General features: G+C 36.9%; 2 protein-coding genes across 2 annotated transcripts; both read left to right on the top strand.

The window, feature by feature from the left end:
* Positions 1–21,002: 21,002 nt before the first annotated feature.
* adgrl4 (adhesion G protein-coupled receptor L4) lies at positions 21,003–41,652 on the top strand. The gene is made up of 16 exons (XM_064333391.1): positions 21,003–21,140; positions 21,681–21,827; positions 29,690–29,839; positions 30,069–30,218; positions 31,738–31,808; positions 33,513–33,695; positions 34,245–34,428; positions 34,710–34,826; positions 35,438–35,637; positions 36,005–36,184; positions 36,621–36,824; positions 37,458–37,678; positions 37,779–37,845; positions 38,593–38,684; positions 39,432–39,600; positions 40,501–41,652. Exons 1-16 carry the CDS (start codon positions 21,095–21,097, stop codon positions 40,561–40,563), a joined length of 2,244 nt encoding a protein of 747 aa, XP_064189461.1. The 5' UTR covers positions 21,003–21,094; the 3' UTR covers positions 40,564–41,652.
* Positions 41,653–44,706: 3,054 nt separating this feature from the next.
* vtg3 (vitellogenin 3, phosvitinless) lies at positions 44,707–58,656 on the top strand. The gene is made up of 33 exons (XM_064334131.1): positions 44,707–44,835; positions 44,936–44,956; positions 45,150–45,301; positions 46,876–47,127; positions 47,458–47,619; positions 47,727–47,875; positions 47,979–48,129; positions 48,230–48,387; positions 49,411–49,576; positions 49,738–49,863; positions 50,296–50,514; positions 50,670–50,887; positions 51,146–51,243; positions 51,493–51,617; positions 51,797–51,898; positions 52,196–52,315; positions 52,448–52,637; positions 52,757–52,844; positions 53,013–53,198; positions 53,300–53,441; positions 53,520–53,691; positions 53,871–53,977; positions 54,522–54,587; positions 54,741–54,950; positions 55,242–55,387; positions 55,507–55,645; positions 56,061–56,178; positions 56,844–57,024; positions 57,195–57,292; positions 57,394–57,488; positions 57,581–57,740; positions 58,022–58,183; positions 58,483–58,656. Exons 1-33 carry the CDS (start codon positions 44,784–44,786, stop codon positions 58,593–58,595), a joined length of 4,644 nt encoding a protein of 1,547 aa, XP_064190201.1. The 5' UTR covers positions 44,707–44,783; the 3' UTR covers positions 58,596–58,656.
* The last annotated feature ends 9,326 nt before the right edge of the window (positions 58,657–67,982 follow it).

Raw genomic sequence — 67,982 nt, 5'->3', positions numbered from 1 at the left:
ATAGTTAAATAAAGCCTTCATTTAATGAATTCTTGGCTCAAATAAAGCCTTTTTGTTACTCCCGGTCTTATTCCATGCTCAAAACCTTGGAGAACAAAATCTGGAACAAAACCTTGGAGAAAAATTAGCGAAGTATGCCAACACTGCCCCCTGCTGATGAGCATTTATAAACCTTTGTTCACAATTTTTAAGTCAAATCAGGAAATTTTACTTTAACCCTCCTGTTCTGTTCATTTTTTAGGTACAGCAAAAATGTTCCCGGGTCAATCCCCATACAGGGGGGGTTTGCAAATACATGAAATGAACCATTTTCATTTAAAATGTTGATTACACTAATTAAGGCCAGTAGAAGAAGTTTCATACTGAAAAAATAATTTTAAGTATTTTTCCTAGATTTTCAAACTTTAAAAAGGGTCAATTTGACCCGCAACATAACAGGAGGGTTAAAATGTAAGATTTTACATTTCCTGAGATTTATTAAAATAGATTTGGAAGATGTAGAGATGAATATTAATTTCAGTACATATGTGTAGTGAATTGGAAAAAAAAAAAAAACATTGTGTGTGTGTGTGTGTGTGTGGGAACAATGTAACTATGACACAAATATGAATATTTATATTAATTTCAAGTGCCAGGGAGATGTTTATGTATCCTCCCTGATGAAAGCACTTTCCAAGGCAAGCAATAAATAAATAATTTGCAAAGAGTATCCATCATGACAATCCACTATATATATCAGAAACATTTAAAGAAGGCCACATATACAAACACAGAAGTTTAAAAATGTTCAATTAAGTGACCCCTTATTTTTGCTGGGCAGGATTTCTGTATTGTTTTGCTGTTGACAACTGTTGTCAACTGATTTGCTGTTGATGGAATGATTGAACACTGTTTAGTGAACTGTGCACATTCAATGTCTTCTTCGGTGTTCTCTATGTATTGCTTTTTGGTCTCACTTTTATTAGTTGTCTTCAATGATTTTGTTGTCTGTTTTGGTCCCCCTGATCACTACATACCAGTGACCAGCTGTACCTGTAATCCACTGTTTTACGATTTACAACTTAATGGGCCTCATTCACAAAACTTTTCTTAAATTATTTTTACTTTTGTTATTTAAAAAAAACAATATGGTATTCATGACACACGTGCAGATCTTTGTTTTTGTGTATAATATAATGAATGCTGACTGTTTGTAAATGTTATGCACAATCCCGTTCATGTGAATAGCATAAGGAAACAGCCTTGAACAAATTTAGATAAGATAAAAAAGATGAATGCCAAAATGTTCTTGGAAATGGTCTTACACAAAGTTTACAATAAAATGTGTTTGTACATGTTTCATGAATGAGGCCCTTTGTTTTTATTGCACGTACACATGCACACACACACACACACACACACACAGAACTGCAGAGAAAAGCAGTTTCTGGAGAGTTTACTTTTGTGTTTAAATTTGGGGACAGCTGTCTTTACCAAATTATATTACAGAGCTTATAAATACCTCAGCACCTTAGGCTTGAGACACTACAGCTGTTCTTCATAAAACTGACTGCAACTGGGCTCCTAACGTCAGTTGTTCTAATATTACTGTAATATTGACAACAGAAGTTATTTGAGTTTTCCCTTGTACTCCATAAGGAATAGATCCAACAAGTGCAGTCCATCCTGCAGAAGCAGGGTGAGCTTTTGGATACCCACAACAATTTCCTCCTCCTAGGAGAAAACAACGAGAAGTAATGCAGAAGAGGCAAAGGACACACATGACACATCAATCGACAACATAGTCAACCTCTTCTGAAAAGAATGATCTGAAATAAATAACCTCTCCTCAAAAGAACTATCGGAAGAACAACTATCAGCTTCACAGAGAGGGATTTAATTTGGTCCAACCAAGTGTTGTGATTTTGATACATGCATACATGCTCTAAAATTATTTGCACCACAAGCCATTGTGTCATTGGCAGCATGAGAGGGTAGCTCATTCACTGGATCCTCCTTCACAGCAGACGTCAGATTACCAGGCAAAGACCAATCTCAAGGTAAATATGTCTTCTCAATTGAGACTTACGGCAGGATAGTAGAATGGGATGTTGCTAAAGAATTTTGTGGATGAATAACATTTCTGTTTATGAAAGGCAAGGTGTTGTAGAGTTGCAATGGCTGAATAATGTGATTATCTGCTCTGTGGAAAAAAACGGGCAAAATTATATTACAGTCTTTGATCATAGAGTTAAATGAAGAGACCATTAAGTGATTCTACAGTAAACCCAGAGCTAATCCTACTCTTACGTATAATGCATAATACATTAAATATTGTATTGATTGTTGTCTGATCACTAAAAATAATATAAATCTCAGAAGACCAAATAAACCAGTCATATTTACATTGGTCAACAGTGAACAATAGCTTGTTTTCAATAGCAACATTTTCAGCGTTACTTAAGAGCAGTGGCAACCATTCAAAATTGACATTGAAGAACAGTTGCATCCAAATCTAACTTTTGGATATTATAATAATCAAAGAAAAGGGGAAGTGTTTACAGACCGACACTACATAGCCAAAAGCATTTGCACATCTGAAATACAATATTTCATCCAAAATGAATATAGAGTTGGACCACCCTTTGCTGCAATAATAACCTCCACTCTCCTGGGAAGGCTTTACACTAGATTTGCTTCCATTCAGCCAGAAGAGCATTAGTGAGCTCGGGCAATGATTGGAAAATTAGGCCTGGCCCGCAGTTGGCTTTTCAAATGACCCCAAAGGTGTTGGATGGGATTGAGTACATGGCCCTGTGCAGGCCAGTAAACTTCTTCTTCCACACTGATCTCGACAAAACAATTTCTATATGGACCTGGGGGCATTGTCATGCTGAAACAGGAAAGGGCCTTACCCAAATTGTTGGGGAAGCACAGAATTGTCCAGAATGTCAATATTTTGCCTTCACTGCAACTAAGTGACCTAGCCCAAACCATGGAAAACAGCCTGAGGCCAAGGGGTGTCCAGATACTTTTGATCATATAGTGGATAGCATAAACTTACAGTCAACAATTCAAGGCTTAGGGCTGACAGAGTCCACCTTACTCCACTAAAGAAGAATTTACGGGAAGAGTCACACAATCTATAGAATATGTACGCTCGATAAAAGCTAAAATCAACAAGAAGACATTTTAATAAAAAAGTTTCATATCTCATATATGAAATATCAAACCCGGGGTTCATTACTAGACCTTCCACGCATCTTGAGTCTCGCATTACCCCTAAAGATAATGAGTTTAAAAAGATTATGAGAAAACACTCATTGACACAGATCTACACTTTAAGGTTATTTTTAAGGATCCTCCAATACTTATTTTTAAGATGCAGCATAACCTAAAATCTAAAATGTATGCCTGTCGAGGCAGATTTGCTTCCTCACAGCACCAAAACATACATAGGCAATATACCAGACAGGAAATATACATGCAATTATTTTGCTCAATGGAACTTCATCAATAAATGGCAACTCTTTTTAATCAAACTGGAATGGTTCTTAATATTAATATAAAGGGAATAATTAGCCGCAAAAGCAAAAACCTGATATACATGCCTAAATTTCCTTGTGGTCTAGCATATGTGGGTAAAACTTAGGGAAGACCAATAAAGTAACATGTTTTTCTAGTTTTAGTAAGTAAATATTGTAACCAGTGACATTAGAAACCCAGTTGCAGTCCATTTCATGAAGAACAATTGTTGTGTGCTAGCGTTAGCCGTAGTTTGTTATAATCTGATTCTGTATAAATCCTGGTTGTATTTTGTCCTGAAATATACCATTAAATAAAATATTACCTACCACAAGGGTTCCTTCAGTTATTGCTATTATGCAAAAGTTAAGTTAGTTGATTGTAACCGGATTGATTCTGCACCTGGTAGTTATTTTTCATGTTCATGACATGTGTTTCACTTATCTATGGAAATGTTTCTGAATTAGTCTATGTGAGTTAGAATAAACTGGCAATGCAGGCTGTCACAGTATAGCTAGGTGAAATAGGACTCTGTGGTGTTCAGACATTGGGCACATCAGGGTTCTGGAATAACAGTAAATCGTTATGTTTGTATACTATGAGATGTTTACTTTGATCTAATGTTGCCAATTACGTTTTAATTAGTGTCTCGACGTGAACCACAATGTCGAATTCATGTTTGTTGGCTACTGTAGTAATTACTTGTACTTGCAGCTTTAAACGGGCTGACCACATGTAAGATCTGTGATTGGCTATGGGACTATTTATGGGCTCTGCGAAATATAACGATCACAATAAACTTTTTTATTATTATTATTATTATTATTATTAATAATAATAATAATAATAATAATAATAATAATAATAATAATAATAATAATAAACTTTATTTGTATAGCACCTTTCAAAAACAAAGTTACAAAGTGCTTTACACACAAAAAAGAAATAAAACAATGCAAGATGTAGACGACAGCTTAAGGGACGCATTAAAACAAAGTATATGAATAAATTAACATGAAAATAGGAGCAGCATGAAAGAGGGCCAAACAGAGGAACAGATACAAATACAGATACAAGTTAAAAGAATATAGTAAATAGCAGGATGTTAAAAAAAAATATACAAAAATAAGAGCTAAAAAAAGTATTAAGAGGCTAAAACATTAAAATAAACTTTGTAAAAATGTGTTTTAAGAAGAGATTTAAAACGAGGCACCGAGTCAGCGAGCCTGATCTCCTCGGGCAGGGCGTTCCAAAGTCTAGGAGCTCTAATCGCAAATTGCCTGGTCTCCTTTTGTTTTTACCTAGACTTTGGAATGACCAACAGTGCTATGCCCGAGGATCTCAGGCTATGGGTTTGCTCATAGCGGGAGAGTAGATCTGAAATGTATGTCGGTGCTAGACCAGACCTGGCCTTGAATGTGATGAGTAAAATTTTAAAATCGAGGGTCTTTATCATGATAGGGCTATTTCATCAATAGTCAATTGTCCCAATTTTATTCACGCCTCCTTGTTATCTCCTTTCCTCCACTCAGCTCCTACCCTCCTTTCCAGGTACTTCAGCATAGGAGATGACTGGTAGTGGGGGAGTGGAGGAAAGGAGGTGAGGAGTGAAAAGTAATGGAACGTAAAGTAATGGGACCTGTATAAAGACCCATTATTTCAATGCTTCAAGGCATTGGTGGCTTTAATTGGTTCACGGTTATCTCAATGTCCCAGATCCATAAATGAAAATGTGGCTTATTTTAAAAGACTAGCCTAGACACACAAAAGTATGCTGCATGCAGTGCAAGCCACATGTTAATTTGTGGATTTTGGATATGGAAACAAAACTGAAATAAAAAGCAAAAAATGTATTACCTGCATGGTCATCAATAATTGTGAAAGTTGTAACATTTGTTAATCAAGAAAAGTAAACCTTTTGAGTTTAAATCTTACCTCTATTACATTCACAGAGGTCATAGATATTTAAAATATGTTTGGGTGTAACAGCATGCAGGTTAAATGTTGGCTAAATTAACCAATAAACCATGCCCATTCTCAGTTGCTATATATCTCTATGAAAAAAAAAAGTAAAGCTTGATTAAATCTGGCATATGCAAAACAATGGTTAACTGGCTCTAATGTGACTTTTCACAGTGCAAATGTTTATTCCCTCACTATGTTTATCAGACATGCTTACATTTGTAGTCTTTGATGCAATTCATAAAAATATAGGCTGGCTGCAGATTATGTTTTCATCTCCCTCCACCCCCTCCGACTAGTGGTCTCCAACTGCCAAACTGCAGTACATAAAGCTGGCTTCATTTCAGCCTCTACCTCTCATCGATCACTTCAGTCCCTTGTTCAGGCCTGGCTCTATCCCGACAGCACAGCAAAGCCTGCTGCTCTTTCCTCCAAAAGCTCTCACATCCCTCAACCCCAGGTGTGAGGCAGTGGCAAAGGTCTGCATAAACTCCACCTGGCAATTTGTAGTTCTTCCTCTCAGCGAGCTCAACATATTATCTTTTGAGTCCTTCTAAACTGTGCATTGTCCTCTATCACCCACAAGCTGGATTTCCTCCACAGTACCCTCTCCGGAGATAGCAGCCCCATGATACTACTTGATGACTTCGGTATCCAATTCCATAACCCTCAATTTGGTGGATTCTTCCCGTTACTTTACTTATTTAAATTTACTGCGGTCCAGTCCTCTCCAATACACAAGGCGAGCAACAAATCTTCCTTAGATTTGTAAGAAATTGTGGTATAAGTTAGTGACACTTCTTTGACCATTCTTTCCTCTCCTTCCCTCTTATTCTCCCCTCTTAGCTGGTTAAAATGACATCCAATAAATTTCCACTATTGCACCAGCACTTGCATTCACCTTCTCAGATGTTATCCGTTCAACGTCCCACTGAGACATTCACACAACAACCTACTGTCATTACCCCCTTACTATCAACCCTTTCTGGCACCCTCAATTCAATCTGCCCTCTTGCCGCCTAGCCTGTAAATCCATCCTGGTTCTATCCATGACTGTCTAATATGCAGAAAGGCTCAAACTGCAATCCGCAGAAAAGGAGGAGGGGGGAAGGGTGGACTGCCCACTGACCTGACTTTTTCTAGGATTTGTACCAGATATGGTTTAAAGCACACAGAAATATTGGAGAGAAAAATAAAACTACAAAGGGTTAACACGCTTGGAGGACAATGGGATGCCCAAGGGAGCAGAAAGAGGAATGATGCGCTGTTTTGTGTGAAGTGGATGAACACAACTAGTGAGAAAAAGGGTCACACGGGGTGAGGCAAAGCATGCGTAACCTATGGAACAATGCTTGCTTACATTTTTTTCCCCAAAGTCTATTCACCTGTCTTTTGACCATTGGTGTGGGAGTCAAAGTGATTTACGAGTCCAAAGTTTCATTTAGCCACCGCAGCACTATGTTTTGACTGTACGAATGAATGCTTTTTAGAAACATTGGATGAGCTGTCATAGTATCTCACTACCATCTGCTAAATTATATTTTCATTATTTCATAAACTGTTAAGAACTTTAAGTGAACTGTCTGTCAGAGTTATTCTGAAGCCAGATAGATACTAAATTTATAGTTCAGTAAATATAATTACTTGACCACTACCTTCAATTTGAAGTTCCACCTGCAATACTGCCCCAATAAATGGATGGTACAGCTATTTCGGGCCTGTGAAACTAATGGGTTAGAGGCTATAAACTTCATTTTTCAAGCATATTGCACATATAGCACAGTGGTCTTGTTAAATATGATATGCAAGGTTGTAACGGCTATTTCCTTCTCCAGCTGGAAAGCATCACCTACTTTGTATGAGTGGCATTTAAATGCATATACATTGAGCTCCATACTGTTTGGGACAAAGACAGGCAGGTATAAGAGCTTTCAGTATATAGTAACTACGTTTGTCAACATGAAGGCCAGAGCTGTGATAATGAAAGTGTACGAAGCCATTATTTATTAAAAAACAAAAAAACAAAAAAAAAAAAACAGTCAAAGACATAGGCTAAAGCTTAGGCTAACCAAAATCAACTGTTTGGAGCATCATTAAGAAGAGAGCACTGGAGAGCTTCTTATTTATCAGCCTCATTTGTATAAAAAATGCCCTTACATAAAAGCTGCACTATACCTGCCATCCCAATGGGTGCATCTCAGTTGAGAAACTTCCAGAAAAGCAAAGCAGATGCCACAAACTGGTCTCATATCAGCTCTTAGTGATTAGTTGGTGTTGGTGTTGGTGCAGCACTTGGTCAATCGAGCAGGGTGAATGATTTAGAAGAGACTTTTAGCTTTAAAACAAGCACTGCATTTAGGGGTTTTAATCTAATGTGACCCCGCTGGACACTGGCATCTGGCTGGGTCCTTGCTTAGGCCATTTAATCTCCTTTACTTTTAAACAACCGTATATAACTTAATGATGGTGCATATTCAAGTAAAATAGTTTTACACTGTGGACAATTTATAGAAGAATGGGACAAAAATGAATTTTCAATGTGGAAAGTATAGTCTTTCTTTAGAAAAATTCTTTGAATTTGAATGCACAATTTTATTTTTAACCAGCGGTGAGAATCGTCTTAGAGATGAGCTGTGTATAATAATTTTGGATCTTGCTGTTTTCGATTTTGAGAAATAAACAGTAGTTCAAGCAAATTATAAGGAACATTTTTTTTTTTTTTGATAAGCACATTATGTGCGTACCATGAATAATTTATCACATACAGATTTCTTAGGTTTTGATACTTGATGGTACACTTGTGGCCTTCAAAAACTGCCACCAGCCATGTAAGGCTTTAGCTAAAAGCAGTGCAAACAGTGGAAAGAATCATCTAAATGCAGCTATTTGAGTAATCACATTAGTTATATCCATGCGTATGCAATTATCTAAATGCTGGCACAAACTGATTACTCCCAATAATCAGGGTATTGGTGTGCATGTAAATGTAGCCAGTGCCTGTAAACTGTTCTACTTCACTAATTTGGAAGTTTGGCTGTAAGGGGATAAAAACAAAAGATGAAACAATGGATAAAGAGTGCAATGTCTTAGTTACCATGAACTGGTAAAAAAAAATGAATCAAACAAGATATTAGATCATATTTCCATGCATTCCTTTCAACGTGTTAATGTTAAAACCAAATAAAAGTAAAACACTTTTCAAGCATTTGTTCACATTTCTGTACTATTCTCGGCGGGATGCCATCTGATCCTTAACCATCACATTTCTCGACCTAGTGTTTGAATTTGACCCCATGCTCTTCTGGAGATCCTTCACTTTACACATCTGATCTGAATTTAAATGCTATCACATTCTCTTGGTGACTGTAAAATCTCAGCAGTATTTACCTTGGGAGTGCAATCCAGAGCATACTCCCACAGGTGAGCAAACTAAAAGCAATCCCATCTGATTACATAGCTTGGTGTTCACCGAGCGGACCTGTCAGAACATTCTTTCCTCAATTGCTAGCTCAAAGGAGTTCACGAATAGCCAAGTGCATTGTTTGATGCTGTGTAAGCATATTGGTATGCTTTTGGATCCTAGACCAGAGTGATGCTATATTATTTGGCTCTCAAACTCACTTAAATTGCAAAATGAAAGCACAGAAGATGCAAGGGGTCAGCAAGCATCTTCAGGACAATCCTTGCCTGGTACCTGGATACTGACTGGTTCTGCTGATGTGAAGTAGCCCTCTAACCCCTGCCAGAATTTTGAATAGAACCAATCATTTTTGTGTCTATTTTGAAAATAATTCAGCCATTGTGTTGCCGAGAGCTTTTCAAAAGGAAGCTCTGTTCCCTTGTGCTCATCCTCTGGGTTTGTTACCATAAAAACAGACTTGAATACTTCTCAACGTACAGTGTTCTTTGGAAGCCATTTTGGCATTTCAGCAAACAGAGAACCCAGATTGAATGGGAGTTGTTGAAGGCATGATGGATGCAGAGAGCTATGGATTGGCAAATACACCTAAGCTGGAGACAATTTACAGATTCAAATATGAGCCTGGACAAAACAGAATTGTGTGCTCCAACCATGACTCCATGTGCCATCACTTCTCAAACCTATGCAGTCTGACAGCTTGAGGTCAGTGCTTGCTATACAGGTATGCATAGTCCTGAATAAATGCTCCTCTCTTGCCTGTACCATGGGAATTAGGTACTTTGTAAAATGCATTTTCAGTGTTATCGGACTATCTGTTTAGAATAGATACATTTTGTCTCCCAAACTATTGGTACCTCAACCGTCTTTGCAATTTCCTATTTTAAACATAGTTTAAAATATGTCACACCAAGTGACCCAGGGCAAAGAGAAGATTGCTGCTCAATAGCTTTTGTTGAGCCGTTTCTTTAGTTGTCATTTAATTCAGTATCTATAGAAATGTGTCATCTAGCTTTGGAAAAGACGAATGACATAAGCACATGTAATATCGCAGCACAGAATTATTGTTTACAAAGTAACAGATCATAAAACACAGTTACCAGAAATACGGTAATTAAAACAGTATAGACATTTTGTATCACAAATATACTGTACCCCTTCCCCACGCACTACAAAGCTCAATGTAAACCCAGTTGTTATCAGTTGGGACGCATGTTCAAAATAATCTGTAGTCCAAACATACATACAATAACCTTTTAATGTTTTTCTGCTTAACCCTGTAAACTGGATTTGCTTCTTTATGGTATTTTTTTTGACTATTATTAGCAGTCCAATGTATTCCTGAAAAAGTGCTACCCTAGGGAGTGGTAAAAAATGGAACTTCCATCAATTTGAACTGGAAAAACATATGTATACAGGACATGTACCTGATGTAAAAGGCGCTTCATAAAATATTAACCAAGATACATTATATGCACAGCCATTAATTATAATTAGCTGGTCAGCATAGCATGCAGCACTATAAACTCTGTTCACTGGCTGAAATGTTTGCCTCAAGTTATCTGCCCACCCAGCCATTTCTGAAATGTGGAGACCTGAGTTTCAGTCTAATGGGGAAAGTCACTGTTTTGTAACCGAATATGATCTGAATAACTTGAGGGCAAGGTGCATTCATGCAAAGCTACTGCAGTCTAATGAGCGAGGTATTGTTCCTGTCTTGCTCCTTCTTTTGTATCCTTTAAAATGACCTTAACTGTAAGAAAACCAGGGGAGTCGTTATCTTTAGGGTGTCTATATTAGATTAAAAAAACAAATGACATACACAAATGCAATTATTACAATAACAAGACAACATAATCCATTCAGTTGCAAAAAGGAATAATGTATACTACACCATTTCGTAACTTCTGTATGCTGAAACATGTCACTCTATGTCCCGTCTTTCATAGACATTTTCCACTGACAGGCTTCAGCAATGTAAACCAGTGCCAATTTCAATTCTGTCTATAGAGGAAGCCTGCCAAGAGAAATATTTCAGAATTTATACAATGGTTGTACAGCAAAAATTGTGTGTGTGTGTGTGTGTGTGTGGGTGCACATGTGCATAAATACAAATTCATATACTTGTACCTTGCAGCTGTTAATCTGAATGAAAAAAAAAATCTAAGGCACAATAAATGTAATTCTGCTAATTGATATTGGGCTTCTGTAGCAATTAGTGAGCAAGCAAGAAAAATAAATCTGCATTTTATGTTCTTTGGAACAATTTCATCCTCTTCGGTCAACTGCACAGAACAGGTCATGCACAATTCAAGGATTCAAGGACTCAAACGGAGCTAATAGAGGGGGACACAGATAATAAACACAATAAAGCTTAATGACAAGAACAGATCCGCCCACCTATGCATGGCATAGTGCCTGAAGTGTGTATTCAGCATTGCCAACTCTGGTAAGTTATCCCATACATTAATATTAATAAAGAATTGAGTCTGAAAATTACCTTTGCAGCACCCTTTTGCGGGTGCAGCTGCAAAAATAAATGCACAGAAAGTTTATTAACACTGGGCATACAGTAAATTATTTCACAGTAATATCGCCATGATAATTCTGTCCCAGATTTTTCTTTCTTTCTTTCTTTCTTTTTTTTTGCAAGCCCCTCATAGCACTTATCACATAGATTCCTCAAGACATTTTAGAGTCATCAGGAGAACATTTTAGAAATTGTCTGGCCAACACATCTCAGGCAGTATTTATTTTCTTTAAAAATTAAAATGGTGCCCAATGTGGGGTGGCGTATAATCAATTCCCACCCCAATTTGGAATGTCCAATCAACTGTAGTTGCAGTCATGCTGCGAGTCCCACTGCCCATTCAGGAGAGTGTAGACTACGGTTCTCCTCCAAAACATGTGGTGTCACCAGTTGCTTCTTTAAACATGGCAGACAACAATTAAGCTCACATAGGGCGCAGTCGAAGAGACCTGTTATATGCGGTTTTGACTGCAATCTACGGGTGCCCGATCGACCAGCAGAGGTTGCTAGTAGGGATCTTTCTGAATACGATATTTGGCAAAGCACAACTATTGTGTTTTATAAAAATATTAGTTCAAACTGTTAAATATTATCCCTATTTGGAGGCCCGTCTATCTCCATCTAGCTACAATCATAAGGAAAAAACAGCCACAGTCGACTCAAAAGGACTGTTGACTTGCTTGTCTTCAAATGGGAGGGGATGGGGACCAGTTGTGCTCATGAGCCAGTTTTGTGGTATGACTCATTGCACATGCACACAGTTGGGATGGAGAGAGAGCTCAGACCCTGTTCCAGAACCCAAAAAAAGCTAAGTGAAATATGTTGGTTTTTGTTAACTTTTGGGTCCACTCGTACCATTAAGAGTGGACCCCAAAGTTGCTTGGGCAAATCAGTTTAAAAGTTGCAAACAGTCACTAGGCACATTCCAGAGTGGGACCAAATGTAATCTGTTAAGATTTGAATTGCCACTGTTTGAGTTCAATCAACACTGGTCATTTGACTGTGTTCCATTACATTCAAATAATTTTAAAGTATGATGTATAAGCTCTGAATTGCATTTCCATTTAGCCATTTTGATCATGTGCAGGGTAGTTTTAACCAGCAGAGGGCATTGTTTGAAACAGACTTCATCATCGCTACCTTTTAATCACTGAATATATAGGTCTAACAATACAAAGTATTTTTATTTATTCATTTATTTATTATTTTTTTATTAAAACACTTTAATTAGGAGCTGTGTGAACTTAAAGGGCAGGCATTTTATGCAATAGCTTGAGAGTCGCCACACGTTACTATACTAAAATACTATACTAAATATAAAAAGACGAGGACCCCCTAAGCTTAAAGGAAATATATATTGCAAGACTCTACAGTACGTGTCTGCGGTTTGTGCTTTTTGTGTGCTTTGTAAAGATGTGGCAATGGCTGAACCCGTGGGGCATCATGGGAAAGGAACACTGTGGAAATATTAATATTAATGAGATGTCACCCCTGGGTGGCAATGAATGAAAATCAAAATAAAGCAATTGAATCTTCATCACATTTTCAATGTTTGGTTCCACAGTTTCAGATGCCAACTGTTTACAGAAACATGTTAAGCTAATGTTAAGCTAAATAAATATACACAATATGTGTAATATGTCCTTCTAATGTTAAACTAAAAAATTTTTTTGAGGGGGGGTGGGTGGATACAATTTCAGAATAATCTTTGCACGTACAAATTTTATAGGCCTGTTTTGTTTTAAGCGTGCAGGCAATATGACCTCTGGCTAACATTAAGGCAAGATCTCATGTTTGGAGCACTCTAGAGCACTAATAGCTATTGGCTGCTCCAAAGCTTGAATGCTGTGCATTTGCAGGCCAGATAGGAAGTGTGCAGGCCTGAAAGTGCCCCTCTTATTGTTTTGAGTTTGCAAGGAAGCAGGCCCTCCCCTGCCTTCCGACCAGCTTTAATAGGTCATGCTACATCATTCCCTTGAGTGTAAACACAAAGGCTTGGACAATTACATGGACATATTCCCATGGCTATGATGACCCACAAGACAATATATTGGGAGGGTGGTGCAGAAATACAAGAATGTAAACTTGAAGTTGTTCATGGTAATGGTGAAAATTATGACTTATGGGGTGAGATGTGTAGTGGGGTTTCCAGGACAGCTGATTCTCAACCCATGTACAAATTCTCCTGTGTGGCCAGGGGTTCGATTCCAAGCCATGGAATTTTCTATCCTGTGATCTAATCTCTGTCTGTGCTTTTTTTCTATTTCCTTCCTTAGTATGAGTGAAGTGACATATACAGGTAAGGAGAGGAGGCTAATATAGGCAAATATTGTCATATATAACAATTTAATTAAACTTTATTAGAATGCCACTTTTTTAGAGACACTGTTACTGTTCTTATAAAGATACTTTATTTAAAAAATAGGAAAATGGGACTGGAAAAGATGAGGCTTGAACTCCAAAAAAAAACAAAAAAAAAAAAACAGAGAGCGAGAGAAAAACTCCTCAGCAGGAAGGAAAACTCACTAATGGGAAAAGATCTCAGGAGAAACCTGACTTAAAGAAGGAAACCATCTTATGTTGGCTAAATGGTTATTGGGAGGTAATGGGGAATCTACAGAGCAAATAGGCATGGCAGTTGTGAGGATTACAGCCGGAGGCATTCAATTAGATGGTGAAAAAAACCTGCCCAAGCAAAGAAATGCATAAGCTTCCTGCTTGTGTTATTGTCTTCAGCCATCAATGGACAAAAAAAGTATTGCAACCTCAAACCAAAGACTTGAGAGTAAGCTAATCATTGTGTCAATGCATGTTATTTTTCTGTAATAATTCTTCCTCTTGAGGACATTTATTGTGAATAAATGTGTTGCATTACAAAATTGTTGTTTCTATTCTTATCAAGCTATACTGATTAACACAGACAGTTTGGTAGTTTCCTGTTAAATTTGCATACATTGTGATGATCAAATATGCCATGCCATGGTTTGGCACACTGTAATCTGATTTGGTGAACAGTGCAGAATTGTACACGTCCAATCAAGAATGTTCAGAGAATGCACATTGTAACAACAAAATCAAAAAAGAAAACAAAAAAAGAAAAGAAATTGTAATTTGTTAATTGCAATTCCAGCTATTTCTTAGGTCAGCAACATCACTCCCTGAAAACAGGCAGTTCCATGAAGTTTAGGGTATGTTTGCACAGCTGGGTGATGACAAGCTAGCAGCCTATAAGGGGAGCCTAACACATTACCATTGATTATATCAAATATAAATATGTAAAAGGTGGGGTCTGATTTTCACTGTTATCGTTTTGGTACTGTTGCCACAGCTTTTTATTTTCAGATTAAAGGGGTATTTGTCAAGCTTTGCCAGGAAAGGAAGAATATAATCAGCCCAGGTTTGTTCTGAAAAGCCCCTCTTCCTTCCTTTCTAGCCTGCTGCTGTTGCTTTTTGTGTGTGCATAATGTGACTGTATGGGTGCCTAAGATACTTTCAAACCAAGCAAATACTTTCGTATTTGCTTGGTTTGCTCCAGTGAGTCAATAGAATAGTTCTCTATGTTTATTTACAGTGGGCATCATAGCAGAATGACAATAATACTTGTTCATTTTCTACTATCAAGATTAAGGCCACTGGTGGGACTAAGTTCAGACAATTGAACTGAAAAGAAGATAAAGTGTGAGGTTTCTGAACCATTTGTGTTCACTGTGTTTATTTTAGCTGATTACAAAAAAAAAGACATATATTCTAATATTCTTCTGTGCAGAGTAAGCTGACATAATTCTCATGATACATGCATGATTGCTGATAGACTAATCCATCAAAGGGATTCTATACACTTGTATTACATACACTGTGTGTACATATAAAGTTTTTATTTTTTCTGTCTGGATTTCAAAGCTCTGTTCTATACACTTGGTCATGCAAAGATTGCTGCTTTGATGTTTATAAGGTTTACACTGTATAGCTGATTCCTTTGTATTTCCAACAACCCATAATTGATCAAATATATCAAAATGATTGAGAAAACAAAAAAAAGCACATTTCACAATAAAATCTGAAAAAAAATACTCTGGAGGAGTAATTTACAACTAGAAATAGTGTTGGTCAATTTGACCAGTCTTTCCTTCTCTTTAGTCATGCTGAATAAAGAAACTGCATAATCACAATTCTGTGAGAACAGAACGGAAATATGATGTAAAAGGCCAACAAAATATGTATTCTGTAAACAGAATGTCAACAGGAACACAAGATTTTGAAAATACATCACTTCCTATTTCATGCCAGAAATGGAAATGTTGAAAGAAATTCAATCCCAAAAATTCACAAAGCCATTTTTTACACAGAATAATGAATTGAAGTTATTATTATGTGCAGGTGTGAACTTTCTCCCACAAGCTAAAAGGGCATTTTCCCATGGTCACACAGTTCTCATATATTCTGAGACAATTTGTTGTTTGTTACTAGGAGTTTTCCCAAGTGCTATACAATAGATTCCCAAATATTCTTGGCCCATACCATAAAACCATCATTATACCATTGTGGCTAAATACTGTATGTTATATTGTTTGCCACAGGTAATTGTTGCCTTTCTGCTGTTGTTATTCAGTGAAAGGTTGTTATGTTTAAGTATTTCAAAGGAAGGCGTAAGTAAATGAATTAAATTAACGGAAAGGTTTTTCAAATAACTTGAAACGTAGTATGGACACCATTATCAAAGCCTCAGGCAAGTCTGCTAATGATGTAGATTAGCCATTATTGTGCACAGCCTCAGTCCTATTTTAAAGGTAGACATTTCAAGCAACAAGGACATGCCAATTAATTTAATTAATCAGAGTCAAATGTGGAAAAGTGCTTAGTTACCAATTAGCTTTTAGAACACACCTCTCAGAAGCAGTCAAAGATCCCAGTTTATTGAGCCACCATTTTGGTAAAATATGTATTGACAAGACAAGTTACGGTACAAGAACACTTTCCCCAGTAAATATCATAATGTACACTAATGGTTGAACGTATATACAATATCAGTCACTCACAGGAAACATTTATAATAGAGGTTCATGAAGAAAGGGGTCAATAGCTCTGTTTTATCAAAAATGGGGCTGAGCCAAGCAACAGAAGCCCAATAGAGCAGTTCTTTTAACTTTTGCTGCACAGAATGGGTTTATATAATATATTCAGTGGGAACATACTTTACTTAATTTCTCCTAGATCAAGCCTGCCTAGCCCTGTTCCTGGAGATCTACTGTCCTCTAACTTTCCAGTCCAACCATAACAAAGCATACCACATTCAACAGGTAGATATTTGGTTGAACCTACTAATTAGTGGAAAGAGCCTTACCAAATTAGGGTTGCAATGAAAACCAACAAGACGGTAGATCTCCAGAAATAGAGTCGGGCAACCCTGCTCTAGATAACCTGATTGGGGTGGCAGGGATTCCATCTGCCAAGTTACTCCTTGATGGGGCATGCCCCATATCTACAAAGTAGCAGACGTTTGGCACTTTTCAGTGTTTCCTATAGAAATAACAACAATGACCACAGACTCTCAGCCCACAAGAACATTAAATTCTATACATTCTGACCTCATGTAAACAGACAAAATTCACAAAAGAAATGTGCACGTCCACACAAACTTGGGTTATTTTGCATTGTTTGCTTTTTCCTGCCGATTACATCACACATGTACTCAAACTACACACATCACAAATGCTCCAGTACCACAATCAATAATTCTCCCCATTGGACATTTAGCTACATCTGTCAGTAACAACATCTTATCTTTAAAGTAACCAATTGCAGGATACTCGGATACACATGTAAAATTGACATATATTGAAGCACATATGTGATACTTTTTCAGCCTAAATCATTCTGGTCACCATCGTCATTTTGTGTGGAAGCTAGTTAGCATGCTAAGCCATAATTGCTGAAAATATTAACTATTGCTTTCGCAGCTGTGTAATATTTGTCGGAAAGTCATTTATATTTCTGAAATGCATCCTCTATTATCTCACATGCAAATGCGTAATGTTGTTTCATGATTATAGATGGGTATTGTTTATATTTTAACTATGCCCATGCTAAAATAATAACTTTTAAAATGGTACTGTGCCTTAAACTGTTGTCTACCGTTTTTAAAATAATGAGCAAATGGCGACGTTAAAGAATGTATTTTTATACAATATTATACATTGCCAATATTATTTGTTGTAAATTGGCCTCATTTTTATATCAATACTGTTAACGGCAGGCCGAGATTTAAAAAATTGCAAAATATGAAATAAGATTTATCCTTACAAGCAAACAGAAATGGTCTATTTGAACAATGAAAATAATTCATGTGTCAAATCAGTACAGGGCTTGGACAAATTGAACAGTCCACTTTGTTAATGTAACTAAACTTAGGGTTGTAACTAGGCAGCTGTTTCATAGGTTAGTTAGTTGATGCGCCTGTCTTAACGACTACTTGTACTTTTATTTATTTTTATTTTTCCATAGATTGCGTTGTTGCCGTTCTCGTTGTTAGTGTTAATCAGTTTAACCATCAGGGTCCAAGTTGAACTATGCGGTTGTTCCCTGTACTTGGACCGGTACTTCTCTCTAGGGGTTTCGTCATACTTGTTCCTGGTTATGGTTATACACTTTGTTGTACGTCACTCTGGATAAGAGCGTCTGCCAAATGCCTGTAATGTAATGTAATGTAATGTAATGTGGTCATTGTGAATGTGATATTTCAAAGAGAAAAACTCAAAACGATCCCTAATACTGTAATTACATCAATAGTATAAAGCTTTCTTCCACTCTTCCACCTGAATGCTAAAGTTAAACTGGGGCTTATAGATTTTCTGTTTGTGTAGGCACAGTGGGGTTTAAGACCAGTCTTCCATGAGAGACCGCCTACCACTGGCTGTCATTATATAAATGTCAAAGCAGATATCACACTACTTCTCTGAGTGTACGCCTGCCTGAACTGGAATTGTAGTGTAACCATGGGGGACATTTCTTGTTCCAATACCATTATCATGATTCAACTGCCCATCACCCACCCAAATACAGAACTGAATAGAAACATGTCATACACAATTAACCAAGACCCTGTTATTCAAATGAATATGGATTTATGTATTTATTTGTTTATATATTTATGTTGTCTGCTTTTCCAAGCAAAAATATTTTTTTTGAGGCAGTGGAAAACATGGAATACTGTATATAAACAGATCTTGTGTAAACTTATCAATCATTATTTTGCATGCATGAACATAAAACACACAATGCCGAAACATCCATCCATCCATTATCCACACCCAGTTATCCTGAGCACGGTCGTGGGAGTGTGTGCTGGAGCCTATCCCAGCATGCATTGGACGAGAGGCAGGAATACACTCTGGACAGGCCATTGCCTAAACATAAATAGTATATATGGTTTTCACTTATATTGAATGCACTAAATATCACTGATGTGATTTTTGTGTTGCTATAACAGCTTTTATGTGTTTCTGTTACATAAAAAAATATAGAAAATGTAATCTCTAATTTCATTACAGAGGTCTGTATTTGCAGTTATTGAATATTTGTCAAATATGTCTTTGTAGATGTGTACCCTCATTATGGTCTTGCTCTATTATATGTTCTTTTTTCTTGTTGCTATATATTTGGCATGAGAACCTTTTTGACAAGGCCAGATGCAACCGTTGCAAATTCTGCCAGAAATAACAGGGTTAGGTTTCATGTAAATTGTATAGCATTACGGCCCATAAATAAAATTGGCAAATTTATATTGTTTTATGTCTTATCTTCAAAGACACATTTGTTTCAGACATTTTGAACAAAAGCTCTTATCAGAAGGAATGACTTGTTTCAAACTTAATAGCGTTAAGCGAGTGCTGATAGAAATGTGTAATAAATCCGAGACTCTGCTTTACCACAGGCTCCAATTTGCACAATGATGTTTGCACAACTTTGAAACTGGCAATTCCTTTCTGCATATGCCTTTGTTTTCCAGTATGCTAAAAATAGCCTTTTAGTGTTTAATAATTCACACAGCGAGAAGGCAGTTGGGAAACAGCGTCTACAGAAAAAAATATATTCTGAGGCAAAGGAAAAATTGGGGGCAAATAAAGAATAAAGGGCAAATACTGTATTTAAAACTGTTTTTCAAGCACAGTAAACATTTGCCATGCATGTTTTAGGTTTACTGCATGTGTGTTCCACACGTATATGAAAAAATGCAAAGGCCACAGTTCCACATGAATTCTCCATGAATTAATTGAAGTGACAAGACATTTGTAATAAATTGGTCCAAGGTCTGGGCATTTCTTTTGTCTTGGAATCTCATGCAATTCAACCAGAGAAACTGGTCCCTAAAGGGAACTTGTCAAAAGAGCAAAGATTGCACATTATAAATGGGAGAAATAAAACCTTGTGACTATTAGGTGACAATGCATGTGGAATGTAGCTGCATTTCTTTACTCCTGACAATGGCTTAAAAATGCAAAATAGCCCTAAAGGCTTCAGTAGTTCCACATCTCTGAGTGGCAAACTAGCAGGTAGTGCTCTGGGCTTGCCCTACTGCATCGATGCACTTGGTTTCTAAAACAGTGAAATCGCAGTGGGATTGGGAAACAGCTCCCTACCCCCAATTTATCAATCTCGCTGCTGAGAACATTGCATCTGAAAATGCACACGTAGTGCCTGCAAACCGAAAGCGGAGCATACTATCTTTTGTCTGTTGTATGCAGCTTCGGTGAAGGAGGTACTCAGTAATATAAGCATTACCTCATAGTTTGAATGTACGGGAAGTACATTTGTTTATTATTTTAACTTTTTTTTTTTTGAGAACACAATGGCATGGCACCATAATGCACTGTATTCTTGGCTGCCACATTACTGTATAGTAAAGTCAAGCTTTTATTCTGTCACATGCTATTCAAAATTTATATATGCTGTGCACTCTGTAAGCATTTGGACAGTGGCACAATTTCAGCACATTTGAAATTTGAAATGAAACAATGAATACAAGTTAAAGCAGAGATTGTTAGCTTCCACATGTGAAAACTGTAGTTCACATAGAAAAATTTACATAGGACTTCTTTTTATATGTGGAAATTGTTGTCTAGTTCACATGCATCATTTTACATTTTCATGTGAAATTGCGATTTTCACATGTCAAAGGCAAATTTTAAATGAAATTTTTTTGTACTGTAAGGGTTCCAATCCAAACAGCAAAAGTGTGTATGTTTTATATATATTAGGGATGTTAACAGTTAATCAATTAACTTTTAATCTTCAATAAGAATGTTGATTACATTTATTGACTAAACTGTAAAACTGAAATATACTGTTTCAATGATATATCATTTATTGGCTATGATTCCCCCCTTCCCTCTCAGCCAAACAATATATATATATATTGTACAATTATATAATATCATATGATATGGCATTGTAATTCCTGAGTCACAACACTCAGAAAAGCGGGGAGACATTCTTTCGTTTGAGCTTGGCAGTACATTCCATTGCCTTCATATGTGTGTACCCCTGAACGGTGTTTGTGAAAGCTGATTAAAGACCAGACAGGAAGGGCCAGGTTCAGGGAAACAGGAAAACTGATGCAAGGAAATAGTATACGTCACAAGGCAGAACGCTTCAGCTAAAAGTTACCCTATTCAAGCTCAAGCATGGATTCTTTGCTGAAGACCCCAATGAAACTTGTGGTTTTAGTGGGTAAGTCGAGTCTTCCATACTGCTTGCTATACCATAGACAGCTTGATGTCATTGTACACTTGTATGTGTACAGTAAGTTCTTTTGGCGACTTTCCTTGGCTTTTCATACCGTGTGCGTGCAAACCACACACACATATCGCATCATGGCGTCTTTCTATTCTTTTCATGATTGCGAGTTTTAACCAAAAATGCGTTTTTAGTTCTTTTAGTTTTGCAGTGAAGCAATTTGTTTTTTTTAAGTTCATTTTCTGAAAATAATACACAGAAAGTATATTCAAAAAAGTAAACAAAAAAAGAACTTGTACAGATAATGCATGCTGAAACTTAATAAAGTGAAAGTGATTTTTCTTTGGTTTATTTATTAATATTTTTTGCTGCACAATAAATAAAATAGTAAATCATTAAAGTGATACTAGTGTACATGTATATATAGAATATATAACACTATATTATTCTGGTGTTATAGGAAGTTACTGTACATTGAAGTGCATAGTTACATTGAACAGATGTAAACTGGCATGGTTTTAAATTATCTTTTAGCATGGCTTTCCAGTGTACTGGATCCAGGAAAATTTTCTGACATCTGCGAAAGATGTCATGAAAATGCCACATGCAGACCTCAAAATGGATCAACTGGCTGTTTCTGCAACAATGGATACACTGGTGATGGTGTACGTGCTTGCACAGGTAAATCTAAAATTGTTATTGGAAATTTCCCAACAAGCGCTTGCTTTGAAAACTGGACCTAAGACTTATCTTCAAATCTCAGAATTGTGAACTCGGTAATTTATAAACAAAACTAACAGTCTATCTCTTTGGAAACTCTACAGTATTTCTATATACTTCTAAAATTGTTCCCTTCAATCATACATAAACAAAATGATAATCCCTCGCCCAAATACCACCACATCCTTGAACTGAACAGCTAGTGTACTTAAATTTGACCAGAAACCCATGGTGTTTACAATTCTTCCCCCCACTTTGTTAAGGCAATTATGATATTTTCTTTTCATCCATATATACTGCATGTATTAAAATGAGCAAACATGCAAAAATGTCCATGATATACGTTCCTATTTGTATGTCAGAAACGCCTCGTCAGTAATGTCGATTGTTTTCATGTTTGAGCAAATATTTGCTGAAGAACCTTAGCAATTAAATCAATTTTAACTTTATCATTGTAAATATATACATCTGGAAAAAATATGGAAACAAAATGAATTTGTAGCATAATTATTTAGATATTTTAGTTTCCCATCAGACTGTATAGGAATCATGCTGAATTCTAAAATAATTGCAAGGTCTGTGTGCTGAGAACTCTTAAGAAAATGTATTTAACTGCGAGTAAACCCAGTTAAAACTGACATTTTTCCCAGTAGGGAACTGAAGACACCTTGTTGTTATTTTAGCTTGAACTCCGTGGCTAATCCAATCGCAATCATACAAAGAACGGAAGCAGTTGTTGAATATTGAAAGTCAGATGACCAAAGTCCCATTGTCTTTATCACCAAACCCTGGTATTTAAATTGCACAACAATTGGACACATAATATTATAATTATATATGCACTGTTATTACATTACATTTCATTACATTACATTGCATTTATTTGGCAGACATTTTTATCAAAAGCGACGTGCAAAAGTGCATTTCATGGTCATGGACAACTACAAAACACAGGTTCAATAAGATACAATACTTATTTTGTACAGCTATTTCTAGCCAAGAACACAGTGTTATTAATATGATTGTAGTTATGACTATTAAATACTTAATGAAACCGATTAATTCGCTCTAAGCAGTAAGAACACAGGAAGCTCTGTGTAGAACATCTTCACATTTGTTGTTTGTTTGTTTGCTTGCTTGCTTGTTTGTAGACAAACAAATATGTATTTCACTGTAGAAGAAATTGGTAAACATTCAGTAATACCCAAAAAAATACAATCAGTGGCATGACACAAAATGAAATGTGTTTTATTGGCTTAATTGTTGTTCATGATACTGTACAAATGTCAATTTCCATACATCATACCACCACCCCCCCACCACCACCCCAAATAAATAAATAAGTAAAAACAAATAAATCTATGAAATTTTATAAATACATTGACTGCCAAAAAATCGGTTCCACTGAATATGCAACAAGCTCTTGCAAAATGGGGAATATGCTAAAATATTAAATTCGATTTTCATAGGGTTCAATATATGATAACGATAAAGCGACAAAATTATTGCAGACATTAGCTTGAATCGGTCTCATTTACTATGCAAGGTTACATGTAAACATGGCTGCAACATTTTTGTTGTAAGGTAGAGAAAAACACACCATAATGCACATATACACAGTATGGAGAGAGCTATTCTTCCATTTAAATGACCAAATACTACAAACCATTCTAAATATACACACGATTTGTCATTCAACACACCCCATGGACTGGCAGTCCACAAATGAGGTTAAATAGACATTTCTCTTATTCAGTCTCATGAGAACAGCCTGGTATTTACCTGGAGCAGTAACAAATCAGCACAAACACTGGAAATGGAACAGATTAAACTGAGTTTATCCATTAGGTGGATCTATTTACGTTGAGTCATGTGCATCCACCATAGAAGTATTTACATACAGGGTGTGCAGAGTGTGTAATGAATCATTTCATAAAAAGGCCAAATTTAGATTTTTTTTTTTTTTTTTTTGAGTGGATGTTTGTATTATAAACTATTCTGTGATCTTGCTTAAGTAGATTTGCCACAATTGTTTCCCGGAGCAACCTTTAATATTTTACATAAATCAATTTGGCAAAAGTAGTATACTTTATTATAATAAATTGTTTATGTATACAGAGTAGCTATGGTTATGAAACAATGATAGTGGGATTTTTTTTTCCATGATCCATTCAATGACATTAAAAAGTTGCTATTAAAGTTGCTCTATTTAACATTTTTTGACAGAACTGCTCCCAGTTATCCATCCCCCACTTTACTCCTGCACCTAGAACTTTATATCTAATGGATAAGTGCTACAACCCACTGATGGTCAGTTTAGCCCAACTACTAATTAAATAAATATCATTGGCAACATATATTGCATTCTCATAACGTCTCAAATAATCTAAGAGCGCTGTGTTCAATCGTTGGTGATGATTGATGACCAGATAGTGTAAGCTGATATTACTCCAGTTAGCTAATGCTTCAGTCTGCTAGTTTTGGAAATGACACAAAACATCCATCAGAAAGGGCTCTAAGAAACATTTAAAATGTGTATGACTGGATTCTATTGGATGTGGGGGACGGGGGATTGTCCAGGATGCCAAAAAGCTGTTACGGTTATGAAAAGTACAATTCTGAAAACTGTTGTACTCTTATGAAAGGTATTTTAGAACAGTTTGAACCCTCAGAAAAATATATGATATAAACAGATGATGACTTGGCCGCTGTAGATGTTTCATGTTTAGTATACAAAAATGGGACTAAGACAGGGTGTATAGCAAATAATATTGTGTTATAGATTAGCTTAACCGCCCCCCCCCCACCACCACTAGCTTTCTTAGAGTCTACCTGACCTTCCCACTCACAGATAAAGAAAAGATGGAAACTATATTGACCCACTATCTCTATTAATCGCATTGTAAATATCCAGAAATGGTGTTAAAATGAAAGCCAAGTGTGCAAAATTAAAAGCTTGGCACTTCTACTTTTAATATATTAAATGTTAACCATAGATACTGTATGCAGATGACCAGCTTACAGGAATTAACCTAGCATTACAGTTGACAAGAAATAAGCATGCTTGATCTGTTAAATGCATTAGCTAGCTAGATAACAGCAGATGAAAGAGATGTTTGTTCACTTTCATATTTTAAGTGCACTACAATTATTTTTCAATGGCTCTATTCCACTTCATTCCCTAAAGATAGATTTTAGTATTCCCTTTAAAGGACCCATCAGCAATAAGGGATACTGTAGTAACATTATCATGTTGATTGCGACATTTTTTGCAATTGAAACTATGTGAAACTGGACTAGGTGATACATTGCATTTGTTTACTTCCATTGTATGACAGTTAGATGCAAAATAGGCCCACTGAGACATAAAGATGTTTTTTGTAGGTTTTTAAAGCTTGTACTATTATATATGAATATTTGCCAAAATGGTAGTTGGAGTGCATGCTTCCCCTGTACAATAGTGCTGTGGATTTTGACTTGACAAGTGACAGGAGCATTGCACCCTAAAACTTCATTGCTCATTCCAGTCACATATGTCTCATTGGGTTAAATGCTATTTCAGGCTTAGGATGATGGGTTTAGGTAGTTCAGACTGCTCTGTCAGTACTCCCATCCACATTGGTCTGCATCCGGCTGTTTTTTCAGTAAATAAATTAAAGCAGTGTCGGCTGCTGGCCAGTGAACTTGGATGTGGAGGGTTTTGCACACATTCGCATGCAAAGCTATATATTTTGTGTGTTACCAAGTTACTTCCAAGTTTGCGGCTCAGTTTATCAGTATTCGCATGGTTTCATGACATATCCAATCTCTTTTCTCCCCAAAAGAACCATTTTTTGTCTACAAATTGTCCTGAATTGGCTGTGCTATCCCAGGAACTGTATAATGGAATATTTGCCTGTCTTCATGTTTTTTGGTTGCAATGTAACTTGGCTTCCTTGGTTTGCAGGTGGGCTGCCATCGGATTAATTCCCCAGTGGGCAAAGTGTACTGAGCATTTGTCGTTTGTCTGTTTGCCCACCCTGATTCGATTCAGAATGACTGTGAGACTGGTAGCTCTTCAGTTGGCTTTCAGCCGCCATCATACATTGCTCCCTGGTGGCATTTTTTGGTTTGTATCTTGTCGCCTCTGAAATGTGTGGGATTAGGCCCAGCATCGCCTTAAGTACGGGCACAGAGGCTGATGGGTTCCCTGGGGTTTTCTTCATCAGCACTTGTCACTCCAGGTTCCTGTGGTGTGCAGACAGCATTGCTCAAATTTTACCATTATTGTTTACAATTTCAGGACCATGTAGTGTGTCTGATGAATTCTGGCAGAATCTGCTCCAGTCAGCGAATACAGGAAGTTGCAGTGAGCTGGTGTCAGGTCTCCTACCTAGTCGGGTAGTTCAATCAAGGGGCTGAGCATTGATACAGTCGTCTACTGTATCTGAATAGCAGCAAGTGAATGTCCTGTAATACATAATACTGCCTAAGTGAAAAAAGTTTCTACACAGCAAATTTCTGTTCATAAAGTAATTGTTTGTCATACCATACATTAGTTGATCTGATTAAAAGTACTGGGAAGTGATTGTGGAATATTTACTCTGCATGGTATACGTATCTATTTCTGACGAAACGTAACCTTAAGAGGGTAAGTCATATTTCAGTGGGCATTAAGTGTCTAATTAAAAACAATTCATAGCACATTATTATTGAGAGGATTATGGAAGGTGCAAAAAGCAGCGTCCACAGTGTGCGTCCCCAGGCCTGTCTGAAAATCCTTGGTTTGCTGTACCAAAATGCATGTTCATAAAGCCCTCCATTATCGTGCCTTAGAATTTAAAGTTAAAAAGAGTATATCTTTTAAATTAGGTTATTACTTATATTGAGAAGACTAACTTGAATTATTAATAGCATTTTGTCCCAATGCTCTTAGCTGCATGTTTTTTTTTTTGGTTGGTTTTGTGTATGTGGAGTGTTCAGTTACATTAAATATGAGATGTAGTTCTGAGGAAGATAAACATTTCTAAAAAAAAAAAAAAAAAAGGTTTGTTTCAACGGAGTTTATAGATTAGCTACAGTAAAATGTCTTGTGTTAATTCGCCTACAGAGTGGGACCAAATGTTATCTGTTAAGAGTTGAATTAACACTGTTAGAGCTGAACTGATTTGATATTTTACTGTGTACCATTCTATAATTTTTGAAATGGGAAAGCATGTCACTGTCCAAATTCCACTTGGTTAAGCCAAGTTTATATATCGCTATATGGCTTTCAGAAGAACAAAAGTTTTTTGTTATATTTTTGGAACACAGCCAACCTCAGGAAATGAATCATAGGTCTTTACCTTCAACTAGAGCTTTAATCAAATAACGATTAGGGCCAATGTACATTTTTCAGATCATGGGAACTATATGATCATATGTAAAAGTAGCATAAAGGTTTAAAAATAATGTTTGCAATGATAATAATTTTCTTGGTGGATAAAATTCTGGTACAGTACACATAAAAGTACAATATGAACATTTGTTTTGTAAGACCTGAGATTGGAAAGTAATAGACATGTTTTCTGTGAAAACTGTCACCTCCCATTTCTGGAAGAGAAGGATATCCCTTACCGGACATACTTTTTCCACCAGCTTGGTACAAAGGAGAGGAAGACCAGTGGCCATTATAAGGAAAATGAGCAAAACAGTTCTGACTGAACACTGCAAAACACCATTCATAATGATGACTCAGTATTAATTTCTTTAGCAGAGGGCAATAGTTCAGTTAAAAAATATAAAGGAAATTAAATATATAAAGAAAAAAAGTATAAGCTAACGGCAGTCAACTTCACACCTTAATCAGATGGAAATACATTCCTTATAGCTGACTGTGACAAGAGAGAGGGATGGGAGTATTTTATTACATGACTGTGTACAAAATTATCGTTATTTTGTTCCCGAGGAGGATCAGAACAAATGTTATAAAGGAGCAGAGTTAAGGTGTGAATCATTATATCTATTTGGCTATTCCCGTTTACTCAAACCACACATTAATTATATGTATCCTGTATCACATAATGAGCCTTGTCTGCACATACATAAATTATATCAGGTAAAAAGCAGCACTGCAAATAATAATACAATACAAAATTTAAATTAAAAAATTAAAGTTTACCCATCTGAGCCATCAGAAATGAATGCATTGCTCCCAATAATGAACAATACACATTTAAAGGACAAACGCTTTTCATGTAGAAAATTGTATTAGATTGACTTGTCCTGAGAAGACCCAGGGCATGCTATTATAAAAACTAGGGATACAGCCAGTTCAAGAATCAATCTGATCAGCCCACCCCAAGAAACCCCTGCCAAGAATGATCTCATCTTTATTTCCTCATCTTTCTTTCTGAGAGAAAACTAACATTTTTGTCCTTTTATTTTGTATTGGTTGGCTAAGTACATGCTTTAAATCCCACATTAATTATGTATATTGTAGTACACTTGTGCATTTGTTTAGGACACTGAGGACACCACCTCTATTTAACTGATCCTGAAAATTATATGGTCAATATTATGCTGTTGACACAAGCCACAAACTCACCATTTTGTCTTTCCATCAAGGCAGGACACACCATACTTAATACCATTGAAAACACTAATCTTTTTCTAAAATGTTTCAACATGAAGCTGCACTCCTTTCAATATATGCATTTACTGCAGGGTGACATAGCGCGCTATTATTTCTATGTTCTTTTGAATGTGTAAAAACCTTGCACAGTTTGCCACTGCACGTTTTGCAGCTGTATCCAATACTAATAAATTGACTGCACATGGAGTGAAAACGAATCTATGATAAGAAGGGCATTCTGCTCTGATCTGCCCTAAACTGGGTCCTATGCAGCAGTGAGAGTAGGCATCCATATTATGGAAATTAGCTAGGTACCTTAAACCATATGCCTTAAACTCTACCTTTTATAGAAATCTGATTTGCAACTTTTACCTCACTACTAATCTCACTGAGGGTGAGATGAATTTAATTTGCCTCTCTTCTTGCTACATTCATTGATCCATACATGATTAAGGCGTTATCTGTTTTGGATGGCTAAAGGTGGGGATACAGTTCCATGTTTTTCCCCTTAGACTTAGACCCGTCCACCAGTTTGCCCACACAGCAAAGACAATACTCTCAAGGGGAACTTTCAACAAGCTGTGAGGTCAAGAATAATTCTGCATCAGGAGAGCTAAAGAGGCTGGGTTGCGTTCCTAGAATGAGGCAGCTCACTCTCGGCTGCATCAGCCCCACGAGAGGAAGAAGTCAAATTAGACAATATGTGCTGCCAACATGAGCAGAGCCTGACCCCTCTTTACCCCTGCTGCCTTGGAGATGCCAGAAAAAACATTGGAGGGTCTTGTGCAGGTTAAACTGCCAGCCATCTCTGTATTTACCACTTTAAAATGAGATGAACAACACCAACAATTCAGAGAGAGAAAGGCATGACAGGGGTGGGATGGGGGTGGCTATGGGCTTGAACCCAACCCCAACAAAAAAAAGCTGAGATAAGCATTAAATATGAAGTTTAGCACAAAGAACCAAAATGGCCCAATATCAAATACAAATGCATGTACACCCCCCACCCCCCCCCCACCCACCACCGCCAATGGAATTAATTTCTGGCCACGCCAATGATGGCAGGCATCTATCAACATGAATGCACAGTGCCCCACTCTCCCAGTGAACTGTCTGTGAGTGGCATACCTTCTGGATCAGCTGCATGAGCTGAAGCTGTCCATTATAAAACCTGTCATACATGGCAATCATTGATCCCTAACCGTATTTGAACTTTTTTTTGTACTTGCAGATGACGATGAATGCGTAAATGTCACACAAATCTGTGGCAAATATGCTAACTGTACGAACACTCAAGGCAGTTACTTCTGCACGTGTCAATCAGGATTCCGATCAACTGGGCATGCAGAGTTTCAAACCAACGATGGTACCCACTGCGCTGGTAATTCTTTCATTTTATTTATACAATGTATCAATATATTTCACTTAGCCTGTTAAGCACTTGGTGCACAGCCTTGCGGTATTTGTTATACTATCATATTGATATGAAATCATATTGATATACATCTCATTTAAATGTGATATTTTGGTAAACAACATTCAATAACAGGACAGAAATCTGGTTATTTGTTTGCCTTTTTTGTAATTATTCAAATCTGTTTGAATTACAGACTTTGATGAATGTAAGGATGTTCAGACCTGTGGACCGTTTTCTCGTTGCCATAACACACTGGGATCTCATTACTGTACTTGCCAACGGGATTACGCTTCTACATCACAAACTCTACGGTTCCAAGTAAAGGATGGTATTAAATGTGAAGGTGAGCATACGATTTTGAGCACAACCTATCTGTGTACAAAATATTAAAAGTACACGCATATATAACATACAAAATAAATACTATATAAAACGGCAATGTCAGTGACTCAAAAGGATACATCAGATATGAACCGTGTGTAACTGAAACTGTCTGGATTTGAATGATCTTTGCTTCTGTGAATGAGCACTGTGAGACTTTAAAGTAATTGGATTATTTCAGTAATGAATTCATGCACTGTACTTAAAATAGTATCTGGGTAACGACTGGTCTTCCTAATGGCACATCAGGGGCCATTTGACTAGCAGTTGTCATCAGTAAGAACATATGACTACTGCTCCTTTGGTACCGATATGCCTAGCCAGCACCAGTCATTGATCTAGTGACTCACACCGAGGACTCTGGATGGAAATCCTGTGGCCCAGGGAGGTAGGGATTAAAACTGCAGGATTTCCTCTGGCTCATTGCACAAGAGTGTCTCCTCTCGCACCTGCAATCTGCCTGTTCCAGGAACGCAAAATAGATGTGCAGGCCAGCTGCATGTTGGCTAGAAATCCCATGTTGGGGACTGCAGAGAAAAAAAAATTGCATTAACAGACTGCATGTTTGCAGTATGTGCGTAAATGGACCCAAAAATTCAAATTGCCATTCCCGTTTGGTTGAAGATTAAAATTGGGGATGAAATGTAAAAGTGGGCTGAATGAGAGCGAAGAGAGAGTGGCATTCGGTCCGGCGGTGAACCGGATTGGTCTCGGCTGCGCCGGCTAGTGGAGATAGCACACGCACCTGGGTTGCGTTCACTAATCAGCCCAGCTGCTTGAAGGTGTTCCAGTTCGGGACCGAGACCGGGAACACACACTAAGAGTGTGAGGTTTTGAGTTTTTGTTTCATTTTGTTTAGTTTGTCTAGTTTGTCAAGTTTGTCAGCGCACTACAAGACAGAGAAAGTAGTGAAAAGTTGGAGGAGCTTTCATTTACGAGCAGGGAAATGAAAGGTTTTACTTTCTTTTGTCTTTGTTATTTTAGTTTGTTGTTTTAGTTAATTGTTTTTGCCCAGAACCCGTGAGGCGGTAGGGTGAAGGTGTTTATTTCATCTTTTGTTTGTGTGGGTGCATTCTTGCTCTCTCCACGCGGCAACCAACGGTGCACTTGCGGAACTGCCGCATCTCCCCCCCTGGGGTGTCACACACAGAGCAGTTTTTACATCTCAATTGAACAAAGCTTATATTGGAAAGCATTTCTCCATTCGCTTTCTGTAATTCCTGGCTAAGTGAACAATAAAAAAGTACGTTGCATGAATCCTAGGTTCTGTTTGGAGATTTGTTTGGAGTCAATATGATTATAGCCAGCATGCACAAAATTCCATTCAGTCCTTTTCTTTTCACCATACGTTTCATTCGATAGGCACTTCAGTGCGTTTTACTTAAATGTTGTTTTATAAACTTTTCTGATCCACGCTGGTCCTGACACACTTAAGCATTGATTGTTGGACTGTTTTCTGTTTTGTGATTTTTTCTTTTCAGAGAGTCCTAAGAAGAACTGCCATAAGAACGACACGTGTATCTCAAAGACCGTCAACCAAACAATTGGATACGTAAGTGCTCCAGTAAGGTGATACTGTTGTAGAAATGAAATTGTTCTGACATTTGGACTGCACATAGTTGAAACACTGCAGATAGAGATGTTTTCAGATACTTAACACAGTAGATATGTGAGAACAATACTACCCAGGTTTTGCCCCGAGTTAACATTTTTTCTTCAACCTTGTATACTGCATGAGATGGTCCTTCATAGAGTTATGTGTGCAACTGCTGCCCTCTATTGGTTAGCCAGTGCTGTACATGAAGGCAACAAAAATATTGTGCTAAATCCTGAGCTTCACTCACGTAATGAAGTGCTAAAATATTGCTATACTCTTTTAGTATCCTTGTCAATGTCACCTTTTTCTTTCCTTGGGGGTCTTACTGCCATCCCACTCCTAGGCATGCCCTGCAGCTATTCTTGTCATCCAGGGGTCCTCTACCTCAAAACCATGGACAAAAAGTAGAAAAAAAAAACTTCTGTACTTGTAGGAATACAGCAAAACTTTTTGCAACAGTTAAAAATGCACAGATTGGAATTTAAAGAATGAGAACATGTCAGTCGAGATATGGCCTGATGTGGCCTGCGGGCTAGACACTTGGGACTTTTCAATTATAATTGTCTAAAATATATGTTTGCTTTCCAATTTTAATAAGGATCACCTCTGTGTGTGTGTGCGTTTGCGTGCATGCGCATGCGTGAGTCCGTGTGTGCATGTGTATGTGTGTGCATGTTTGTGGGTGAGAGTGAGTGCATGTTGGAGAGTGATGTTAGGGTTGATCTTAGATCCTTAAGTCTGGTCATAGTGCAGAATGCACGTTTTACAGGCTGAAAATATTAGAACAGGCCACTGATCCTCATATTACTAGGTTGCTTTGCAGAGTAATCGATTTTGAAGGTAGAATGGTGTGGCTTATTGATTTAGTAACAAATGAGCCACTTCTATCATAATTTAAACCATGAAAGTTCCTGTTAAGACTAATGTTCAGTTTATTTGGAAATATTTATAGACGGCTACGGCATCGATTTCTATATAAAAACTGCTTGTTCAACATTTAACATCATTGTTTTCAGTGCCCCTACGTTAACCTGCTTCTGACAAAAAATCAATCAGAAATATAGATACCATGAAGGGAAGGGAAAATGCATCTGGATTGCTGCATCTTCAGGATGGAAAACTGATAAAGTATTCTAGGGATCAGGATGGAGTATACTAGCTCAAAAAAGCAACCCTCTTGCTGAAAACTGTAAAATTGCAGTTAACCCCAGAATAAGAAATGTGTTCTTTATAATCATATTTGGTGACATCATGGGAACAATTAAATTAAAAATTAAATCAAAAGGCATTGCAAGTACCTAAATAATCTAAATTATTGTCTTCCAGAGTTTGGCTGATTAAGACATTAAGTAAAGTGTCGGTGAGAGAACAGAAAGAGAGAAAGGTGTCTGAGAATGAAGAAATCGAAAGCCTCCCATCTCTATCCCTAAACATAGATCCTGGATCAGTAACCTATCCATTATGGAAGAAATTGGATGATGGCAGCCCAACTAATGCATGATATGATTATTTCTGTTGCAAAAAAAAAAAAGAAAAAAAAAAAAAAATCATTGCATCTTTTTTCATATTTAAAAAAACTGGCGAAATAAAAAAAATGTAACTTAAATGTAACTAGTATTATTATTTTTATTATTATTATTATTATTATTTTGTCTGTAGATCAGCAATATTACAGACCCCCACAGCCGTCTGGATGAGATAAGGAAACAAACGTCTGGGGACCTGTCTCCTGTTGATGTGATTTCTTTGGTCGAGGCCCTGTCTCAGTCAGCCTCATTGCTAAGCATTGTCAACGACACTGGCGCTGACCAGTACATGGAATCTCTCACCAATCTTACCACTGTAAGCTTTTTTATTATTTATGAATTTTTTGTAACTGATCGCTCCAAAAGACACTTCATACACTTAATTCATGTGTATATGCATGTTTTGCTTTTTAGAATTGTGTTCATGAGCAAGCTGGTATTTTGTTTATAAGTATAGCTAGCTAACAATAATCAGCAATATCAATATTCAATATTTTAGTAAGCCATCATTTTTGCCCATTTTACATGCAAATGACTTATTTTTGCTCACTGTTTTATTCTTGGCATATTGCTGTCACATGCCTGCTGATATTATGCAGTACTTTGTACAGCGTGTGTGTGTGTGTGTGTGTGTGCGCGCGCGCGCATGTGCACGTGTGTGTGTGAGGCATTATTATTTTTATTTTTTATTCAGGTTAGTCAGATGCTAGGTTTTTGACGGGTCTGCATCCCCTGAATCCTGAATTTAGGCCATAGACAAGAAAATAAGAGAATGTATCACTGCAGGTTAATGACCCATGTGCCTACCACAGGCACAATATAGCATGTGCCATTCGTAATTGAATGTGTTTCTTTCCTTTCCCAGGAATTTATGCAAACGGTAAACAATCTTGTGGAAAATGATGAACTCCAGGCATGGGATAAAATCAGGGAGGATTATCGGGAGAAGACCATCACCAAACTTCTGCACACTGTGGAGCAGGCAACACTGACCATTTCTAAAAATTATAAAATGACTACTGAGGTAGAGGTAAAAACAAATGACATAGGTAAGCTTCTGTTCATGTCGAGCGGTAGCTGCTGCTTGATTGTGCCAAAAGCTAAGAGAACTAGCTTAAAGGGTCAGGGACCTTTTACTTTACATACTCCTGAATATAGTAAACATGTTTTGAGACAGTTTCATATCTGCAAAAGCCGTCACCCCATGGTGATCAGTAGTATAGAACAGCCAGGAAAAAGACAAACAGTTATGTATTTTTCAGTATATGTTTCTATATGTACAATTTGACCTGTAATCATTAAGATATTGTTATTCCCACTTGATTTTCAGACCTGAAATTATATACTTTTGACACTCAACAAACGAAGAGGAAAACTATTCACGCTACATTGGGTGGAGATAGCATTAATCTCACACCTAAAATCAACAAACAATCCAGCATAAATGGTAAGTAGTTGTGGCCTCAAAGTAATCGAAAGTCATCTTATATGTTGAATATGAATTAAAACTGTAAGCACATGATCACATAGTCCCTATGATTCAAGCATGACTTAATGTTGAATGTGACACACGTCAATATATTTCTATGGATATAAACATGAATGTAGATCAACGGCTTGCCCAAAACATTATCATGAATACAAGAAATAATGTATGGACACGTAAACATCTAAAATAAAACAATTTAAGCAGTTGAGAACAGCTGTAAGTCTATGCCTCAATCCCCAATTAAACTCATATCAAAGACTTTTTAAAATGAACATGTTCTTTTTCCACATTTAAAGACATTTGAGGTACTACTACTACTACTACTACTACTACTACTACTACTACTACTAATAATAATAATAATAATAATAATAATAATAATAATATGAACTTCCAGTCTTACAGAGCCTGTGGTCTCACTAGTGCTTTAAAAGTTCAAGTGATACAAAACACATTTGGGTATTTATGTGTATCAAATATTATGATTTCAGTTGCCCTATACTTTCACTCTTTTGCATTGGCATGCCGGCAGCAAAAGAAGTGAAACCTGTTTTGTAATACTTCTTTAGGGAGTGTCTCCATAGTTTTCCTCCGGTACAGCAGTATTGCTACCCTCTTGAAACCAAGTGACTCTCCTGGAGCAACAGAGTACGACCAGTTCGCCAGAGCAGATGACTTCACTGTGAATTCTCCAGTTGTAGCAGCTGCTATAAATCCACCACACATCTACGAGCTTGACCAAATACAATTTACCCTGAGACACACTGAGGTATGGTAAAAATCCTTTTTCCGTATGGCAAGAGTTCTCTTGTGCCTGCATCCCACAAAATACTATAATTCACTTTTCTTCTGCATGTTGACAGAAATAGCCATTTTGTTCACTGTATCAAGAATAACAATCTTTCTCCAATTACTTTTGGTTCCCTAAACTACGTGTAAAAGTTCAGCAATTCCTTGATTCACTCAATATGGATACATATACCCACAAATTAAACCTGACAGACTGCACTTTAACCTCATATTAGTTACAAATCCAGTGAGCTAGAGAACAAAACCAAAGAAACAATTGTGTAACTGTCCAAATATGCATGGCCTGCGCTGTATTTTTCTAATGTATTATCTTTTCTTTTTTACAGGCTATAGACCCTAAAATTGATGTCACAAAATGTGCTTTCTGGGAATACTCTGTGGCTAGGATGACTGGTCACTGGGCCACAGAGGGTTGTGAACGCCTTTATGTCAACAGCTCCCACACCACATGCAGTTGCAATCATCTGACACACTTTGCTATTCTGATGTCTTCTGGACGGGAAAATGTAAGCTCTGACCATCTGCATATTGATTTGGTATATCCTACATACAGTATAATAAATACCTCATGCTATACACCAGAGGCAGGGTATCATAACGGTTATAGAACCGGACTTATACATCTAAGGTTGGAGGTTTATTCCTGGGTCCTGAGCAAGTTTCTCCACTTAATGTCCAGTGCTTATAAGCTGTGTAAGTGTCTCTGGATAAGAATGTCTGTTAGATGTGAATTATCTTTTCCGAACTGTTAATTTATTTGCAGATTTTGTCAAGTATGCCAGGAATGCAGTATTAATAATATGTATACTGTATTCTGTAAAATGTATTCTGTGATATTTAAATGTTATTTCTGAAGCAGAAGATATTGTCCATGTATTTGTTGTAGTCTTTGGAAATTATATGAGCCTCATCTTTTTTTTGTTTGATATTTTGTTATGACAGCTGTTAGCCCACAACAACATCCTTACAAGAATAACTCAGCTGGGAATGATCATATCTATTATCTGCCTTTCCATGTGTATCTTCACCTTCTGGTTCTTCAGTGAGATACAGAGCACCAGGACCACAATTCATAAAAACCTCTGCTGTAGTCTTTTCATGGCTGAATTCATCTTTCTGGTTGGAATTAATATGAGCTCAAACAAAGTAAGGATTGTTATTCCAGGCTTGATACATATTGCTATCGTCAGCAGTTTCTGTGTGTCGTGGCAGGGGTTATTTGGATTGGTCAATGAACCCTTCTACTTTGCCAGAAAACATATACAAATACAGATTAATCCTAAATATGTGGGGTGGTGTGGGGGATGCATGAGTTTCAGTATTGCCACAGTAAGCAGAATGTCTTTTGGTTGCAAAGTATTTTTAGGAGCGAATATTTTTTAAAGATGTTTGTGCACCTTGCGAGCTTTGCCATTTATTTTGTGATTTTGTCTTTCTATTTGCACCCCTATTCATCCACATGGTTCAATAGGTTGTGTGTGCATGAATTATTTTGCAATGCTGTCTATGCAAAACCACAAACTTATTAACACACTGTTGATGAGCAGCTTAAAATTACTAAAACAATTATAGAAGCATCATCAAAGAGATATTAAAAAATGAACATTAAACCCATGTTGAAATTATTAATTTAATATGGAATTAGATTTAATTATATACCTAAAGTTTTAGAATATTTCCTATCTTGAGTGTTTGTTGATTAAAGCCTATGGGCTGCTGCAGATGAATGAAAATTATAGCAATTTATGTCTTTATTATGTGTGCCTTTTTCTTCTCCAGCTTTTCTGTTCCATTGTTGCTGGGCTACTGCATTATTTCTTTTTAGCCGCTTTTGCATGGATGTGCATCGAGGGGATCCATCTCTATCTGATAGTGGTTGGTGTCATCTACAACAAAGGTTTCCTGCATCGCAACTTTTACATTTTTGGATATGGGAGCCCAGCAGTGGTAGTTGCAATCTCGGCAACTCTTGGCTACAAATACTATGGTACCAATAAAGAGTAAGTTCACAAAGTTCATATACAGTATCTCCTGAATTTCTGAATATTGTTTTAATTCATAATTATGTGTGTACTCAACTAGTCCTTTTTTATTCAACAGGTGTTGGTTAAGTACAGAGAACAATTTTATATGGAGTTTCATTGGGCCTGCTTGTTTAATCATCCTGGTAAATCTAACATTTTTTAATCTCTTTGTCCAGAGTCACAAAAAATTGTAAATGGTAGTGCTAAATTGAAGAATTTCACCTACCAGCACAAATGTGTTAATACTTATTTTTTCTCTCTAGATCACTTTTCTATTCAGATCATTTTTAGTACAAGATAAATGCAGGAATTATGGATATTAGTACAGTATATGTTGGGAAGTCATAAGCTATATATCTGCAATCACAGTATAGCCATCCATTCATGTGCAGCCAACTCGAGACAGTTAGCCATCCACCATGGTTCTCCTCCAAAATATATTTTGTCACTACTACTTCTTGGCACACCATAGACTACAGCTGAGTTTGCTTAGAGTACACACTGGGAAATGCAGTACCGTATGGAGCTTCTGGCCTCAGTTGGAACTTGCATGGTCTCTATTCAATCTGAGGCTATGGGACTTGTGCATACACAACTGCATGGTGCTGTAAGCAAATGAACCAGGAGCTATAATACATTCTTGAACTTGAATTGAAATATAATGCACACTTTTTTAAGATAGCTATTTATTTGGAATGAAATACACTGATAAAATTAATGCAATATAAATGTTAGTATATCACAGGAATCTCACAAAACGAGATGTTCCATCTCCAGGGGTTCATCCTAATGAAATTTGAACATGCATTGCTTTTATACAGCCATGCAATATTCTCCTGTATATAAGTATGCGTTGGATTGTTCTAATACTTGCTGTTTGTATATCTTAGGTTAATCTCCTGGCTTTTGGGGTGATCATTTATAAGGTGTATCGTCATACAGCAGTAAAGAAGCCAGAAATCAGTCACTATGAAAATATACGGTAAGAGACAAGCAAGCTAATGGTATGTTATCATGTATAGTTTTAATTTCCTGAAATCATAAATAAAGCAGACCATAGGATGATGAGTCCTTGTTTCCTTCCTTCACTGTATGACATTCCTTGTCAACATAATGTTTACAGAAGCACTTGAAATGGTTTACTCTACCTTCAGTTCACTGATTTGATTATCTGAAAAGATCTAGTGATGCAACATTGTTGAGCTGCTACCTGTGGAACATTCTCACATGAGCTTGTTGCTCTGCACAACTGAAATGCACACTGCCAACAGATGCGGTCTGGTTGCTTTGTTCTGTTTAGATCAAAGTCGATTAATCCATCTGGCAGTCAGCACATATGAATGCACACTCTAAGTTCTCTTTACGCTGCCCCAATGTCACATCAAAAAAAAAGAAAAATTGAAATGATGAATTGAATAGATAAATATTAGCAATGGTGTATAATACAAAATAATCTAGAGTGATATTGCATTACAAGTGACAATATCCAGCTGAGAGTCTAATTGAGAGGGCTATTTTCAAAAACCCAGCTGACTGAAACTCATCTACGGAAATTCAACTGCTGTAACATCGGTCACAGCTTAACATACATATAAGAGGCTGTAATTTGGGCATAGTGATAACACTGGCATCCCTCCATTGGTTTAGAGTGAACTGAATGACGACTTTCAGAGCCGGTAAAATGAGCTACAGTACTGTACTGTATCAATGGCATTTTGGCATTTTCCAGGTCTTGCGCACGAGGTGCCCTTGCCCTTCTGTTTGTCCTCGGTGCCACCTGGACCTTTGGGATCCTTCACATCCTCAATGGGACCACTCTCACAGCCTATCTCTTCACAATCGCCAATGCCTTCCAAGGGATGTTCATCTTCATCTTCCTCTGTGTCTTATCCAGAAAGGTAATCCCCCCCCCCCCCCCAGTATGTATACTGCAAGGTATACATACTGTACATCAGACTTTAAATAAATGAAGTGGAATATCATTAACGAGTATTGTATCCTTAATTATATTGCTTCAAAGGACATGTCACTTTTACGAGGCAGTGGAACAGATGGAATATTACTCCACTGGGGTGGGAAACAAAGGTTGTGGAAATGTGTTTTGGAGCTGCAGGCATAAGCTCTTGTTATGACTTTGAGAGACCAGTGAGTCAGTCAGTGCTTTAAGAGATCTGAGTCTTAGCTTCTTTTCATTATAATCCATGAACTACTGCTTATCTTCTCTTTGCTAACATATCAGCTGCAGCCTGTACACCAATACATTTCCTATCCAACAGGGGTGGGTGAGATGCCAAACTGATAATGGCTCAATATGAAACAAGGACGAAGTATTTGAATGGATTCAATCATAGTGACACTCTGACTGACTGCTCATATTTAGCTATAGTTTTCAAGTGCAACTAGGCATCTCAATCATCCCTTATATCATGTGAAATAGGAGGTAATAACTGTGTTTGAGATTTTTGGGTTTGGTTTCTGTGTTGGAAATTAATGTACATTAGTAGGTGCAGTATGTCCATCATAAAAGTATAATTACCAGCAAGAATAAAAAATATGAATCCAAAAATTATTTAATTAAATCACCATTGAATCCAATGACATAAATTACTAGAATCACAGCTGTCGATTTAAAATGGCAGAAGCAGCTGTTTTTCTTTTTTGTTTTTTTGTTTTTTTGTAAAAAATGTATATACATTTGTCAACTGTATTGAATTATTAATAAACACAAAAGTGTATTCTCGTATTAATTCATCACATTCTATGCATCAAATGGTACTTTCTCTTTTCTACTTCATCAGATACAAGAGGAGTACTACAGACTGTTCAAAAATGTGCCATGTTGCTTTGACTGCCTCAGATAAACCCAGCAGTACGGCCAAAGAGGAAAAGGTTCACAAGATTATCTGTCATCTCTTCAATTGCTTATCCCTACATTTTCCATTCAAATAATTTCCCAAAGAAAATATGGCAAAGCTCTCTTCAGCATGGCACTGCTTTCTAGGCTGTCCTGTAAAAAATTAATAATTATGTTGCAATACATTTGTTACAGATTTTGTGAAGAAGTCTTAAGATTTTTTTCTATTTTTATATTATTTAATATAAATCAAATATATAGATTATCAATATTATTTTAAGTCACTAAAAATGGAATTTGTAGTTAAACAATGAAAATTTCCTTGAATGTTTTCATAAATATGCATTGTTTTTATCTCCTGTGGGACATGTGCTTAATTTCACTATAATGTAACAGAAAACTATTGCTGAGGTAAATCACTGAACTAGCCATATGAATTTTCACTTACCCTTGCAGTTTTGTTTTTTATAATACATTAGTTTTATCATTTTTTGGGATTTCAGTGTAATATTTTAACTTTAACATGTCTTCTAAAAGTGTTGAGACACCATGACATATTTATATAAAGGGACAATTACTTCATACAGTCATTATTAAATGAGGATTTTAAGGGAGCGTTGTTTAAGTATTCATCCCCAGCAATGCATGGAGCGGGTAATTTTGGACAATGTTCTCCCACAGAAATTATTTTTGTTGTGTGTAGTAACTGCTATTTTAGTAACATAGTAACATACTTTAAGCTGATGCATAAAGTTTATACAGCAAACAAAAGTCTGTACAGATATTATTGCAAACATACCTGCAGGTGAGAAACTCACAAGAGCAACATTATTGTATTGCTTTCAGAAAATTAGGATGGTTTACATCCTGTTGGTCTAGACTTTAAAGCACAAATATCAGTAAGCTTTGTATACTGTTAAATAATCCTTTTTTCACAATTAATGTTTTAACAATGAATGGGGACCTCTGATAGAATTCACATTTTGTGTTTTAAAACCATATATCTGTGTGAACATTATCTGCATTCCCCATGTGATTTTTATAAATTAAGGAGTATAAAAGTTGTCTGCTAAATAAAATAAAATGTTTTAAGTGATTCATTATTCAATTTTGATAAGTATAAGTACGAATGAGTATGATAAGGGTAGAAATGTTTTGGCATCTTTATCCGGATCTTAATATTGACTTGATTTTATGTGAAAAATGTTTTTACTTAATTTGTCATCACCGAATCAGTTGTGTTACTTTTTTTAAGGTAAAGTACTCACTACTGGGTTTACTGTATAAATAATGGTAACAGTGTATTACGCATAAGGTAGCAGGCTGTATATCTAACCAATCTTAAATGTATTATGTTCTTTCAACATAAATAATACAATTATTTACATTTCAGCTTGTTCTTCGTACCTTCACTATTTTACAGACTTTAACTGTAAAATTCACAGACATTTTTTGTTGTCTGTTTCAAATTAACACAAATGATAGGTCTTGGTTATATATCTGTTTTTTTGTGGATAACTGAAATATGAAATTGACCTAAGTTTGAGTATTGTGAATAATATTGCCAATTAGCAATCCTTTAGTATCAGATGTTTAGTTAGCTTATTCATGGATGCATCTTTCGTAATCACACTTCAATTCAACCATCTATTGCATGATTAATCTTGCATCTCATCAGAATGGCCACGCCATCAATATGTGATAAATATATGCCTGCTGGAGATTGTGTATATTGTTCCCATTCTGATTGTGGTGTATGCATTTTTTTTTTTTTTTTTGTATATCCTTCGCTATCTTTAAGTTATTTTTCAGCTAAAGGAAAGGCAGCAGTATTAATCGTTGGTGCCCATTAAGTCAGATATGGTTTACCTTCTAGTGCACAGTAAGTAGACAATCATATCTGAAGCTCAATGTTGCTTCAATGGGGTAGTCCCATTACATTGGTTTATGAAGACAGCAGTTACCCCACTATGAGTGAAATAACCACAAAGGAATCCCAGTTATGTTTGGCAGTAAAGATAATGACATCCACAAGGTACTCATTTGAAAGCTTTGAAGGATGGACTCCAACATATGGAAGTTGGTCAGTTCAGAATATCCACAGAGATCCACAATTAAATGTTCCAGCATTTCCAGAACTTGCAGCATTTGATGCAGTCAAAGACAGCAGAGTAAAGAGAAATGCTTTAAAAAAGGACCATGTATGGCAGATATTGTCTGTAAGTTTGTACAGTAGACAGTACGCATTTGGACAGTGATATAATTTGTCTGCTGTTTTGGCTCTGTATTCCATCAGATTGGATTTGATATGAAACGATGAATATGAGATTAAAGTGCAGACCCTTAGTTTTATTTTAAGTGTATTCACATGCCCTGATTTTACTTTTCTTTGTTTATTTAATAGAAATGTTTTCATTTAGACTCTGACTGACCAAATGTCAGACTGACATTGTATTGCATAACATGGTAGCCCACAGGAATGTGTCCTTTTGTCCTCTTGGGTCTGCTCAGAGCTCTGCCCAGAGCTGACAATATTATTCACTGTCAGAATATGAATTTCCCCTTTCAAAATACTCACATTTAAACGTATTAAAAAACACAACACTTAACAAAGTGGTGTAGCTTCGTTTCTTTTTTTTTCTTTCTGTGGATCACAAAACACTTTGCTGAAACAATGAAACTACTACTTCCCTAGATGAGAACTGAATTGGCTATGACAGCTTCCATCTTGCAGCAGATGGCAGAGAACTGTCTACAGCAGCCTCCTGCCAAAAGTCATTGTCCAAAGGTGTCCAGGAAATTTCTGAGATGGGCCCCATTTGTGGGCTTGTTACTTCAAACTGATACCTGCTGGACATGCATGAGCACCTGCATGCACATGCATTACAGCTATCGAACCTGAGTAAACTGTGTGTGTGGGTGTGTCTGTGCGAGTGAGTAGAAAAATCATATTCAATGTACATATTCTCCCTATTAGACCCAGAAACTGAACTGAACTGCCTATTAACACTGATTAACACTGGACATTTTACTGTGCATATAAATATGAACACGTGGCTTATCCACACAAAAACGGTCTAACAAACACCCTAATTGACAGGGTGCAGTTGCAATGACATTGGAGGAATAAGCGGGGGAGGAATAAACTACACCAGTGCCAATGAATGAGAATGATTAGCTGAAAGGAGGAAGATAAAAACAAAAAACCTGACAACAAAAAAAGCTCAAATTATTACAAGCTGCCCAAAGCCGCCGTCAATTCCTAAAATCAAGAATTCTAATTTTAACTAGTTAAAATTAAATTCCTGATTTCAAAAATAAAAGGTCCCATTCCAATGAAGGGGGAAAATCCTTGAATTATAACTAAACCAGATTTCTTGATATCAAGAATTCAAATTATAACTAGTTAAAATATATTTTTTTTTTTTTCAAAAGCAAGTTGAATAAAAGCTTAAACTGCATGCCATACCATCACAGCATGTTTAAGACTGCCGAGCCAACTCCATCAAGACCACTGAAACATTCACTAGAGGGGGACAGACAGATGAGTGGATGAAACCGAAAAATGAGACCCAATGCGGCTTGGAGTCTGAAATCACCATAAAATTGACAAATATTCCATATATAATATAATCTATTGTCCAGTAAATACTGTGCATCCAGTAAAGTACTAAGTATACCTTTTCTCACACTCACAAGCCTAGGAAACATAACCACATAGCCTACTTACCTCATGTAAAAACACAAAATTTGTGCAAATGTCCAAATATTTAATCCCAGAACCTCTCTTCCATATCTTCTTCTTTTGTGTCTTCATCTTCTGATTCATGTATTTTTTCTCTAAAATGAATTATTCTGACTGAAAAAAAAAACATTTATTTGTAGCATTTATTTGTCAGTGATACATTTTTACTGTGATACTATTTCAGCCAGTGATTCTGTTTATTTTGAATGACACACACAGATTGATTAAAATTTGTGTCAGACTGACATTTTTTTGGTCAGAACAGTTCTTTTGCCAGTACATCTTAGGCATATCAGTAACATTGTTTGTCCTGCATGATGTATTTCTGATAGAGTTCTGCACTTTTCCTGGGGAAAAGTATAAATAAACATCAGAGTCAGGAAAAGATAAAGATATGGATAAAGGATAAAAAGACAGTGCTTGTAGTCAGGTGACACACAGTGTATAAAGGCTTATGCAATCATTGGTAGTTGGTTTAATTCATGGACTGCACAATGAGGTGGTTTCTCCTTTTCCTCTCAGTGACTTTGACTGGTACGTTTTTTGGTCCTTTTGTTTGTTTTCCTTATTTCAAATAAATTTGTGCAATTATTTTTTAAACCCTTTAAACCATTTACTATCTTCTTAATTTCAGCCTGTCAGAATATCAGTTATGGTAAGTAAATTTATTTGAAAATATACAACAAATAATGATAATGCAATTTTGAATGGTTATCAGTTATCAGTGACTCAATGAACAAAATGAAAAGCTAGAAGTATATGAATATCAATAACTCTTCTTCTGTCTTAACACCTCTAATACTGAATTGTGAAACAGAATAAGGGACTTCTGCTAAAAATATTTACAGAACCAGGCTTTGACCCCAAGAAGACTTATGAATACAAGTATGAGGGTGTCATCACTATTGGACGTGACATGCCAGACCTGGCAGAGTCTGGAATGAGGCTGATATGCTCTGTTAGAATCATAGGTGTGTCAGCTCAAACCTTCCTCCTCCAGGTAAATAAACTATCCATATGTATGTAGTTAAATAATGTGAAAGCATTGCAAAAGTATGGCACACATATTTTTGTTCTGTACACCAGCGCATTGAATGTAAAACAAAACAATGAATATGAGGTTATAGTGCAGACTGTTTGCTTTAATTTGAAGGTAATTACTTCCATATTGGGTGATCTGCGTAGAAATGACACCTTTTTTTAAACCTAGCACCCATTATAGGGGAGCAAAAGCAATGGAGCATACACTACATGGCCGAAAGTATGTGGACACCTGAAAATCTATATCTCATTGAAAATTATGGGCATTAACATAGAGTTGGTCCACCCTGTGCTGCTATAACAACCTTAACTCTTCTGGAAAGGCTTTATACTAGATGTAGGAGCATTGCAGAAGAGCATTAGTGAGGGTGGGCACTAATCGGGTGATTAGGCCTGGCTCACAGTTGGCTGATCCTAAAGGTGTTGGATGGGGTTGAGCTCAGGGCTCTCTGCAGGCCAGCCATTTCTTCTACACCGTTCTCGACAAAACCATTCCGATATGGACCTCACTGTGTGCCCTGGGGCATTATCATGCTAAAATAGGAACGGGCCTTCCCCAAATTGTTGGGAAAGCACAGAAACATCTAGATAGTGATAGTATGCTGTTACATTAAAATTTTCCTTCACCGGAACTAAGGGGCCTAGCCCAAACCATGAAAAAGAGCTCCAGACCAAGAGGTGTCTTGATACTTTTGGTCCTATTGTTTTGTTACTGTTGGTTGCCACATGGAGAGAGAGAGAGGGAGAGAGGGAGAGAGAGAGAGAGAGAGAGAGCACCCACACCAACTCGAAAACAAATAAACAAACACCTTGACCCTTCCCCCTCACAGGTTTTGGGCAAAAACAATAATCTGAAAAAACTAAGACAAAAGAAAGCAAAACAGAGCAGCAGCTTTTCAGCTGTCCAGCTCCTCCTGCTTTTTAGTGGCTGTCTTTCGCATTGTCTTTAGTACTACACACACACAAAAAAAAAATAATAATATTTGCTCTCTCTCTGTGCACTCCTTGGAGAAGAACACAGCTTTAAGCACATGTATTGGTGACAAAACAAAAGCGTGTGTGCCTACTCAAACCTCTAATTGCCCTGAATTCTTCTTGCAAACCAAGCCCTGCCACAAGTGTATTAACATAATCTCAGATAAAGTTGCCATATTTAGTACCTGGATACAAAACCTTGTTATTTTATGACTGCCTGAAATCTGCAGCCCTCATAGAGGCACTGTGTTTAAATGGGGCTCTAATTTCTGCATGGATCACCTCATACGGTTGTAAATATCCTCAAATTAAAGCTGACAGTCTACACCTTACCCTCATATAATTTCAAATTGAAGGTCATGTGGTACATAGCCAAACAACAAAAATAGTTTCACTTCCCCAGTGCTTTTGCATTGAATTGTGTGTGTGTGTGTGTGTGTGTGTGTGTGTGTGAGTGTGGGTGTGTGTATGCATGTGTGTGTATGTGTCTGCATGCTGTCAATGCTTCATTGAAACATTTAAAGTTGTTGAGCCCATAAAGATGTTGCTGTTGCATAGGTTTCCAGTTTGGCCTTTGAAGAGTTTAATGGCTTCCCTGGGAAGAGTGGGTTCAATCCCTCACCAAAACTGACTGAAAGGATTGCTGCACAGCTCACCAAGCCAGTCATGTTTGAATATGTGAAAGGACGCATCGGGGACATACGTGCAGCAGCCGAAGTGTCAAACACTGCGGTGAACATCATCAGAGGGATTCTTGGGTTTCTGCAAGTCACAATCAAAACTACACAAAATGTTTATGAACTTGACGAGGTATTTGTCCAAGTAAATGGCACAATTCACATTGCAAGGCATTTTATCCAGATTGCTTCACACAGTTTACATTTTACATCAAATTCAATAATGTACCTTTATTTTTTATTATGGAAGCAAGTCAACTTCTTGCTTATGGTTATGAGCAGTAGTACTGAACCTAAATGTGTCTTTAGAAATCTTCCACTGGAACAAGACTGTTGAATAGACACTGCTATACAGTATGAATACAAAAAAAAAAAAAAAAAGCAAATGGGGAGAAAATATTTTATGTTCCATTTTATGTATATGCAGGCATTGACAAATTTACATCTTCATGTTTTTACACAGCTAGGAATACATGGCATTTGCCATAGCAACTACTTCATTGAAGAAGACCAAGACTTGAAGGAATTCTACGTTACTCAAGTTGTGGATGTAGATAACTGCCAGGAGAGGGCAGCAATGTACAGTGGAATGACGCTCGCACTACAAAATAAATACTGCAAAGAGGTTTTTTTTTTTCTTTTCTGTTTACTTATTTAAATTGTAGAACAGTGAGATGTTGTAGATGCATCGAGGTGATCAGCTTTGATTATTTTCTCCTTCTTTGGACACAGAGAGGTGACAATCTCAAAACAGCTGTGGAGTACACATACACAGTGAGACCGACAGATAACGGTGCCCTGATCATAAAAGGTCATGCCCAAGAACTGCAGTTCCTCTCTCCGTTCAATGTAAACGGAGGAACTTCAAAACTAAAAGCAATGTAAGACAATTGCATGTTTTATCCATTTTTTTTCTCAGTGAAAAGTGCACAGAGAGAATATGTCTAACCGCCTCACAATTTGTTTATTTCTCTTCACTTGCAGCAAAGACATTGTGCTGGTCAGTGTGATGGACACAGTGGCGAACCCAGGGATAGGACCCTTGGAGAACAGAGGAAATCTGATGTACAAGTTTGGAAATGAACTCAACCAGATACCATTGTTCTTAATAAAATCAGACAATCCAGTGGCTAAGGTCTGCTTTAAAGCTCTGTGCTTCAAAACATTTTATATAATCTATTACTTTTTTCATTAATAATCATGTCAATGTATTTGCTTCTGAATATTTGCTGCAGATTTCTGAACTCATTCAGCGTTTAGCACAAGCTAACATAAATCAGGTTGATAGCGCCAGTAGTGCAGACGTCCTTCATCTGTATCAGCTTCTCCGTGTGGCAACTCAAGATAACCTGGAAGCTCTATGGAAGCAGTTTTCAGGGAATGCAGAGCACAGGTAGACATTTCATGATTCATATTTTGTACTATTTACCTGATATTGCTTTGAAAAGAGAGGGGAAGTGACCATTGTTTGTTTTGATGTAAACTCATGGAGCCCAGTCATGTGATATGGAAAAATGGAAACCAGACATAAAAAAAAAGTTACGAGGGTTATTTTAAACATGCTAAATGACATTAAATACATTATTTTTTACAAAAAAAATAAAAATAAAAATGACAGAAAGCGTAGTAAAATGTGTCTTCAGAATTAGAGCACACAAAAAGTTCAGCAGTATCCAGGCTTATATAGTGTAGAGAGGTTTATTCAGATGAATTTAACCAATCAGAATTTGGTACGTCAGTAGAGCCCAACTTATTGAAATAACACAGACACAACAACATTTTGGAAATAAAGGATATACATGTATTGGTTATGATAATGGATTTGTAAACAGGCTATTTGAAAACAATAATTTGCATAATATGGTGAATAATATTGTACGCTTCTAACAAAATGCCCTTAAGGAGATGCGTCTAGTTGGTTGGGCAATGCCTTGTTGCAAAGTTGTTCGATTTTTTTATAGTTACACACTGCTACAATAGAAAGGGTGATGCATCTAAAATGGAAGCACTGAAGCTGTATTTATGGAGTAGCAGCCCTAGTATAATAGAGTCAGAATGACATGTTATAATTCTAGGCTATGCTGCAGATGGAGAATGTCAGTGTGCAGTTCAGGAAAATGACACAAAAGAACAAAACACAAAAGTCCAGTTTTGTGGATGCACACACATCAGTCCCACAGTTTTTAACTCCTCCCCCAGACCCAGTAATCTGGTGCATTTTTCTGTATTATTTTTCTCCCGATATATTCTTATTTTAAAGCACAATTCAGCTCTTATTGCGATGCCATTGCCAAGATATTGACATGGTAGGCATGGCATGGAATGTTGTCACTGTTTACAATGCGTAGTTGTTCTTTCTTTGGTTCTGTCCTCTTCTCCCTTATTATCAAACATTATAATCTGTAAACCATCACAGGAGGTGGCTACTGGATTCAGTTGTTGAAGTCACAGATGCCAGGGTCATTCAGTTCCTAAAAGACAGATTTCAAGAAGGAGATCTCACAGCAAATGAAGCAGGCCAGACATTATTGGTGGCATTTCATCATTTAACAGCAGATTCAGCCAATATAGAACTGGCCAAGGTAAGCCTGACTCGGCCATGATGTTCTATGTGTGAGTGCGTGAGTGTGTGTGTGTGCGTGTGTGTGTGTGGACATGCATTTTATTTTATTTTAAACATACATTTTGTCATGCTTAACTTGACTTGAACCTGACTGAATTATTTTTTAAAAATTTCCTTCAGGAATTTCTGAAAATGCCATTTAGTAGGACACCTGAGATGCTATGGAACACCATTGTGTTAGCATATGGTTCCTTGGTCTACAGATACTGTGGTAACATTGATCCATGTCCTGTGGCTGCAGTACAGGTAAATAATTACCCATTATTTATTGCTTAAAATTATTTATGCATTAAATCCTAAACCAATGTTTTCAATGTAAGCATAACAAGAAAATTGGATAAAAACAGAAAATTAAGTGCTGCAGTACCGTATTTGTTCTATGTTCTGAAAGGTCTTTGCAAGGTGCATCCATTTTTTTTTTTTCTCTCACTTCAGACTGCATATATTCTTTATCTGGTTACTGAAGATTCAGAAAAATTTTCAGCCACCCATACATTTGCCTGTAAAAGTAAATGATCAAGAATAACAAAATATAACTCCAAAACAACAACAAAAAAACTACCTCGAACAGCATACCCCTCAACATTGTGATTATATGTAAATTTGACTTTCCTTTTTACGTTGGGTTCTGAAATTCTAAATTTATAGTTTATTTACCAACCATTGCTTTTACCACAGCCTCTGCTCGACCTTGCGATTGACGGCCTCAATAAAGACAGTGAAGAGGAGGTGGTTTTGGCCCTGAAGGCTCTGGGCAATGCAGGCCATCCCTCCAGCATTAAGACCATTATGAGGTTTCTCCCTGGCATCTCCCCGGCGGGGGCTGCCCTTCCCACCCGCGTGCTGAACGCAGCCGTGCAGTCCCTCAGGCTTATCGCCGTCAGAGACCCCCGCAGCGTGAGTCACCACAAAGTTTTCTTAACCCGTTGTTAGCATTTCACGTGGACGCGATATCAATAAATCTTATTTAGTTATTAATTAATATTATTTTACACTATATCCTGGGCATTTGTTTCAAGATTGAGCATACGTCAAATGCTTATTAATTGCAGGTCCAGGACATCGCTTTGAGCCTTTTTGTAAAGAGGGACCTTGATTCTGAAGTGAGAATGCTGGCTTGTATGATTCTGTTTGAGACAAAGCCGCCATTCGCTCTAGTGTCAACTGTCGCGGCGTTCCTTTTAGAAGAGACCAACCTCCAAGTGGCCAGCTTCTCCTATTCTCTTATCAGTGGATTAGCCAGGTCTCTCACTCCCGACAATCACTATTTGTAAGTGTTCATGGCACGTGCTTTTTTTCTTTGTTACGGCAGGGTATCGCTGCCACTGTGATAAAAAAAAAAATATTTTCTTCTCAGTATCTCGTCATAGCGAGGTTTTTCAAAAATGTTTTCTTCTTAAGAGATTCTTTTCATGTTATAATGAAATCCTGAACAGTCTTTTTTACCCCCACTGTGTTTGCAATGTGCTGACACAGATTGTAACAGATGTAATTAACTCAAAAGTTTTCCTTTATTTCTTTATAACAGATCCTCAGCTTGTGATGTAGCTGTGAAAATCCTAGGAGATAAACTTGGTCATCTCAGTTACCGCTACAGTAAAGCTAGGCAGTGGGATTGGTTCAACGGTATGTTTATAATCCACCTACACTGCAGAAATAACATCTGGGTTCTCCTCTCATTCTTACCAGTGAACTCCTGTCCCCAGAGAATGTTTAGCTCTTGCTGACAAACAGCCTTGAACACTCTACTGTATGCTTCAGTGCTCAGTAGCCTGGGTTGAAACCTTTCATTTCATTTTCACTTCTTACTCCTTCATTGCTGCATCTACCATGTACTCTTCAAGTACTGAGTATATTTGTGTTTTATTATTTCAGATGCATTTTTGTTTGGAGCAGCCAGTGACATCTACATTCTACATAATGCTGCCAGCTTCTTCCCAACAGCTGTTATGTTTAAAGGAAAGGCTTATTTCATAGGTAGAATACTGCAGCTTCTAGAGGTAATGGTGAAATATTACTCTACTTCCATTTTGTGTTCAAAGTAGCTATATTTATTATGATGTATTTTAAAATGATTTTAACCTTTATATCATGATTTCTTTTTAATTCACATTCTTATGCTCTCTCTCTTTCTCTCTCTCACTCTCTCTTTTTCTCCTACACACACACACACACACAGCTTGGTGTACGCGCAGAAGGAATCAAAGAACTTTTCAGCGATATTCCACCTTTATTCAATTGGGAATCCAACATTGTTAAGATAAAAGCTGTTTTAAAGTTGGTGAGTCCTTGTTACTAAACACTAGTCCACCATGGACATCATCTTTAAGTTGGTATATTTAACCTTTAAGCAATATCTACATGATCCACCCAGCAATTGATCCAGTAGCGATTGTCCTCCTAGAGTAAATTATCATATGTGATAATTGATAGTCATAAGTATGGTGATTAGCAGATTTACTTATTTATTTATTCATTCATTTTTTGTTAGAGTATGGCTGTTAATCGCACAACCCAGAGTTGTGAGTTGTGAAATATTTTACTATTTCTATTTTATTTTTATTTTTTCTTTCATTAGCTGGCAGACTGGCAGTCATTACCTAAAGATAAGCCTCTTCTGTCTGTGTTTGCAAGAGCTTTTGGACAAGAGGTATTGTTTGCTGATATAAACAGGGATATGATTCAAAGTACTATTCAGGTAAGTGCGTAGCTTTAACACAATAATGCTTATTCTGTTATACTAAATATGCGCCAATACAGTGTCACTCATACGTATTGACAATTATGGGCGAAAAACATGTATGAATTAATTTTGAATGTATTGCTGTAGGCACTAAATCTTATTGCTGGCAAAGAAAGTCCAGTATGGAAAATGGTTGAAGATCTCCAAAAAAGGATAGCATGGCATTGGACAAAGCCATACCTTGTTTTTGAAACCCGATACATACAAGCAACAAGCCTTGGCTTACCAAGTGAAATCAGCAAATACTATTCTACTGTAACTGGCATTACAGTCAATGGTAAATATTGGGTTTCTTGTTGGTCTGGATCATGTTATATGTAGTGATATGCAGTGGGCAAGTAATATGTCTCTTTCAGTAAATTTTGTGCAACATAATACTCATCTTTTTTTCCTTAGCTAAAGCAACCCTCAGTCCATCACCAACAGATAACCTGGGACAACTACTGAACTCTGATATTGTAATTCAAACAGATGGAAATGCAGGGTAATATTTCCCATTGTCCTTCAAGAAAACACAAAAGCCATAATTGTCAAGTTCAAAGACCATAACTATTCCACAAGCACATCTTCCATCTTCCACATCTCAAATGCTTGTTCTTGGAAAAGCATTATAATGAGTGTCTAATTATTATCATGTACTATTCTTTTGCAGTGTTACAAACGACATTTCTGTTTTCCATGGGATAAACACCGTCATGTTTCAGTTCGGCACCGAGTTACAAAGCAAAACCATAGTGAACTTGCCCTGGAAATTTGCAATGAATCTCAGTGTGAAATCCAGAAAAATCCAGATTGATATTTCTCCCTGTCAAAATGACACAGGCTTGTTTTCAATGAAGTAAGCTCCCTTTTTTCATGTAGCCATCAATTTAAAAACAACTAAAAAATGTTTTCGATAGAACAACCATTGAAATGATTGTTTTCTCACTTGTAATGCAGCTTCGATGTTTATGCCGTCTCGAGAAACATTGAGGACCCACCGGGGTCCATAATGACTCCAATGATGGCAGGCCCGAAGGAAGCCAATGAGCATAATGCAGAATCATTCAAACAAAAAAACGGGACCTCTGAACAAGAACAGGTGTGCGTGTGTGTGTGTGCGTGCGTGTAGGTGTGTGTGTGTGTCTACTGTTATATAATTGATTTATTTTTCACATAGACGGGAAGCTTGTCAGAAGTATATCATGAGAAGAATCAGATGTGTGTGGATGCTACTGTCTATGGGACAGCGATCTGCATGGAAGCAGAGACCAAGAGGACACATTACACAGAGGAATACCCTCTTTATTACTTCTTGGGATTTACACATTTTGCACTGAAACTTCAACCAGGTAAAGCAAAGGTTTATATGATGAAATCAATGCAGCTCCAATGCATACCTCAATCAGATACTGTATCTGCAAATGTTCTGGCGATTGTATCCACTATATTAGCATTTTTTTGTATATATTAATTCAGGGAATTGGATGTTAATGTATTGGGGTAGAAACTGTATTTCTTCCTTTTACAGTACCAACAAGCAAGCCTATTGACAAAATACACATTGAGATCAATGCTGGACCAAACAAGGCTGTCTATGCCTTCAGTCAAATGTTAGAACTCCTCAGGCATGCCAAGGTACCCGATAGTTAATATCTAACTAGAACATCTCCTGTCCCTTTCCAAATGCATGTTTTCAAACTATGCTCTGAAATTTTTTGGCCCCGTGGATGGGGGTGGTGGGAGGGACATATATTCCTCTTTGTAGGATTTTGGTACCCAAAAAAATAAAAACGTCCTTACCTTTCCTTCGACATGTTCATTTTAGTATGGATACATGTAGCCAGGATGTGGCCTGACCATTCACTCTCAATAATTGCTACTTGAGTGTCGGCAAAATGCCTGAAGTGCAAACGTGACCAACAGTTCAGTAATTTTCCCCATAATAGCCCCACATTCACTAAAGATGAGGCTAAAGATTCAAGTGTTGGCCTTTATTAGTGAAATGGTATAACCTGCTAAAGTCCGTCTCTTATACCTCTTAACTCAGTGGTCAGGTATATGAGACTGCTATCAGTATGTAAACATAAAGGCAGTGTGCTACGAATGGAGTGAGCAGATACTTGAATTGCAGTACAACAGGGACATTTATTTTATTAATTGCCCACTTACCATTCTTCAGAATACAAGAAAAACCCAACAATCAGGACATCTTGGACACCAGTCATCTGCATCTCAGGTATTCCAGGTCTGTTGAACTAAATTTGTTCATTTCAGTTGTTCAACAATTAAATACCCAGTCAGTTCTTGCCAAACCCTTTTATTGTTGGGAAACATGACGTCATAACCTTGAGCGCTCGGTTCAGAGTCAGTTTAAAATGTGAGCGGTGTTCTTCTCCAGTTGTTAGACGCGGCGCTTGATCCTGTGGCAACGTTACTGGCGCTTGCAATGAGTGGCAGTGCCAAGCCAGATGGCTACGGCGCGGTCGCATACTTCACCCAGGCTGCCCAGCAGCATGACATGCAGCTGCTCGTATCTCAAGTGGGGGAGGAAGCCAACTGGAAACTGTGCACCGATGCAAATTTGGATGAGGCGCACAGCAAAACGAAGGTAAGAGCACAGGAAGGTTGCTGTGTCACTGTCAAATGTTTAGTGTGTGTGTGTGTTCGTATCTTCCGGTGTTATTGACGCAGTAAATACAAATGTATTACCTGTAAACACGAGAATGGCTGAGTGTGTGCTTTATCAGTGCCATGGTTGTCTCAGGAAAAAATCTCAAGCGTACAAGTCGGTGTCAAAACCCATAAATTCCTGAGAATCACTCAAAGCCTTAAATGAATGAATCCCCTAGGTACTTTCTTTTTTCCTCAAATGAAATGTCTGGTCTTTTACACATGCTAGATTCACCTCAGATGGGGGGCGGAATGCCAGACATACAAAATGCTTATAACGGCAGCGACATCACACATGCCTGGATCACATCCATCGCTGTATTCCAGCATTCAATGGGAAAGTATGCCAGTGCTCATGAAAGAGCTTGGGAAGAGGTATATATATATCCATATATGTACAAAATGATAATTGTGTCCATTAAAAGTTACACTTATGATTAAAACAAGTAAAAGCATAAACAACGTACATTTTTTAAATTTTATTTTATTTTTAGAATCCAAGAATATATGCCTGGCATGGCCTTTCTTCTTGGATTTTATCAGAAACACGTGAAAAACCCTGCAAACCAAGCGTCTGCTTTAGTTGTTGCCGCATCGTCCAAAAGCATTGACTTGAAGATAAAAATTCCGGAGGTAGGGTGAATATATTTTGCTCATACAGATACTTTTTTTTAATGCAGTGTATGCTTCAGGAATGAAAAGCACTAGAGTGGCACATTGCATACGAAGTGTATATTTTTTTAAAAAACGGGGGGGTGGGTGGTTGCAGTGGGAAACCCCTGGGGAGCCACAGGGTCTGCTGGTTTATGTTTTCACCTTAAATACAACAACCACTTAGAGTCTAGATCAAAGAAACCAGGTTAGGTGAGTTAACCTGCTTTAATTGATCAATTGAGTGCCAAGTAAAAACAAAAACCAGCAGACCCTGCGGCTCTCCAGGACCTGGGTTGGCCACCCCTGTTCCAGAGCTTATTTCAGTGCTAAAATGACATGGTATGTTATGCTTGCTGTGGATTTGTTCATGTAACCATCTTTGTATCTCCACCAGTTGACGGTCTATCGACAAGCAATTCCACTTCCATTTCCAATTGATAATTTTGCAGAAAGATACCAACAGTCTAATGGGTTTGCCGAGCTACCACTATTCATGCTTAAAAGCGTTAACGGTAAGTATATTCCATGCAGTTTCAGTTGCCAAGAATGGCTTAATTATTATTATTTTTAGTTTTTTGCAATTTCTTGATGAAAATTAAGGAGAAAGAAAGTAGTACAAAACATAACTATTTACAACTGCTTTAACGTTCCTGTATGAAAAATAGCAAGCAAATAAATAAAAAAAATAAATGAACACAGGAAGCAAAGTAAAAAAAAAATACTTAAAATGAATGGTACAGATGCAAGAACAAATAAAGAAATAAAAAATCCCACTAGATAATATTCCTTAAGGTTATAGAGTTGTTCTTCCAGCCCTGTATAGTTCTGGGACAAGCTTTGTTAACTTCAGGTGTGGGTCCTCCCGATAATACAATACCCCTGAAACATGCAAAGCAGATTTTCCTAAGAAAGAGAGATGGATCAAACCAGGATTTATAGGATGGATTACTTATGAAGATAAGTCATCATTTAAGTGAAAAAATAAAGGACTGTTATCCAAAGTATGCCCAAAAAGTTAGAATTTCCTAATTTTAGGAACCTAACCTGAAATGATCTGATGAATCCGAAAAATAATATAAGAATATATAATTCACCTATGTTGTGTTTCTTTTCTTTTGCCCTTTTGTGTGTGTGTGTGTGTGTGCGTGGGGGTGGGGGGGGGGGGGGGGGATTACAGCTCAGTGCTCAATTTCTGGAAGCAAATTTAAGACCTTCAACAACATCAGATTTAGGGCAGCCATGCCCAAAGATTGTTACCTTGTTCTGGCACAAGACTGCACTACAGACCTGAAGTTTTTGGTTCTGATGAGAGAGGGCATGCACAACAAGACCGAAATCACTATCAGAACACCAATAGGGTGAGTAGGACAATATCTGGAAATGTACTTACAGCTAAACCTATGAAACTAAATGTATGTAAATAAAGTAAGTATTGGCTTTGGAAGTTGTTTTTTTATTTATTTATTTTTTTATTTTTTTATTTTGCAGTTAGCATCCTCAGTTATTCTTTGCACCATTATCTTTTAAGGTTTCTGAATATGTGCTATAAAACTTCAGGAGCCCCTCTGATGAAGCTAAATGATTCTCCAATATCATTATCTGCCTTGCCACTGAAAGATCCATCAGGTAGAATGACAACAGAAAATAAAAGGAACGACTATTCAAGTACCATATAACTGCTGTTTTTTTTTTTTTTACTGATTATGTTCTCATTGCTTTTGAGAAAGGAAAATTACTGATTGGCAAATCAGATGGAGGCATTGTAATCCAGGCACCAACCCTAGGACTTCATAGCTTGTATTTTGATGGGAAGACTATAAAGGTGAGTGCCTGAAAGTATGTCATTTATTTTAAAGGTTTTGCAGTTTGTATAGCAATGATTGCAGCCATTACAGTTTTATATGCCTTGTCCAGGTCGTGATTGAATCGTGGATGAGAGGGAAGACATGTGGTCTATGTGGTCTAGCAGATGGAGAGACGAACACTGAATTCAGGAAGCCAAATTTACGGATAGCCAAGAGCCCCACTCATTTCCTCAATTCCTGGGTGCTGCATGGCGAAGCCTGTTCTGACAGTGAGTTTCCATACAATACTGTTGGCTTAATTCATTTCAATATTAGACAATGATACCAATAGCACTGCCAAATATATCATATATAATCGCAAATGGAATGCCCAAAGCGAAGGCACAAACTCTTTCCAGTAATTATACAATAAAGTCACAAATGACATTTCCTCACAGAAATATCCCTACTCCTGAACAAAAGAAAAAAGAATAATTATATTGGGTAGTCGGTGCAAACTTTTTTTAGTTGGTGCGAACGTTGGTGATGCAGTTCTCATTTGTCTTCCAAGCCTGCAGTCTGAGGCGGCAGAAAGTGAAGCTGGAGAAAATGGTCCGGGTGCTGGGTGCCCAATCCAGCTGTCAGTCTCTGGAGCCCGTCCTTCGCTGTAGAGAAGGCTGTTCTCCCACTAGCACCGCTGAGCATTTATTGGGCTTTCAGTGCGTTCCTCTCAGTAAGTTCCCTCTCACCTTATTAATATTGATATACATAATAATGTTCTCCGCTCCCCTTCTGTTCTGTGGATAGAAAATTATAGAAAAATGCTTCTAATCTTTTATATTGCTATTTATTTGAAACAAATTAAGGTGGAATCTGAGGATTCCGTACTGTCTATTATTATTATTGAAGTTATTGAAGTTTTGTAACTTCTCAATGTAACCATGCAATTATTTATATGAAATGTATAGATAGGATTTCATTCAAAATCAAAATGAATGATGACCGAATAACAATGAACATCTGGCTTCACAGACTCAGTCGTGGAACCAAAATCTGCATTTAATAACGGAACTGTGCATGTGGAAGAATTTGTGGATGAGCACACCTCCTGCGTCTGCAACCCAAATGACTGTGTGGCAGTCTGAATACGACTCTGTTTTTATGAAAAAGAAAACTCAATTTCAGTAAACGTGAAATGATGAAAAATTCTGTTGTTTTCTTCCTGATTTTTTCATTTTTATTTATTCATCCTTTTGAGTATTACATATGAAAAGGTGTGAACATGAATATTTCAGTGGTTTCAGACATGGCCTATAAATTATTCATTTCCATAAAAATAATGAAAGAAATTGTCTGCTTAAATAAAAAGCCAAAGTAATTAAATTGGGATGATGTGGGCAGCCTGCTTAATACTGACCTAAATAAAGCAGAGGTTGAAAACCAGTCATAAGGTCATATGCAGATCCAGTATATCAAGTTAAGATTATTATTATTATTTTTGCAGTTTTTATTACATAAAAATGAGTACATATATTGAAATGTAGCTGCTCAAAACCTCTGGGCAAATTATACTGAAATTAAATTTAAGGGATATAATTAACCCCTTTGTGCAGATGCCGAATCTGCGCAATCTTCACCCATTTAGGGGTGTTGTATTTAAGGCTTCATAACTGCAGTTGTGAACATCACAGACTTGGGAAATGGCTTAAATGAATAATATAAAAAGCCACAACAGGCTTTTATAACAGTGAGGAAAACATGCTGGAATAGACAACGACACGTTCGCACCTGGGAAAAAGCACCTATTGTCTGGGGATAGTGATGAACATGGCACAAGCTGCCTATATTTCTTGACTGAGTTGTTTTTTTTTTCCCCTCATTTTAAAAACATAGTTATTTTATGTCCATGTTTTTAGAAAAATTGTGGAAGGAGGTGGATGTAGCACTTACAGTGTTGGAGTAGGCTGATTTTAATGATAGTGTCTCCAATGTGCAATGGCGTCGCTCTGGCCTCTCTAGTTCAAATGAAACTCTCACTTGCTGTCTCTGCAGGTGTGTGCATGTGTGTGCGAAATTGAGAAACTTGCCGCTGACTTATGAGCGAATTGCATCAAAGAGATGGGGGGGGGGAATACAAATCTAAATAATATGGCAATTTAAAGGACTGGAGCGTCAACTGAGTCAGTCTACTGAAAATAGTCTAATGTTATCAGCCCAATTACTCTCCAGACACAAATCAATGAAATGACATTAAGGAAAGCATTTACAGCATTAAGAATGACCAATTTCATTACATTTGAGCTCAGCTGACTAAATATAAACATCACAATATTTAACAAAACAAAACATGAAAAAGTGTCAAAATTAAATACTTGCACTTTTAAATTTCCATTATATGCCTAAGTTTGAAAAACACTTTTATTATTTTTATTCTTTGTGTTTTATCTTGTCCATGCATAGTCTTGGTAATTAACATCTGTTTTTCACATTCCACTCTTCATGGACATCCTGTTTTTGCACCACACACTTACTGATTATACCCTTCCTTTAGTATTTATTTTCACAATTCAGCATTTTAATACTCTTGACCAAGCACATGGTGAACTGTATACGACTTCCCCCCGTGCTCACCTTCCTTTACACTTAGAACATTCAGAAATAATCCTTTCCAATGGCATATGCCATGTGAGAAAAATTGAGCTGACATTAAATAATGCATATTTACCAGCAGAAGGCATATTTACCAGCAGAGGGCAGTAGTGTCTTATAACATTCACCTTTGTACATTCATATTCTCAACTGCCAAACATGGATATGGAAGGAATAATATAATTTATCTTTAATAGAACTGTTTTCACTTCACCTGACCTTTTTTTCTCTCTCTCTCTGAAGGTCAAAGGTTTAAATTCTAGGAGAAATAAAGATTTGGCTTTGTGAAGAGAAGGTGATATATTTTGTCTTCTTAATTTTTATTCTATTTTGTCTGTTTAATTTTCACATAGTGAATACTTTTCCTGAGCATTAGGAGGACCTGATGTGGTAGGTCACTGGCCCCCTGGTGCTCGTGACCCAAAGTGATATGATGGTAGTTACCGGAGGCCAAAGTGCATGTAGCAATAGAAGTGTGAGGAGCAGCACTGTCTTTAAAGCATGAACTGCAATGCTGTGGGGGGCACTGGCATGCCAATCCTTACTTCTGATGTTGTACAGGTAAATGAGTGTTCAGCCCCAGCTGCAGACGAGCTGCTTTCACACATACACATCCTCATCCCGTATCCCTTTTAATGTCTTATTTGTCTTTGTATAATTTTATTGTGATTAATTTTATCTTTGAAATTGATTTGCCCGGATATTTACTTAATTGTCCAGTTTCCAAACTTACACCTTTAACTATGACAGGTACTTCACCTGGACTCCCCACCCAGGAGGCCTGGTTAACACAATCCAATAAAAGAAGCTTCCTTAGTTTGCAAGTCTGATGTATATTTTTTACACAATTCATTGATAAAGGTTTAATGATTTACAGTACAATGTATTCATTTTTGCATTCCTATTAATGATCAGATTAGTGAATTTTCAATTTTAGAGAAAGTTAACACTATTTGTGCTGCGGTGATACTGTGCTGAATGGCATGATCTGCAGTGCAAACAGACTCACAACTTCATTTCATCACATAAGTCAATAAGTATAGGATGGCTGCGAAAATCCTAGCTTTATTGATTACAGTACACAATGCTCTTGGCGCTGAGAAAACAAATTGTTTAAGGGCCAAAGTTGAACCAGTAATATAATATGTCAGTCTTTCAGAAAGTCACAGCATGGATTGCAGTTACTTTCATACCCACCTAGGCAGTACTATAAAAAATTTTTAAAAAATCAGGAAGTATTTGTCATTTTTCATAACAACACCAAGCATCATGCTAATCTAATTAAAATGGGCAATGCTATCAATTAATGATATTATTTATAGAAGAGACAGTTATGTTTTACAGTTACTGTAGGCAAGGAGAAAAGAAAACTGAGCATGACAGGAAGTGATGTTACGCTTAATGCTGACATGATTAAATGCATCCCGATACTTTTTACGCTGCACCTTGGCCGAGTTTGAAACAGTTTACTAGCCCACTGTTGAGTATACTGTATATGTTTAGCCTCAGGGTGGACTTGTCACTTCCATGGTTAATTATAATAGCCAGATCTTCTAAAAGTAATATGGCACTAGCACCTGTGGTATACATGAATATATTTGCACAGTTAATGTGTTTGCATGCAAGCTTCTTCATGTCGAGCCCAACAACATCCTCAAGCCATGCCAATATTTATGATATGATGAGTTATGATGAGTATTAAGACGTGGAGGAATTTGCCATTTGAAACTGACAGGTTGTATTTTCACTTTGACAGAACAGCAAATAAAGTTGTCAAATCGATTCTAAAATTCAGCGGTACTTTGTGAATAAACATGTTTTTTTGCCAAATTCACAGAACAGTGAACGTGACCTGCTAGTGGTAGAGACTTGATTAGAGAGATGTCAAGGTCATCATTCTTTAGAACAGAGAATTACAGGAGGGAAGCCAAGGACAAAATTTTTCATTTTAACCACAAAATATTTTTCAGAGTTGGTGGGGGTCAAACTTTGTTGCCAAAAAAGAACAAGCACAAAACTGTCCAGACCCACAGCGCACCTGTACTAACTACATAGCTAGCTAGAGTGAGAGCACCTATTATTAACCACCCGAGTGGGGGGGACATGTATCGACCACCTTAACCGGTAATGCATTTACTTAATATTTATTAGAGAGAACTGGACACCGTTACCTATTAAAATGTTAGTCCTGTAAAAATACACATAATAAACTGTCTAAATGTTAAAAGCTTCATACATACACATGTGGTTATATTAATACAGTCTTATTCACAATATCAACTTTAAGACAAGCAACACGCTCGGAATTATCATCGCGACCCATTAAAAGCAATGGCGCAGACGTTGCTTAACAATTTCAAACTGCTCAAACAAAACTCTGTCAGTAGTTAAGCTTTTAACCTCAAATTCACCTCTTTATGTATTTAGCTTGAGCGAGGAAATGGAAGACGTCCAAAATTACACAATTGAATGTACATTTTAAGAAAAGGACGCACCACATTGTTAAAATGACATTGAATCAATATGCAGGAATGTGGAAAAAATAGCCATGCAAGGCATTTATCTTGCCCTTGGCTTGAGGCTTGAATGCATTAAATTTAGAGTAAGGCCATGTTGAAAATTACAACATATAATTTTGAGTTAAAAGGGTGGTATGTCTAAATCCATTAAAGCCTTACGGCAAACTCAGCCATCTGCAGATAATGTTGAGCTTGCTCATATGTTTAAATCTGGAAGAAAGTAAATGCTTTAAAAGCACAATTATGCAGTGTTTCGGTGTGTTGATCCCATAAAGATTTCCTGCACATCATGCAGAAAAAATTAAAAACTGAGATTCAATGTCAAGGGAAGGGAGTGGAAAGGCTTGTACAATAGATACAATATTCATTAACAAGAAAATGACTGGTATGTGGATAAATATATTATGCTGAATGAATTCGGTGCATAAAAAGACTGACAATGGGTTCTCTTGAAAGGGTTTTGTGCTGATTGCATTTCACTTGCTGCTCTCTGCTTGGTTTCTTTAAGTAAAAATGGTGAATTGCTAGCATTCAAGCATTGTCTGATCAATTGAATCAACATCATAAACAACAAAAACAATGTTGAGTCCATACCACTGTCAGATGCATATTTTGATAAAACACAACAGTGAATGCATTAAAGTAAATAACCTTTCTCTCTGACCATCTATCCTTTATTATTCAGGAAGGGGGACACCCACAACGTAATCAAGTGAAATGATTCAATAAATACACAGGCCAGCAACACATTAAGTGAGTGCTGAGCGGTCTTGTCTCCATAGAGCTAATACTGTAACCTTGCATGACGTTAATATACCTTTGACAAGGAAGCAGTAACTTATGTAACTTATTTATTAAGTACAAGAGCATTTTGGGCCATATTTCACATCAGCATCAGCGATCAAGACTGCATAACCTGCTCATGCTGCAGGAGCATCATTGTCTTAGACGATTGAGAATCCTGAGCATTAATTCAATGTGAAATGTAAAAAAGGAAAGCAACCATGGATCATTCGACTGCAAATTTCAACCTGGGGCAGGAGCAGCCACTTACTTCAAAAAGTGTGATGACCCATTATCACATTATTTTTTCACTACCTGTATGTTTTATGGGGAGAGGGGAAGAGCATTAAGGTTTAATTTGAATATGTTCTGGTCGAATTGCTGCTATTATGCAAATTGCTGCTGTGAATCGCACTTTATGACACAGTTTGATTTTCTGATTCGTTTTTTTTTTTTTTCTTTCCCCAGATCTGTCAAGCATAGGATACAATACCACAGCACTTTACAATTGACCAGTTTAAAACTATACTAGACATGGTCTGGGCATGAACCATTTTCCCATCTAATCATCCATTAGTAAATGAAACAGTGCACACTAGGAAAACAAAACAGCTATGTTTGCATTTGTATAGCAAATTTTGCAATTAAATAGATTTTCGTTCCTGATTGTTTGAATGGATTATTAAACAATAGTGCAGATTTGTGTCTGTTTTCAAATGTCAAATACATGCTGATCATTAAACTTTGTTCTAAAAACAACATACCATTGACAAAAACAAAATGTAATGATATATAAAAAGAAAATACTATCATAAAATTTTAAAAAAACTTCAGTAAAGATGGCAAAAAACTTTTTTTTTTTTTCAAAACCAGTATATCCCCTGAAATCATTTAATCATGATGCTGAAAAATATTGAAGAGCATATCCCATATCCTGCCTGCATATTTGCCTTTGGCCATAGATTTTCCTCCACAACACACCATATATGCTCCCTTACCATCACTTTGCATAAAAAAGCATTGTGTGGTGAATTTAACCATGGAGTGCCTCTCCAGTCTTGATCTCGTGGTCTTGGTCTCAACATCTCAACATCAGTGTTGGCCTGGATCTTGGTTTTGGCATATGGTTGGGGCAAAACTGTGGTCTTGTACCAGACCAAGTTCTCTCCCTCCAGCATGCACAACATAATGATCACTTCACAAGTGCCCGAGTTTGCTATGAAATTGTATTTCCAACAGCTCTAACATGTCAGTAGTCATTAGAAGTTTCAATTACATTCATAAATTGATTGAGTTGGATACAATTAAGACCAAAATACATGGAATCTGATGTTACATGTATACCATCTAGTCAGTATGATTGTAACGGAGGTGCAAAATAATTAAAACAGTAAATTAAAACACCCTATAATATGCATATCCTGGCTTTTTTTCTGTGAATACTAATGTTAATCAAGGAAACATTTCCAATGGTAACGTGAGACCAGTCACATCCTCAGATTATGAAGCACAGGGCTTTATTCATGAAAAAAAAAAAAATACTGCTTTAACATTGACACACAATCAACTTTGGAACTTATCATTAAGTGAGTTGTGGTAACAATCGATGAGGAAAGCTTTTTTTTTTTTGTTTCTTAACACACAGGCAAGTTTTAATAAAGCAAATTGCCTACAACATAGACCAATCTGATGTGCACTTATTATAAATGACTGTGACCAAGTGGCTGTTTCTTTTCCATTAATCACTTAGAGCATCCAGAAGACGAGGCTAATGCAGCAAGCAAATTAGACCGCTGAACACATTTAGCATTAAACACTGAACTAACAGACATGCTGGTGAGTAAAATACATTTCTAATAAATAATATTTTAATAAATAATAAAACAGCTTTTAAAATGCCTAAAGTCTCCCGAAAGGACCCAGCATGTAGATGCCTTTCAACACTACCTGTTGTCCCTAATCTCCAAATCTGAAGCCCTTTCCATGACCAATCTGGGTACCAACCCTCTCTTCGCTTTAGATTGCACTCAAAAAGAAATCTCTCTTCCCAAAGGAATCTCTCAAAAGCCCCTTCAACTGAGGTGTCTTCGGGCTTTTATCCAGTTGCCTGTTAGGTGGACACAGGTGCGCATCGTCAAGCAATCAAGCTTGAATCACCTCCACCTGCAGGATAAAGACATGCATGCAGACTCCACAAAGCAAGGAAATGTAACAGTGGCCTAGCATCCAATTCCCTCTAGAAGACACTCCGAAAACCATATTCACTTTTCAAGGACAGGTAACTTTTTAAAATTATGTTCGATTTGATTTATTGTAGAAAAAAATAAATGAAATAAAGCCTTATACCCGAGCATTACTTCTGGGACAATTAAAATGTGCATGTGTGGTAGTTGTTATGATGTCTTCTGCACCAAAGCCAACAAGCAGATTTCCCTTCAGAAGACAGTGTTCAAATGTGCTCTTGCTGAAATAGCTTGCTAAAACAAATTTAAGTCAACCGAAGCACCAATTCATGAGTTGCTCCAAATAGTATATTGGTTCATACAGATCATAATTCTATACAAGAATATGTGGATAGTTCAGTTAAATGGACAGCTTATATACATCAAAAAATATTATTTTTCAAACATATTTAGATTTATTATGACATAACTACAGAAGCTGAGTGTACAGTAGTAAAATACATTCCTTTATTTTTTTTTTTAGAGAGCATAACAATGATTCAGTTTTGAGGGAAAAATACTTAGAAATGCACTTTGCATGTTAGTATCTGTGGAATATGGAATCGTAGACAAGGATCCTGTGCTGGGAGGCAAATAGCAATCATCCGTTTAAAATCAACAATATGACTCAAATTGTTTCAATTCATAAGCATCATTCAACCAGCTTTTATTCCATAAGTGCACTCGAACAAATACTGTGTAGTGTAAACTTGAAAGCACTATGATATATTCTTAGTCTAGAAGGCCATGTCCTTGAGAATTTCAGCTGAACTCACGCTGATGAAAGTGCCCTGTGCCTTTGCTCTTCTTCCAGCCCTTCCTTCAGAAATGGCTGAAGGTTTTCTATTTTCATTCTAAAGCTGCATCACAACATGTCCTTGTTAATAGTGCAGTGCAATTTGAATTTTATGTTTACTTGCACCGCATCCAATATATAACACAGCGCAGTTTTACTTTGATTGGACCTTGCATGAATGCTTTTATTCGCAAGTAAGCTTAAAATAATTAATGAAAATATTATTAGTTTTGGCTTTTTTATGACAGAACACAGCACTTTGAGTTAAATGCAATAAATCATTATCAGCATACACCTCCAGTATGGTTTCCTAATTTTAAAGTAACTAAGAAAAATGGTGACAATACAACTCAATGCTGTAAAGAGAAACTTGATGTAATTTTGATAAGTTTTGATAAGTTTAAAAATTCAATCTTCATTTTTTTCATCATGTCAAAAACAGAAGGTAGTTTGAAACGGAAGGCAGTTTAAGTTAAAAAAATTCAAAATACTTTAAAATTGTTTACTAATCTGAACGCCACCCCTTCAATGCAGCAAAACCCTTTCTGAACATACACATTTTAAATCAGACAGCATGTTGAGCCTCCTTAAAGTGACGACTTAAAATTGGAGAATTCGTGTCTTCCCTGTGAATAGAGCTCTTATAGAGTTCTGTGATTCTCAGTACCTTTGTGTGCTTCCATAAAGTTTTCATTCAGGGAGATTTTGGACAAATCTATCCCTTCCCCTCCCTCTCCCTTCTGCCTTTTAAATTATCGTCACCTCTGCATTTGTAAAAAACCCGCCAAAACTTTCTCATCGATGTCAATAAATCTGTTCCATTTTGGAGATGGTCTGAAAAACGGGTCTGGAGGGTTAGTTTATTTACTTTGCATTTATCATATATTCAGTGCACACATAACCCTAGCCTCAACTCACAATGCTGGAGTGTCGCAAAGCGGGGTACTCAAGGAGCGTGTCTGTGGCGTAGTGACTTCTGATGAAGACGTTTCTTGCAGCAATGGTCCTCTTCATTTTCTCCTTGAGTGCTGTGATGGTTGAATGGTTGTTAAAGCACTCCTCTTAATTATTGACACGTGCTTCCAGATCCTAAAGCTGTCTTCAGCGTCTTGTAAAGAATTAATTAAAAGAAGGAATAATTGAATTAAAAGAAAAAAATCATGATTGTAATCCATGTATTTCTTGGAGAACTACACAGCTGGTCATTACACTGGATATGAACTGTGTGTTATAATGAGAATGGCCATCGTCACTGGTCACCAACAGTACAGGTGAGGTGTTTTTGATGTGGTAGGAGATTTGTTTATTTAATCTTTATGCGTTTGCATGTATAATATTTATGTAGAAGCTACAGGGTTAGAGCTCAAGTCTGTCTCCTACATGTATTTTTTTCCAAATATTAGAACAGTGAAGTATTGATGAAATTAGAAATGAATTCTTGAATTTTTTCATCAGCATCCATTTCCCTCAAACTGCGGCAATATAGTGCCAGCATAATCAGTTATGTGTGAAATAAATGTTTTATATACAGTTAATATTGCACTAAAAAGCTTTCCCTATTTT

Source organism: Anguilla rostrata, chromosome 4 (assembly GCF_018555375.3).
Source record: "Anguilla rostrata isolate EN2019 chromosome 4, ASM1855537v3, whole genome shotgun sequence".
Classification (NCBI taxonomy): domain Eukaryota; kingdom Metazoa; phylum Chordata; class Actinopteri; order Anguilliformes; family Anguillidae; genus Anguilla; species Anguilla rostrata.
Note: the sequence above shows the minus strand (reverse complement) of the source record. Positions and strands in the feature narration are given on the sequence as shown.

Coding starts and splice junctions, on each gene's coding strand:
- adgrl4 (XM_064333391.1), top strand. CDS start 21,095: ATGGATTCTTTGCTGAAGACCCCAATGAAACTTGTGGTTTTAGTGG. Junction 34,429..34,709: donor GGTAAAAACAAATGACATAG/GTAAGCTTCTGT, acceptor CTTGATTTTCAG/ACCTGAAATTATATACTTTT. Junction 36,825..37,457: donor TTAATATGAGCTCAAACAAA/GTAAGGATTGTT, acceptor TTTCTTCTCCAG/CTTTTCTGTTCCATTGTTGC.
- vtg3 (XM_064334131.1), top strand. CDS start 44,784: ATGGACTGCACAATGAGGTGGTTTCTCCTTTTCCTCTCAGTGACTTTG. Junction 52,638..52,756: donor AACTGGCATTACAGTCAATG/GTAAATATTGGG, acceptor TTTTTTCCTTAG/CTAAAGCAACCCTCAGTCCA. Junction 54,588..54,740: donor CTGCATCTCAGGTATTCCAG/GTCTGTTGAACT, acceptor GTTCTTCTCCAG/TTGTTAGACGCGGCGCTTGA.